The sequence below is a fragment of the Macaca mulatta genome, chromosome 13 (genome assembly GCF_049350105.2).
Source record: "Macaca mulatta isolate MMU2019108-1 chromosome 13, T2T-MMU8v2.0, whole genome shotgun sequence".
Classification (NCBI taxonomy): Eukaryota; Metazoa; Chordata; class Mammalia; order Primates; family Cercopithecidae; genus Macaca; species Macaca mulatta.
Window position 1 is genome coordinate 14,971,819 of NC_133418.1, and position 72,089 is coordinate 15,043,907.

General features: G+C 39.4%; 1 long non-coding RNA gene across 1 annotated transcript; it reads left to right on the forward strand.

The window, feature by feature from the left end:
- The first annotated feature begins 15,288 nt into the window (after positions 1-15,288).
- On the forward strand, positions 15,289-46,676 carry LOC144333987 (uncharacterized). Its single transcript, XR_013403134.1, has 4 exons — positions 15,289-15,398; positions 15,961-16,163; positions 16,293-16,514; positions 44,374-46,676. It is a non-coding gene; the product is annotated as an uncharacterized LOC144333987 (long non-coding RNA).
- Positions 46,677-72,089: the final 25,413 nt, after the last annotated feature.

Below are 72,089 nucleotides of genomic sequence, written 5' to 3' on the forward strand. Positions count from 1 at the left end.
GACATGGGGGTTGAAGCCAAATGGTGAGGAGCCTTGAATATGGAGATAGATTTTTTCATACTTCAAATAATTTTTATTCAATAACAAAACTATATATGTAACTCTAAATATGCATGTATTTAGTTTTGCATATGGAATATAGCTTTATTTCAAGAAAAAAATCATTCAAGACAGAAACTTAGGATAATCCTGAAGACAGACTCCCTGCATTTTGGTTTGTATAGTTAGACCTGTGAACCTGGGGGCATCCTTTTGGTCGGTGTTTTCAGAATGTGCTCTTATACCCCTTGGGAATTCTCTGATAGACATTTTCTGAGGAGGTAACAGGTGAACCCGTCAGCTTTCTGCTCTCCTCTGCTGGGTAGACAGAAAAGCACTGCTGATCCTGTGTGGATTGCACTAGGCTTTCCTGAAATATTCCATATCTACAACCCATATCCCAGGCTCCATCCTTAGCCTGTGATCCAGCCTCAACAGAGTGGCACGTTCAAGACCGCTCTGTGGTGTTTCAGCTCTCACAATAAAAGCCCACACCCTCTTAGCCAGAGTCCCTCAAGGCCTGGCCCTCTACCTTTTCCCTTCCTCTGCACTATGCCCCGCTGCTTCCCCTCCCTTCCAGCATTCTCCCCATCCCCAAAACTTAGAATAGAACCTGGCACAAAATATCAATATTTGTTGAGCAAATGATTCAAATGAGTTAAATGATTTAAAAAGGAAATTAAAAACTACTGCTATATGCAATAAGGAGCCATTAAAATCTCCTCAGATTTTTTTTGGAAGCATGTGAGGAGTATATTTTTTGGGAGTATGTCCTTTTTGGGAATACATGAGGTCAGCTCTCTAAATATACATTTATTCTAGAGTGTTACAGACTTTTTAAAAATTTATTTATTTAAAGAATGTATTCCTTTGTTCATGAGGGCCTTCCTCCCATCTTGTTCTCATTTACTTAAAATTTTTTTAACCTAACATTAATTAAATATTTTTGGATGTGTGCAGAAGCGGTAAGGAGACAGAGAAAGGGGATTTAAACCCGTGGAGACAGCGGCAGGAAAGATTGGCAGAAACTCTCCCGCACAACCTGTTTCCTTGCAAAAGGAGGAGCTGGCTGCGGCACCCTTGCGTGGCTTGTGGGTGTGGTCAGGTCAGGTTGGGATGTGGGGATGGTGCCAGGGAGCTGACCCTGTTCCAGGAGCAGAGTCCATGCCCCTTCCTCCGGAGCCCTCGAAAGCTGGGACTGCAGCACTGCTCACAGGAAACCCTCCTCCTCCACTCTGTGACAGTTATACACAACACAGACCATTTCCAGGTATTTGTCTTTCTTTCTTGATCTTGTGAATCTTTTCTCACTAAATTCAGCTCACATCTATCTTTTCGACTTCCCTCTGCGTAACATAAAAGTTATCTTGGAAAGCAGTCTGCACATCTTAATAAAAATAAGCTTTTGTTTTTGATAGCCAAGTCTTAATTTTTCTGGTAAGCCTTCCTACCTTGTTATGGAAATGACAGTAGGAGAGGGATGAATGGCCCTGTAGTAATTAGCTCAAGGAATTCAGATGGGATAAAGCTTTCGCTTGCATTTTGGTGCCCCCCCAGCAGAGCTCTGCTGAAAAGATGCGTTTAGATTGCTCCCAGAACTCTGCTTTTAAAATAAATGTTGGGATATGCATGTGACTGCTGCAATGCAAGCCATCTCATCTGTTGGGTTCAAAGCTGCAGCATTCTTTTGTGAAATAAAACAGTTCTTTATTTGACTGCCATCCTTCTTTGCTGTTTACAAGTGCGGGTACTTTGATGGTCTGGGAGGAGAGAGTGTGCATTGTATGCTCTTAATGAGCACTTGTGCACTCAGCCATGCGCAGCAGAGGACAAAGATTTTCCTTTTAAAATCAAGCATTCATTAAAAAAGACAACAACAACAAAAAACTTGACATAGAAGTCCTGAAATGGGAAAGTTTGTCATCTTCATTATTTCTTATTGCCAAGAGGAGCCCAACTTAATAACATTTCACTAGCAAGCACAACAGTAAAACATGTCTGGCAGAAACAGAAAAAAAAAAAAAGCCAGAGGTGGACATAGCTAATTGTATTTATGTCAGGTTTTGAGAATAATCAATATGCCTTTGCTTTATTATTTATATCTAGTCCAGCAGATACACACCTAATGCTCAATATTTTTCTCAGCTTGTTTTATTGCTGGAGCTCCTGGAGCTTTGTACAAATGCCTTCCCGAAGAAGCGGGAAGGATTCTCTAAATGATTGTGCTGTTAAAGCGACACATAAGCTTAGAGAGCTGGATAACTACCTTCTGCAACCATAGTTTCTTTTTCCTTTTTATTGTAATCCTCTGTTCTTGAGCCACAGTCTCAGTGGGGAATTTGAAGGTCAGATTATCTTTTTATGTTTCCAGAGTTGAATCATCGCACACCCCGATATATTTGTTCTTTTAAGACAGTAAGTTCCTTATTAACGAAAGGTTATTCTCTTGTCTGGGTGAGAATTATGTTGAAAGATAAATAACCTTTTCATATGAGGCCTCTAGGCTGAAATCATTTGTGTTTCACATGGAGGTGATGTCTTATAGAGAAATCTCAGGCAATCAGGGCTGATACCCACACCTCCTTTGCACGGAGGGCCCTGACTGGGGGCCCCTGGTGGCCCTGGCTCTGCTCAGTGCCATCGCTCCCCTGGCACATGGCCTCTCCCTCAGAGCATCCTGTCACCCACACCTTCTGATGGTGGTGTTTCCACTGGTCCTGCACTGACTGGGCAGTGGTGTTTTTCTTTGGATTCTGACTTATTTTGTGGTGGCTGATGTAGCTTCCAGCACCTTCTCCTGTGGTGGCTCAAACCTGCTAAGTTATACAACTCGTTACTGCTGTCTTATACTAGGATAGGGACCCAATGATGGAAGAGGGGAAAATGTACCCTTGTTTTGACTTTGGAGAGTGGACAGATGGTGTCGATACTTTAACGACTTCTCTGTGACCTGCCATAGGAAATCTAACTGTTATAATGTGGCAGTCAAGGCCCTTGACAATCTGTCCTAGCATACCCTTTCTATTCTATTTCCCTCAATATGCCTTATACTTCAGTACATTTCTCCATATGCCCTAACATGCTTATAAGTTCAGGCTTTTACTCCTTTACCTACTCTCATCTCTCTCATGTCAAGATAGGGGATGAATGGAGAATAGCAGGTTTGGGGTAAATTGGCTACTTCTCAGGATTTGCTTTTGAACTGGATTTCAGAGCCACTCATAGCGAGAAGCCTGCTGTCTTCCCCGATAACAATAATCTGCATGGCTCAGGGTGGGGACAGTGTCAGGCCACAGCTCCCTTGCGTCCTGTCTTCTGTCTCCTGACTCAGTGAATCCTTATATTCGCAATGGGGTTCCCTGATGGGGCCTCCCATCCTTCCCATATCCAACTGCAGGTCACAGAGTGTGAGAACTTGGGATGGCATATTGGTTCAATGGGTGCACAGAGGGCTATGCTCGGAGACAGCCAGGCCAATGGTCAGCCATGGCATGGATGGGTCCTATGTCCAGGCCTGCTTTCTTTGTTCCTGCCTTGGACGGAGCCCCAGCAACCTTGTGACATGAGACCCTGATCATACTCAGACTTTCCACTGCTTCATCTCATATTCTTTGCCCCAGGCTGGTGTTTGTCATCTTTAAATGCATTCCATTCTTTCCCAAGCTCAGTAGTTCTTGTGAGGAATGACAGGGTTTGAACTTTATTTTGCAGCATCAACAATTGTTGCCAACCAAAATAACAACGAAAACTCTTTTTTTACTGAGCACGTACTAAGTGCCAGCTGCTCTTGTAGACATATGTCATCTCATTTAATCCTCCCTGCAACACTAGGAAGTGGGGGACTTTCAATATACCTGTTGCACAGAGAAAGAACTAAAGCTAGAGAGGTTAAGCCACTCGCCCAAGACCACACAGAGGTCAGTGGCGTGGGAGAGACTTGACACGGGGCATCCTGGCTCTGGCTGTAATCCGCTACACAAGAGGAGTTAGCTCAGGCTAAGGGCACAAGACATTCAGATTTCATGGGACTCTCCCACAGCTCAGTTGCTTTTTGCTCAGGCCTGTGGGGGACTGCTACACGGGCAACCCAGCCTCCATCCGAAACCTACGCAGACGAGGTCATACAAACAGGGCCGCAGCAGAATCTCTTGATCGTGTCTTATCACTGACTCATCTCTTTTCTTTCATAGGAAATCAATAGCTATTTATGGGATCCCGTATTCTTTCTTTCTTTTTTTCTTTGAGGCGGAGTCTCACTCGGTTGCCCCCGCTGGAGTGCAGTGGCGCAATCTCGACTCGCTGTGACCTCCACCTCTCGGGTGCAAGTGATTCTCCTGCCTCAGCCTCCCAAGTAGCTGAGACTACAGGCATGCACCACCATGCCTGGCTAATTTTTTTTTTTTTTTTTTTTTTTTTTTTTTTTTTTTTTTTAGTAGAGATGGGGTTTCACCATGCTGGCCAGGCTGGTCTTGAACTCCTGACCTTGTGATCCTCCCGCCTCAGTCTCCCAAAGTGCTGGGATTACAAGCATGAGCCACCGCACCCGGCCTGGGATCCTGTATTCTTTCTTATGGATATTTGAAAAAATAGTGTAATTCTTTAGACAAGTAGGTTAACTTCTGTGTAGAGATCTCTCCTGTGAAACTGTATTTTCACACAAAAACTAGGATATCTTTTTATTATCCATGGCATTTCTGGGCACTTTAAATTTGTGTTATAATTTCCCTTATTTTGTGGATCACTTCTTTCCATTTCCCTTTGGAGAGCTGTTAAGGTGGTTCCTTAGAGATATTGTAAAAAAGGTAAAATGTTTCCTGTACTTTGTGTAATTTCTAAAAAACCCATGATACTCATCAAGCAATGATCAAAAACCTCTGTAAATCTAACTGGGGTGGCTTTTTGACATTTAAATCAATATTTTAAATTTTAAAATAATTATGTGATATGCTGTGGTGTGTTTGGTTTTTGACTTAAATTTAATATTTTATAGTTTTTATAAAACCAGATTTGCAAACAATATTGCTTATCAAGATTTTAATTAGTTTCAACTAAGGAGCAGACGGCTTGTACAACTGCAAGCTGCCTTTATATATGCCATCTCTCCAACTTGTAGTCAGTATGAAAGTTGGATTATGCTAATGTTTGTGATGCTGAAAGCCTGGTTTATAGCTGGTGGAAAGAGCTAGTGTGTGTCTGTGTTAAGTTTAATCATGAGACTTCACGGCAAAAATAACTGAGCCCAAGGTGTTGGGTACTTCAAAATCCTGCCAGGTAACTGGAGTGGAAAGAGTGGGATGAATTGTCCCTGGGGCACTGGAATGAGGGGATATCATTAGCCTCTCATAGAAGGCCTACCTTGACACCCTGCTGGGAACATCAGGCAGTTTCTTCTCTTCCCCCAGGGATCTTGTGCTTTCTTGCACACTGGCCTTGGTTAGGAGCATCTCAACCCATCACGCATGCTTTACATTATGTTTAAATTGGCAACCTAGCAGGGTTCGGTGGCCTGCACCCATAGCCCTAGCTACCTGGGAGGCTGAGCTGAGAGGATTGCTTGAGCCTAGGAGTGAGAAGACAGCCTAGGCAAAAGAGTCAGACCCTCTCTGTAAAAATAACTAGTTCAACCATTATGGAAAACAGTATGGCGATTCCTCAAGGATCTAGAACTAGATGTACCATATGACCCAGCCATCCCATTACTGGGTATATACCCAAAGGATTATAAATTATGCTGCTATAAAGACACATGCACACATATGTTTATTGCAGCACTATTCACAATAGCAAAGACTTGGAATCAACCCAAATGTCCATCAGTGACAGATTGGATTAAGAAAATGTGGCACATATACACCATGGAATACTATGCAGCCATCAAAAAGGATGAGTTTGTGTCCTTTGTAGGGACATGGATGCAGCTGGAAACCATCATTCTTAGCAAACTATCACAAGAACAGAAAACCAAACACCGCATGTTCTCACTCATAGGTGGGAACTGAACAATGAGATCACTTGGACTCAGGAAGGGGAACATCACACACTGGGGTCTATCATGGGGAGGGGGGAAGGGGGAGGGATTGCATTGGGAGTTATACCTGATGTAAATGACGAGTTGATGGATGCAGCACACCAACATGGCACAAGTATACATATGTAACAAACCTGCACGTTATGCACATGTACCCTACAACTTAAAGTATAATAATAATAAATAAATTTAAAAAAATAAGCACGCAAATAAATAAATAAATGAAATATAAATTGGCAACTTGTTAGCTCACACACAAAATTATTAATGCAAAAAGACACATAGCTATTTCTTGACTTGGGCACTCGTTACAAGGGAAGTTCACTTCGTCATGATTCATCAATCTGTGCACTTAAGATTTCTGCACTTTTCTGTATGAATGTTACACCTACATAAATCTGATGTTTTTTAATTACATGAGGGAAGCAGTGTTACTCATTGTCAATTTGCAGCATCCAGATGTGTTAACCGAGAAAGGAGTAAGAGTACTGGGTCCCTACTCAGTGGAAATGCTCAAAATGCCTATTTACGTACAGACCTGGTGAATAATTTTCTCCTCTTGTTAACCTTTGGCTCTACAGTTGCGTAACTTGCCCCAGAACCTGTCTTGCTGCCTCTCAATTCTGAGCATGTTTAGCCTAAAGAACCCGAAATCTCATTCATTCAAATCATGATTTGCTCTTCAAGCAAGAACTTGAATTTTCAACCTTTAAAAGACGGTCAAAGAATTATTGTGAATATGTTCTTTTAAAGCTATAATCTTTTTTAGGGAGGTTTTCCAAAATTTTTTTTATAAAAGCATCCAAACCAAACTTTGAGATTTCTGCCACTGCTTGCAAGGTATAAGAATGAAGTCAACTTAAGCTGAGCAAGTTATGCCATTTCAAGTTTTATCCAAGAAATGTTTCATTTTTAAAATAAAAACCAATGGATTTGGGCAGAGAGCATTGGATTTCTGAGTTATTAAAAAAGAGAGAGAAATAAGGACAGAAACAAGTCTAGGAAGCTGCCTTCACTGGATCATTGATAAAAAGTAATATAAAAATATGAGAGTTGGCATTCAAAGAAATAAACACTATCATCTCAGTAGATCTGAGACAAGAAATAGACATTTCTTTCTTGGCTTTGGGCAAAGTTAAATTGCAAGGGGAAAACCATAATGGAAATGGATTCTTTTGATCTTTCGTTCTTCTCTTTTCCTCTTTCTTCTCTCATTTTATTCTTTTTTTCCCCTCTGCTTTTCCTTTTGTTTGCCTTTCCAAAAAAGACGATTGCAATTTAGAAACTCTCATGTGAGTTAGTAGGTAAGATGAATTTATGAACTATTTACTAGCTTTGCCCTATCCGATGGGATCTACTTTGCTTTGACAAGTAAGTTAGGGGATATATTTCCTGAAGCAGTGAAAACAAAACAAGAACTGGTGAGGTCTGAGACCATCACCAGGCCAGGCCGCTAAAGCTGCCTGGGAGAACTTACGATTTTGTAACCCCATGGTGCCCTTTTTGCCTGTCCTTTGCCTTGCACCCGATTTGTGTAAAAATTTGAAAAGATTCCCTCCTGTCCACAAGCCCTTTCCCTTCATAAAAGCACAATATAAAAAGTAAATTTCTTGCATGTCGATTCTAGTTTGTGAGTGCATTTAGGATTTAGCCTGCAATTTTATGTTTCCCTGTTTGGGGGATTTTCTGCATGAATGGAGACGTGCAGTGGAGACCAGGGCATTCTGTACAATGTCTGAAGGACATCACTGGCTTTTTTACTGTCCTGCCTCAAAGAAAACAGGGAACCAAGCCTATGATAGGGTATGGGCCACCCAGTGACCTGGAGATGTTGGATCTCTGTAAAAACAGGGACAATGATGGATGCTTCTTTTACAGTTGTTATGGGGCATATAAAGTACTTAGCCTGGGCGTGTTATATGTACTGGATAAATGTTTGTTCTTATGATCAGGAGGCCGCAGATCATCTTGACCTTAGAGCACAAATCGTTTTCAGCCTAGGGAAAGAATGAGAGTTGATTTAACGACACTACCGTTTTTCTGGCTTCTATGTAGCAATCTATTCTGCCCCTATGTACATTTTGCTTATGTGTGTGCCCTCACCCTTTTAATTCTTTGCACAAGCATCACCTTCACAGTGAAGCCTACATTGACTCTCTTATTTAAAATTCTCAGTCCCACCCGGTTCATCTAACCCCATCCCAATTCTGCCCCCACCCCATATCCTGCTTCATTTTTCTCAGTGGCATTTGTTGCTTTTTAAGGACACCATATAACTAATTTATGTGTTAGGTTGTCATCTGTCTCAGCATTTGCATGTGAGCTCCACAAAAGCCAGACTTGTTGCATGTTTTGTTTTTGTTTTCACTGCTGAATCCTCAGTGTCCTAAAAGAGTAGTTGACGCAGAACAAGAGCTCCATAAACACGTGCTGACTGAATCAAAGGATGTGTGTCTCTAGGGCAAAATCTTCTCAGTAGCGAAGTTGAGACACTTAGGAAGTGGTACAAAATTTTGTCCATATTTTACCTCATCTGGACAGAGTTTGGATTTTAGAGAAGACCCACGTTCAAATCCCGGCTCTTCTACCCAGAGTGTGACCTGGAGCAAATCACTTACCGTCACTCGTTTTCATCTTTTTTGTTTGTGTTATAGGGACAATAATGGTACCAGGATTAAGTGAGAATATTGACTTGATATTAGAATATTGATTTGAAAGTGCTTGGCATAGAGAGGAACAAAAAATTATCAGATTCTTACCCCTTTGCCCTGAAGAAGTCAATATACCTCGAATCAAATTACACACACACACACACACACACACACAAAGAAGCAGCAGAAAAGAAAAAGAAAAAGAAAACTCCAGTACTGGGCCAGTCCGTAGGCTATGATGTTTCACAAAAGCTATAAGCTGCCCCATTAATCAGATCTTTGGAGGATCTGATTCATGGAGAAATAAAAATAAAAGTGGGCTGGAGGCCATCTCGAAGAGGTCCATGCCCACATCTCTGGAAGATGTGAATGTGTGTGACGTGGCAAAAGAAACTTTGCAGAAGTAATGAAGGTATGGGCCTAAGAATGGGATGAGTATCCTGGGTTATCCATATGGGACTGTTCTAATGACATGAACTCTTAAAAGCCAGGAACTTTCTCTGGCTGGAGTCAGATGGAGGAGGCAAAAGAAGCAATTGGAGAGATGTGAACTGTGAGAGGACTCAATGCACCATTACCAGAGGAGCCACATGGAGAACATGCGAAGGAAAGCAGGCAGCCTCTGAGAGGGGAGACCAGCCCCGGCTCTCAGTGAATAAGGACACAGAGACTTTGGTCCCACAACCACAAGCTACTCAATTTGGCCAACAACCTACAAAATATTTTAAGTGGATTCATGCCCAGGACTGCTAGTAGAGAATGCACCTCTGTTGACAGTTATATTTCAGCCTTGAGACCCTAAGCTGAGGACCTAGCTGCACCCAGACAGGCTTCTAACTCTAGAAACTCTTGAGAATAAACTTGTGTTGGTTGCTAAGTTTACAGTGATTTATTATGGCAGTGATAAATACAAACTACCATCAGAGAATACTATAAACACCTCTACGCAAATAAACTGGAAAATCTAGAAGAAATGGATAATTTCCTGGACACTTACACTCTTCCAAGACTAAACCAGGAAGAAGTTGAATCCCTGAATAGACCAATAGCAGGCTCTGAAATTGAGGCAATAATTAATAGCCTACCAACCAAAAAAAGTCCAGGACCAGATGGATTCACAGCTGAATTCTACCAGAGGTACAAGGAGGAGTTGGTACCATTCCTTCTGAAACTATTCCAATCAATAGAAAAAGAGGGAATCCTCCCTAACTCATTTTATGAGGCCAACATCATCCTGATACCAAAGCCTGGCAGAGACACAACAAAAAGAGAATTTTAGACCAATATCCCTGATGAACATCGATGCAAAAATCCTCAATAAAATACTGGCAAACCGGATCCAGCAGCACATCAAAAAGCTTATCCACCATGATCAAGTGGGCTTCATCCCTGGGATGCAAGGCTGGTTCAACATTCGCAAATCAATAAACATAATCCAGCATATAAACAGAACCAAAGACAAGAACCACATGATTATCTCAATAGATGCAGAAAAGGCTTTTGACAAAATTCAACAGCCCTTCATGCTAAAAATGCTCAATAAATTCGGTATTGATGGAACGTACCTCAAAATAATAAGAGCTATTTATGACAAACCCACAGCCAATATCATACTGAATGGGCAAAAACTGGAAAAATTCCCTTTGAAAACTGGCACAAGACAGGGATGCCCTCTCTCACCACTCCTATTCAACATAGCGTTGGAAGTTCTGGCTAGGGCAATTAGGCAAGAGAAAGAAATCAAGGGTATTCAGTTAGGAAAAGAAGAAATCAAATTGTCCCTGTTTGCAGATGACATGATTGTATATTTAGAAAACCCCATTGTCTCAGCCCAAAATCTCCTTAAGCTGATAAGCAACTTCAGCAAAGTCTCAGGATACAAAATTAATGTGCAAAAATCACAAGCATTCTTATACACCAGTAACAGACAAACAGAGAGCCAAATCAGGAATGAACTTCCATTCACAATTGCTTCAAAGAGAATAAAATACCTAGGAATCCAACTTACAAGGGATGTAAAGGACCTCTTCAAGGAGAACTACAAACCACTGCTCAGTGAAATAAAAGAGGACACAAACAAATGGAAGAACATACCATGCTCATGGATAGGAAGAATCAATATCGTGAAAATGGCCATACTGCCCAAGGTAATTTATAGATTCAATGCCATCCCCATCAAGCTACCAATGAGTTTCTTCACAGAATTGGAAAAAACTGCTTTAAAGTTCATATGGAACCAAAAAAGAGCCCGCATCTCCAAAACAATCCTAAGTCAAAAGAACAAAGCTGGAGGCATCACGCTACCTGACTTCAAACTATACTACAAGGCTACAATAACCAAAACAGCATGGTACTGGTACCAAAACAGAGATATAGACCAATGGAACAGAACAGAGTCCTCAGAAATAATACCACACATCTTCAGCCATCTGATCTTTGACAAACCTGAGAGAAACAAGAAATGGGGAAAGGATTCCCTATTTAATAAATGGTGCTGGGAAAATTGGCTAGCCATAAGTAGAAAGCTGAAACTGGATCCTTTCCTTACTCCTTATATGAAAATTAATTCAAGATGGATTAGAGACTTAAATGTTAGACCTAATACCATAAAAATCCTAGAGGAAAACCTAGGTAGTACCATTCAGGACATAGGCATGGGCAAAGACTTCATGTCTAAAACACCAAAAGCAACAGCAGCAAAATCCAAAATTGACAAATGGGATCTCATTAAACTAAAGAGCTTCTGCACAGCAAAAGAAACTACCATCAGAGTGAACAGGCACCCTACAGAATGGGAGAAAATTTTTGCAATCTACTCATCTGACAAAGGGCTAATATCCAGAACCTACAAAGAACTCAAACAAATTTACAAGAAAAAAACAAACAACCCCATCAAAAAGTGGGCAAAGGATATGAACAGACATTTCTCAAAAGAAGACATTCATACAGCCAACAGACACATGAAAAAATGCTCATCATCACTGGCCATCAGAGAAATGCAAATCAAAACCACAATGAGATACCATCTCACACCAGTTAGAATGGCGATCATTAAAAAGTCAGGAAACAACAGGTGCTGGAGAGGATGTGGAGAAATAGGAACACTTTTACACTGTTGGTGGGATTGTAAACTAGTTCAACCATTATGGAAAACAGTATGGCAATTCCTCAAGGATCTAGAACTAGATGTACCATATGACCCAGCCATCCCATTACTGGGTATATACCCAAAGGATTATAAATTACGCTGCTATAAAGACACATGCACACATATGTTTATTGCAGCACTATTCACAATAGCAAAGACTTGGAATCAACCCAAATGTCCATCAGTGACAGATTGGATTAAGAAAATGTGGCACATATACACCATGGAATACTATGCAGCCATCAAAAAGGATGAGTTTGTGTCCTTTGTAGGGACATGGATGCAGCTGGAAACCATCATTCTTAGCAAACTATCACAAGAACAGAAAACCAAACACCGCATGTTCTCACTCATAGGTGGGAACTGAACAATGAGATCACTTGGACTCAGGAAGGGGAACATCACACACCGGGGCCTATCATGGGGAGGGGGGAGGGATTGCATTGGGAGTTATACCTGATGTAAGTGACGAGTTGATGGATGCAGCACACCAACATGGCACAAGTATACATATGTAACAAACCTGCACGTTATGCACATGTACCCTACAACTTAAAGTATAATAATAATAAATAAATTTAAAAAAAAAGAAATATAATCTAAAAAACCCCAATGTAGAACACTTAAAATAAACAGATTTTATGCTATGTAATTTATTCCTAAATAAACCTGTTAAAAAAAGGAACAGCAATGTAAGATACTAGTAAACTCCAATAGGTAGATAAGCATGCCATAAGGGTGAATAGTCATCACTCAAGAAAGGATTTTGTGACTAAGACAGACTGAGGTGTAGTATTTTCATTCTACTCTCTTCTTTGGACTTTCACGTGTAAACACATACACATTATGTCCCCAACAGAGTGTCTCTGTAATTACAGAGAAATACACAGAAAGGAGCACAAATTCATTTTGGAAGAGCAAGAAGGCACTGTCTTAATCTTATGAGCCAAGCCTTAAAAACTTAAGACTATGGAAGAGAAAAAGATTCAGATAAGTATAATATTTCAGATAATGAAAAGAATATATGAAAATTCATTAAATCATTCCACTGCCATGAGAAATGCTTATCTGGGTATTCAGGCTTTGAAAGGAGCTGGTTTACCACCACTGTCAGGAGCCATGTCTTCCTCTAGGTGGTTCCCAGGGCCGCCTGCCATACGCTATTTTGAATTAAGACCCAGGAAGATATATGCTTGGATCTGAAAATATAGGCTTGTCCCGTGGTGAACAGAAAGATTTAACTGTTCTGGGGGAGACAGCAAGCTGTTCTTTTGGTGCCTTTAATCTTCAGATTTCAGAAGGGGCCAACAACTAAATTTGACTTTTTGTGTAATTATTCTAGGTAAATTCAGAGAATCATTTTTTTTTCCTTCAAGGTTTATACTGATTTTTCCCTCCAGAGAATGATTTAAAAGATGTCAGAAATTTTGAACCCACTTTAGTCTTGGGCAGTAAGATTGTTTCTACATTACCAAGAAAATATCTATTTTTCTGACTCACCTGTAACCAGTATTGTCACATCTATTTGATGAAAACTGGAAAGTCACAGGGAATTTTCTACACAAATTTCCATCATCTCTTTCATTCGTTTTCTACACAACTTTCCATCATATCTTTCTCTACTCTTGAACTGTGGTAGCTCTGATTCCCTCATTCTTCCATATGAAAGCACTGTCTTAATTTTCTAGTTGTGTTGAAATCCTCTGGCACTGAATTCTGCTTGGAATAATGATTCTGCTTGGAATAATTTGGCTACCAGCTCATTTTTGAAATACTCTTCTAAATACACACACACACACATATATATATATATATTTAGAAATACACATATATATGTGTGTGTGTGTGTATATATATACATATTTATAAAATAGCAATAGTTTTACTGTAAGTTCTGTTTTTTTCTCCAAGTATGACCATAAAAACAAAATAACCAAAGAGCAGCTAGCAACATACCCTAAGCCATTTATGTACCATTGGTGTTCTACCAGTGATGTCACAGAGACAGTACTCCCCGGTTTTCTGTGTTTTAGTACGACAACTCAGAATTAGGAGAGACACAGACATGAGTTATAATTCTCGTTTGTCACTTAATAAATTCGTGTTCTTTGGCAAGAAATTAGTTCCTCCAAGTCCAGTTTTCTTGATCTGCGTAGTGCAGGACATTGATATAGATCAAATGGGGTAATGTTCAGAATGCCAAGCCTTTCTCTGCGGTTCGCAGGCCACTGCTGTTCAAGTTCCCTCAAAATCTGTCCATAAATGATCTTTTCATTTACATGGAATCACTTATTATTGTATTCACTGTCTTATCCTTTGCCCTCGCCACTTTTGAGTGGAGTTTGAATTTATTTGTTTAAAAAATAAATTTTGGTTTAAAAATAAATAAATGTATTCCATAACACTTACTTTTTGTGTTAGTGCAGTTCTGAGAGTTTTAACATATGTAGAGATGTGTATAAACATAATTACAATTTCATCACCCAAACAAAGTCCCCTGAATACTTTGCATTCAGACCCTCCCCCCACCCCACTTCCTGTCGGCATTGATCTGCACTCTATCCCTATGGTTTTGTCATTTTCAGAATGTTATATAAATGGAATCATGCAGTATGTAACCTTTTCAGATTGGCTTCTTTCACTCAGTGTAATTTCTTTGGAATTCATCCATGTTTGGAGTGTATCAGTAGTTTTACCTTTTTATTATCCTCTGTGTAGATAGGTTAGCCTTTATCCTTTCCACTGTTGGGTGATACTTGGGGTGCCACCTGAGTTTGGATCATATTTACTGAACATGCCCTTCTTTCTTCACTCTCTTGACATTTGCTTACAATAGTTCCCAGAGAGGAACGCATGACTTCCTGTTCTGCCTGTTTCTTCCTTTTGCATGGCCTTCCTCCAAGGGTCATGTTCTGAAAACCACACAGTGAGAAAGGGAAAAGGCAAGATTAGTTTCTTTGCCCTCACCTTCACTGATCCTTTTCGGAACTCTCCCAATCAGAACTGGCCATTCTTTTCCTACTTTGCTCATGACTCCTGCTACATAAGTCAGTTTTTGAAATGCCTACTACACCCAGCACACTGTAAGTTCCTTTAGATGTAGGTATACCTGGGCATCCAGTGCACAGTTCAGCAGATTCCCTCGCAAAATGGAATGGAATTGAATACGATTGTGAACAGGACTGAGCCTATAAAAGTCATGAAGTGGCAGGGGCTTGTTTTTGGCTCCCTAACATCTATTTATACCTATTTCCCTGACTTTGCAGCAGTGTCCAGACTGGACTATGAACTCACCTTTTCTCTCTGTATCTTGCTCATAAACAATTTGCACTGAGTTCAAATGACTGATGCCTTAAGGTACTTCCCTGGAATATTTATAATTTTACAGAGACCAAAGTCCTCAGGTATCGAGAGGAATATCTGAAAGTGGAATTACTAAACTCAGAGCATAAGAAGAGGGTACGTGAAAAGGAAATACACCTCTGAACACTGCTGAAATGGCCCTCAATAAGCTTGCCTACATTACATTCCTGTAAGTCCAGGCTTACATGTTTGTTACGCTATCATCTCAAACTAGGTTTTATAATCAAGGCAGCACCCTGTGGAGGCCTCATTGTGGCAAAGTGTTGCCATGTTCAGAAAATGTGGTAATATATCCAATATGATGGCATTGCTAAATCTGATTGATTGCTCTTGCTGGATCTGGGGCAAGGCATGAGTGGGGATGGCCCCTATCGCAAGGAATTGTTGGTCCAGTTCTGGAGTGTTTTAGTGGCGAGCAGGAGCAGGGGCTACAGATTAGTTCCTCCAAGTCCAGTTTCCACAGGTGAAGGCCAAGTTCGTAAAGTTTTCACACGCTGCCTGCTGAATCTTGGATCTGCATTTAGGCTCTGTTTCAGGAAGCCTAGGTAAACACATACTGTTTGTACATAGCATGTATTTGGTGGTACCGCTTCTCAAATCTTCTAAGCCAATTTAGAACAGCATTGGTATTCTAAATCGAATTTCCTGGGTCAGTAGTTTAACAATGGCAGATAAATGGTATTTATTTGCTAGCCTAGCCTATCCATCCAGTCATCCATTTCCCCATTCAGATGTCTGCTGCTTCATTCTGAAAGAACATAAGGCAGATACATGAAGTAGCTGAGAATATCTCAATGCATTTTATGAAATGAACGAGAGCCACGCTATTCTCCAGAAGACTAGGCACTCACATCATCACCATTCATTCTGATCTGGAAGCTTTGTTTTTGACCTCAGATAACTAACCAAACTCTCTTCTGGTTGATATCTACAGGTAGGTTTACTAAAAGGCTATCAAAATATTCTAAGCCTTCCCTAATTCATTCTCCTGGCAATCTTCCATGCCTCCTCAAATACTCACATACATATTCTACACCTTCATACATGTTTTTGCTTTTTCCAGGTGTTTTGTGGTTACCCAAAGCTGCTTCTCCTGTTCCACCTAAGGAACATCCAGTCTTCTGATTGCTTGTTTTCTGTGCTTATGGTACTTACAGTGTTACATATCTTGGAGTTTATGAGGAAATCAAGCAGCGCTTGCTCAGCACCTGATAGTGCAGATGCTAAGCTGGAGTCATCATTTCTGCCATCCAGTTTGTGCTCACCGTGAAACTTGGAGGAAAATGTAAGTGCTTCTATTTTCACAGGCGAAGAGATACATGTTCAGGAGAAGGTGAGTCCCATTGTCAGTAAATACGGTATCAGAACTTGGATCCAGACTTTTTTGACCACACAATTGTGATCCTTTCTTTGGAGGTGCTGGGCCGGGGTCTGCCTGTTTTGACAGATATGTTGCGAATAAGAAATATTGTAGAAAGCCACCAAGATCTGGTCTTCAGCACAGAATATTCCCCATTTTTGGAGATTCACAACACATATCGGAGTGATACATTTGGTGGGGAAGCCAGACCATCAAACCTCCACTCACCTCACACCTCATTCTCCCTTTGTTCTCTTCCTCGGAACATTCTGGATGGACAAAGAGACCCAGGAAATAAATGCCTCCTAGTGAGAAAAGAATGCCTCTTACCTGAATTTGCAAAAACCAAAACCTGACAGAAATTGCTTTGAAAGCATGGGGGACTAAGGACCTTAACGTTTCACATGGAAATTAATTATGGAGGTCCTGGTATTATTAATCTGAGTAATACAAAACACATCAAGTAGAAAGTATACATTTACTGTGTTGTCTTTAACTTTATTTTAATGTAAAAGTTTACATAAGGGGTTTTACAGGTGGACTTGGGATTTCAGTTGTTCAACACTTTGCTTTTTCCATAAAGGCTCAATCAGACTTTCCAATTACAGGCATTTTCATTATCACTATTCTTGAAATACAGGGATTACTACTGTTATGTATCTGCTTCTTTAGGTGTTTCCTTGGCAGAAGGACCCCATAAATAGTGGAGCAGAGGAGAACCCTGTGTTCCTGACTATGGTGTGGGAATCCAGCCACATGGCGCTGATGCCCACTCCTGTCAAGATGCAACCCCTCTGCCCTTTGCAACCTTGCCCAGAGCCAAGTGTGGGATCTGTCAACATATGGCTCAGTTGGACTCAAGTTTCCTTTTTTAACACTGGAAGCAATTTTAATGAATACATTAATACTGGGGACAAGATGGAAAGGAAGGGATGTTTGAATTAACTAGGGAATAAAATATCAAGTGTATCTTGCCCTCCTGATGGCAATGTACAGTTCTTCTCATTGAAATTGAAACAAGAAAATGCCAAAATGGAACATATTGTTAGACTCCTTAAACTGAACGTTGCAAAAATTGTTTGGTATAAAAGAAATCACAGCATAAACAAAGTACATGTTCTTCCTGGGACACTATGATCTGACGTTGGGCAATTTAGAACGTTTTAATGGAATATAAATATGCATGAAAATGTTATGTAGCAGAGTGAAAGATCAGGGTCAATTACAATATCATAATTATACACTCAAGCACGCAAACAAGCACATAAATACGTATACTCACATACATGTGGATTTTCCCTCTCATGCTTCCTTAATCTAGAGCTCAAGGGTCAAGCCAAGTTGTCTGAGTTCTTACTGAGACATGAGGAATAATATGAGAGAAGGAGCGAGGCAGCACTCATATGCTTCTTTCTTTTTCTTACTCCTCTTTCCTTTCCCTGTTCTCCCGGCCCGGGCTGGGCAGGCTGAACCTTGGAGGAGGCTCACCCAGGAAGGAGTGGAGGAAGCACAAAGACAGTATTAGCCTGGTGAGGCAGACGGTGCAGGGTGGCTAACTGGGTGTGAAGCTGCACCCACCAATCTTGGCCACAGCCACTCCTAGTTCATGTGTGGTCCCAAGGAGAGCAGCAACAGGTTTCTTGTGTTTTTGCTGCATTTCATTCGTGGTTCTACCTCTATTTCTAATCTCCAATATCTATTCCTCCCTTCTAGTCACCCTCATGTACTTTCAGTGCTCTTTAAGGAATTCTGTGCCTGCCTCACCCCCACTTCAGCTGGAACATCGCCCTACCTGATCCAGACACCATCCTGGCATCCTGGGGTCGCATAGGTCCCCTAATTTATTTTAGTATTTGACTATGTAATCTCTCTTTGAGGGACACTTACACAGTCATGCATCACTCAATGATGGGGGTACATTCTGAGAAGTGTATCCTTAGGTGATTTTGTTGTTCTGTGAACACCATGGCGTTTACTCACACAAACCTACTACCTGGTACAGCCTACTACACCCCTGGGCTCCCTGATATGGCGTATTGCTCCCAGGCTACAAACCTGTACAGCATGCCATTGTACAGAATACTGTAGGCACTTATAATACAATGGTAATGATTTGTGGCTGTAAACATATCTAAATATAGAGAAGGAAACTTTCAGCTCCATTATAATCTTATGGGACCACCATCTTATATGTAGTCAATAGTTGACTGAAATATCATTATGTGGTGCATGACTGTATTTTATTTTATTTTATTTTATTTTATATTTTATTTTATTTTTGAGACAGAATCTTGCTCTGTCATCCAGGCTGGAGTGCAGTGGCATGATCTAAGCTCACTGCACCCTCTGCCTCCCAGGTTCAAGCAATTCTCCAGGCTCAGCCTCCCGATTAGCTGGGATTAAAGGTGTGTGCCACCATGCTTGGCTGATTTTTGTATTTTTAGTGGAGATGGGGTTTCACCGTGTTGGCTAGGCTTGTCTTCTGACCTCAAGTGATCTGCCCACCTCGGCCTCCCAAAGGGCTGAAATTACAGGTATGAGCCACCACCGCACTGGCATAACATGACTGTATTTTAAAAAGAGATTTATTAAGTTCATCTTTATTCGATAAAAATGTGTAGGAATAAATTGTTGAAGAGATGAAGCTTCAAATGGTCTAACAAGAACTTTGTGTATGATTTGGTACAATCTCCTACCCACCTTCTCAAAGTTCCAGGAAATAAAACACACAGGAAAGCTTTGTCTGACTGAGTAAAGTGATGGCCTGACCAGCACACGGGCATAAATCTCTTCCCCACTATTCTGAGTAATTCCACTCATTCATTCATTCATTCGCTGATTCAGAAACATCGTTCAGCTTTTACTGCATCTCAGACACTGGAGACTCAAAGGGAAATAAGAATCTGACCTTGTCCTTGAGAATCCCATAGTCTGGGAATAGAGAGATGCTAACTTTATTTCCGTTATAGCCTTCACAAAATTGGAAGTGAAATATAGTTGCAAGCAATACTCCTGACTTCAAGCAGCCATGGAGCTTGTGTGGTGGTTTTATGAGGTAAATGTCATCGTGCCTGTGGCTCTGACAAATGAGCTTCAAGAGTTCAGGGTTGCCCCCATCAGGATGCTATTCTTCCTGCAAAGATGCGTCCTGACTCATTTGTACTGCATTTGACAGCGATCCAGATCAGATCCAGACAGGGGCAGAGATGTGGTCATTAAAGGTGTTACTCTTATAGAACTCTTAGCATGGAGAACACAGCCAGGCTCATCATCTTTATCATTATTGTGACTATCAGACACATATGTGTGTCCCTAGTCTCCTCCTAAGGAAAAACTGTTATCACCTAATGTGGCAGATATCCTTTATAACTTCTGATATATAATTAATCTTAAGCCAATCATGTTTTCTTTTTTTTGAGACAGAGTCTTGCTCTGTCGCCCAGGCTGGAGTGCAGTGGCATGATCTTGGTTCACTGCAACCTCCACTTTCCAGGTTCAACCAATTCTTCTGTCTCAGCCTTTCAAGTAGCTGGGACTACAGGCGCACACCACCATGCCTGGCCAATTTTTGTATTTTTAGTAGAGATGGGATTTCTCCATATTGGTCAGGCTGGTCTTGATCTCCTGACCTCAGGTGATCCATCTGCCTCTGTCTCCTTCATGTTTTCTATGGTAGAACATACTCTTTTCATTGACAGTTAATAAGATACATTGATTTCTAACTCAGAATGGGCAACTTTTACTTTCGTGAGTCCCCAGGTTAAAGAATCCTTACAGTTGTTAGAGTGGAGATCTTAGTCAGCCGCATCGACTTGACCATTGCACTCAATGTGAGGAGAGTAGGCTATGAGCATCGCCGTTGTAGACTGTGGTCTTTGTTTGGCTTGCTTCTGTTCACATGTGCTTCAGAGCAGAGAAGAGCAGAAGGTCTTTGTAGTTATTTAAAAAGAACAGAGGAGAGAGTAGCTAACTTTGCCTGGGAAAGTTCTGAAAAGGCTTAAGTGGGGATTTTTTTTTTTTTTTTTAATACAGGGTCTTGCTTTGTCACCTAGGCCAGAGTGCATGATCCTAGCTCATTGCAGCCCTTAACTCCTGAACTCAAGGGATCCTCCCACCTCAGCCACCTGAGTAGCCAGGGCTGCGGGTATATACCACTGCATCCAGCTAATTTTGTATTGTTTTAATTTTTTGTAGAGTTGGGGGTCTCTCTAGGTTGCCCAGGTATGTCTCAAACTCCTGGCCTCAAGTGATCCTCATGTCTCAGCATCCTAAAGTGTTGAAATTTGTAGGTATGAGCCACTGTGCCCAGGTGAAAAATACTTTTTAGCTAGGCACCAGAGGAGCTGATGACTTTTGAGGATACAGGAACTGCTCAGAAGCTGAGATGGGGATTTGGAGCCAGATGGAACTGGAGTTGTATCCTGGCTTTGTCACCTACCATGTGACCTTTTTTAAGTCATGGACCTCTCGGAGCTTCAGTTTCCACTGCTGCTAAAAAGACAATGACACATAATTGCCAGGCTCCATGTGTGGATTAAATAAGACAACCCATCTAAAGTATTCCGGGAACATAGATAAGAGATATCTATCACTATTGGAAGGGAGGGAGATCATGTCATGGCAGAAGCAGCCTGCTGGGAGGCTGGGGTCACCTGGGTTTAGAATGGCTGAAGATGAGATTGTCACACACTCCAGTTCTATCTGGCTCCAAATCCCTCCCTACTGAGAGTTAGGCAGGGACCATAGTGTGAACAACCTGGGATGTCACAGCAAAAAGTCTACCTGGTGAGGGAGCACAGGCTGGAATGGAGAACAGAAAGTCTTTTCACAAGCAAAACTCTGGAAGCCAGAAAGCTGGAGAACATTACATATTTTAACAGCATTAATTTGTGCACAAATAATATGCTCAGTAGAGTGTAATCTTCCTTATTTGTTAAACATACCCAGTAGGACTGCCACTTGGTGCAGGTTATTAAGAGTTAGCTTAAGAGTTAGCCGGAGATTCCATATTCTGTATTTAAAACCATAAGATTCAGTTTCTTTTAAAATACTTGATATTTGGATTTTGTGTTAATTTCCCCCAGTTAAATCTAATTAATGTTTTCTTCACCGTGCCATATGCAATGTTTGCTTAGCCTGGAAAGGTGATAAATTGCTTTGGTTTACTACTTTGTCCCAAGGCTATTTGTGAATGAAAAAACAAGTACCCTTTTAATGAATTAAGGTCCTCTAATAAAGACAAGAATCTAAACAAACCATTAAGCAGAAAAATGTCAGCCAGCGTAGGCATAATCACTCCACGTTTTTTGCATTTCATGGACATTAGCTCATTTATAGACTTTGCGATTTTATCATAAAAATATGTATCTGATGATAAACCATATTAGTATTATCTGTTATACCCTCACAATCTGCCACTTAATGATAATCTGTGAGAACACTGTGGCAGACTCAAAATGAGGGTGGCACTGGAATGGCCTTAGAAATGAATATACTGTGTTCTCTCTCTGTCTGGGCTTCACAATCCAATAGAAAGATTCAACTGCATCTATGGATCTGAACACAAGCTGAACCCTCTTCGTGCTTTAAAACGACAGACCAAATGCTTGGGGGGTAGATAGGGAAAGAGGGGTTCAATTTCAACTCTATGGACTGGGGCGGTGAGAGGTGGTGATCAGGGTCTTATGAAGCTTCCTGGAGGAGATCACATTTGAGTTTATCCTGAAAGATTGGTAGGTTGGTAGTCTAACTCATTATTGAGGGAAAGTATGGTTTTCACTTTACTGCTTTTTTCTTTCTCGCTTGTAATTTGCTGTAACCATCATTCTGAAAAGAAGTAGCAATGTACGCTCAGTGAAAAATTTGGCAAGTATGGTAAAAAGAAGCAGGAAAAAATAACCTAGAGATAAATACAGATACTCCATTTGAGCTTGCTTCTTCTAGATTCAGCTAGTTCTATTTCATGTGTCCATATCAAGAATGAATATACATCCGGGGGGTGTTTACACTGGCATGTGATCTGTGATCATGACTTTTATTGTAATTGGATTAGATTCTAAGTGATTATTTTACTCTTTGAATTTAAGCATAGAATTTCTTTAATGCGTTTACGTATGGTCAACTGTTTTGAAACACTGTGGTAGGCAAACTAACGGTTAGGTCCTAATCCCTGCACCTTTCCTGGGATTTGGTGGATGGGATTGAGTTGATTATCTTGATTGAGATGGCAAATTGTCATGGCGCCAGTGTAATCACAAGCATCCTTGTAAGGGGAAGAGGGAGGCGGGAGTGTCAGGGGGAGAGGAACGTGTCCACGGAAGCAGAGTTTGGAGTGATGCAGCCCATCTACAAGCCGAGGAATGTGCGCGGCCTCTGGAAGCTGGAAAAGCCAGGCAGTGGATTCAGCCTTGGGCCACCAGAAGGAATGCAGCCGTGCCGACAACTTGTGAAAGAGATTCAGTCCAGCAAGACTGATTTTAGACTTTTGACATCAAGAACTGTAAGATAATATATTGGTTTTTGTTTTCGTTTTTTTGAGATGGCGTCTCGATCTGTGGCCCAGGCTGGAGTGCAGTGGCGAGATCTCGCCTCACTGCAAGCTCCGCCTCCCGTGTTCACGCCATTCTCCTGCCTCAGCCTCCGGAGTAGCTGGGACTACAGGCGCCCGCCGCCTCGCCCGGCTAATTTTGTGCATTTTTAGTAGAGACGGGGTTTCACCGTGTTAGCCAGGATGGTCTCGATCTCCTGACCTCGTGATCCGCCCGCCTCGGCCTCCCAAAGTGCTGGGATTACAGGCGTGAGCCACCGCGCCCGGCCAAATGTTTTGTATTTTTATAAGAGACGGGGTTTCACCGCATTAGCCAGGATGGTCTCGATCTCCTGACCTCATGATCCACCCGCCTTGGCCTCCCAAAGTACTGGGATTACAAGCATGAGCCACCGCGCCCGGCCTATTGGGGTTCTTTTAAGCCACCTACTTTTGTAGTAATTTATTATAACAGCCGTAAGAAGCTGCTGCGCAAAGCCATAGAAAAGGCTGATACGGATCTGCAGTGTTTAGTAAGTTAATAAATGGTTTAAAAGTTTAGAAATGTAAAATTTATTGTACCATGTCTGAGAATCCTAAGATATTATAAAATAAATGCGGAAGAAGTATTTGAGCAGAGATAAAAGGCTATGAAGATGGAAATGAAGTGAGACTGCAGATGCGACAAGAAGGTAGGTTGGGAATGGAAGGAAGAAGTAAACACCAGCCTCACCTTACAGAAAACTGCTCACTAAAGATGCACACCTGTGTCAGCCTCGCGATCAGAGCAGAGGGAATCTTCTCTATCACAGGAACTCTATAAGGAGGAGACGTTGGGGACAGAGGGATCTGACAAATGCAGATGCTGTGCTTGCTAGTTAGTATATTAGAAAATTTTCCAGCCTTTTCAATAATGACTCATTTTAAATAGTCAATATCATACTGTATATACACATTTGAAATGGGATTTTTTACGTAACATGACATTATACATATTTCCTTTATATAATCATCCTAAATAATGATTGTGAGCAAAAAAGATTCACATAGCATTTCCATGAATGTTATTATTCCTCTATTTTGGGCATTTTTTTTGTTCCCAGTTTTTACTGTTAGAAATATCACTGCAATGAATAATATTGTAGATTAAATATGTGTACACATCTGATGATTTCTTGGGAAGAATTTGAAAATCTGGGACTGTTAAATCAAAGGGAATGAGAATTTGAAGACCTCCAATCTACTTTACAGAGATATTGTAGTAATCTACACCCTGAATAGCACATCCTGTTTTTGAAGTCATGGAATGGACATAAGACACGATCCGTTTCACCTAGATATAATGAGGACAGAATGGAAGGGAGGAATTAAAAGTTGCACATAAACAAGGAATAAAAGCGGCTGGGTTGTTCTGTAACAGGAACCACTTTGTAAGTGTTCTCAGGGTAAAACGTGATGGTCAGAAGTAGGGGAAGGAGGAAGATTTGTCTCGAAGCTGTATTCATAGGGTAGCAAAGAGTTTTTACATACGCTGTAGGTAACATATCAATAGACGTCTAAATGTTTTCTAATGATTCACGTATTCATCCTTCCCATGAGATTTTAATCTATGTATTACTTGTGGCTGGGGAGGGTACAAATGACATATTTGGGAGAAGAGTTAAAACCACTCCAAGCCCCTGTGGTGCCACCACTGAGGTCTCAACTGTTACTGATCACCTGTCTGTAGGCCTATGGCAGATTTGGGGACTGTAACTAGAGGAAAAACAGACATGATAGAAGTGCACCTATGAGACACCTAATTATGAATATATAAGTAATTAGAAGGCTGCTAAGTGCAGGAAAGAAGGAGGTCAGGAGGTCAGGATGCTCCAGTTACTTTGGTGAGAGATATTTCAGGAAGTAATGTTCAGGTTGATACATGACAGATGCATTCAGGTTAGCCGGGTAAAGTGAATAGGACATGAGAGTCCCAGTTTCAGGCAGAAGGTAGTGTACGCCAGCGTTCAGGGGGTAGGAGATACCCCACATGAGAGCTCTCTAACTAGTTAGGTGTAGAAAAATTATACTATGCAGCCATAAAAAAGGATGAGTTTGTGTCCTTTGTAGGGACATGGATGCAGCTGGAAACCATCATTCTTAGCAAACTATCACAAGAACAGAAAACCAAACACCGCATGTTCTCACTCATAGGTGGGAACTGAACAATAAGATCACTTGGACTCGGGAAGGGGAACATCACACACCGGGGCCTATCATGGGGAGGGGGGAGGGATTGCATTGGGAGTTATACCTGATGTAAATGACGAGTTGATGGGTGCTGACGAGTTGATGGGTGCAGCACACCAACATGGCACATGTATACATATGTAACAAACCTGTACGTTATGCACATGTACCCTAGAACTTAAAGTATAATAATAATAATTAAAAAAAGAAAATATGTACCATTTAAAAAAATTATTTTAAAAATGAGCTTTGTAGATAGCAAGTGAATGCACGAAAACAAAGGCATTAACGGAGACCTATTAGCAACATGCACATATCTAGAGATAAAATTTCTGATTTAAAAGTAATTGCAGTACTTTTCGTTTCTATTTATTTATCTCTATCACACAGGACACGAAAGAACACACAACTGTGCTCGATTTTATAGGAAAGCCCGAGAAGAATTTGGGGTAGTGGCATGTTTGCTGGAATCAGGAACAACTAGAATGCATGCTTTATCTTCAGATAGCGATCTCATATCTCAGCAGCTTCGGAATACTACAATCAAACAAATCTAACGAAATGGTTCCAAAAGTAATTGGAACAAAAGCAAAAACCCAAGTAAAGTGTAATTTGTTAAGCTAGCTAAGAATAAGAGACTTAGTTTATGTTCCAAATGCTACTTTGAGCTGCAATTCTGTTTATACTCCTTATTGAAAGTGTCTCTGTGCTTGAAATCCTGCAGCAGGGATTGTGAAATCCAAGTGCAGACTTCAGATCCTGTTAAGATGAAAAGGATGCCAGTGACTTGGAGAGTGAAGCTAGAAGTAGGGGTTTAGGAAGGTTCTTCCTTGGCAAATATATATATGAAGACTCTGACCATTCCCTTGATTTTCTTTGAATCACTGTAAAACCATTCATAAAGAAGAAAATGGCAGAGATTTTGTAAATCATTTTCCATGTCATTTTAGTTGCTATGGAGAAATTTTGCCAAAATATTTCATAAACAGAAAGGAATAATTCAGTTAACAATGAACTCCAGGATGAAGCAAACAACACTCAGGAATTCTGAAATGAATAGTCTAATCACTTGGTTTGAAAGATGTTTGGGATGTAAATAGGCACTCTCATAGAACAGCTTTCGAAGTCTAAAATATAGATTCCTGTATGCCTTGTTATGCGTCAAAAATGATTTTTTTTTCTAACAAGAGTACAAATGCCATTTGGAAAGTATTGTTTTAAAAACTGGAAAACAGATGAAAGAAAATATATTAAACAGATATATCATGCACATTAAAATGTACAAATGTTAAATATATTTATATAGCAGTAACTTAGATTGAATTACTGCTTAATCAGACTATTGCGGATAGTGGAAAAACAATAAAAAAGGTAGATTGCTTAAGGATATTTAATGAGACATGCTTATGAATTACCTACACTTCATTTCATAACTTTTAAGGTTTTACAGTAATTAATTTTTGCCTATAATCTTGACTTTATTTTAGAAAAATGTTGCCATTTCCAGTCAATCTGTTTATATGAGCCAGGCTTATTATATTATTTCTTTGAATTCAGAGCTTTCTTGGCAGTGGAATGAAGTATTATACAGACAATGGCACTCTGATCATTGTCACGTTGTCTAGTCACATTATAAGGTAAATTAGTGAATAAGTTAGAAATTTCAGCAGACCAATTATGGCTTTATATCATTTACTCTTGATGGTTTAGACTGGAGATAGATGAAGTAGGATATGATATCCATTGAGAAGCTCTTAAAGGTTATTTCACCTCATTAGAGTTTATCTCATTAGCATTGGAGGGGTTAAATTTAACAAGGACACAAGCCTGAAGACAGCATATTCCAAAAGTAGATGAAAGAATATTGAATTTTCCTGAATTTCAAAAAAATAAACGTTTGTGATTTTATGTATTCAAGTGGATGATAATAATGATTTTTTATTTTTGGTATGGGATTGTAAACTTCACGGATTGCCCAATGTCTCTAGAACCAAAAATAATTATTTTTTGACAAGACTTACAATAGTCTCAACAAGACTGTGAAGAAGGTAGTATTTTTCTCCATTTGTAGATGATATTCAGAATGATTTGCTCACTTTTTAAAGATCTCACGTTGAGCTCTATATTTAAACTTTCTACAATCAACTTTCATGAATCTTGCAGATTTTTCCACTACAGCGCATTGTTTGATACCGAGATAATTTGGTATACCTATGGCCACTTTACTTTCAGAAGCTACTAGCTTTTGTATCACATCAAACAATGTAAGGGGAAACTATTGATAACATTACTTTAGCAGTAAGCCAAAGTGACTATAGGTTGTTTTGTGCTTCTGGCAATTTTAGACTAGAAGTTTTCTGACCAAACTTCCAGGTGATGGCATTTAGAAATATTGGTCAACATATGTAATGCTTCCGTTTTAAGGCATTGGAAAGCTACCAAGGCATTGCAGTGTAGGATCAAAATTCAGGAGAGGATGAAGGAATTGAGAGTTGAGCCTTGTGTTTGCCCCCTCTTTCTCTTCTGTATAATTACCAGTGGCTGAGTGACTGAAATGTTTAGCTGTGCTCTCAGCTTATGTTTAAGGCAGGGTTAACAGAGACTGCAATTCTGGGTCCATAAAGGAGGAATTGCCCTGGTAAACACCCAGATTACCGGGATAATAAAAGGTTAAAAAAAAAAGTGTGCTTCAATACTTGTTGAATGCAGTTAAAGCCCAGATTTGAAGAAAATGTATAGTCTTAAAAGTATATGTTGAAAATAAAGGTTGCAATAATGACCCAAACATCCACTTCAAAAGAAACAACAGATTAAACCAAACACATATAAAAGGAACTGATAAAGATAAAAGCAGATATCAATTAAATAAAAAATAAACATGTAATTAGGAGGATCAACAAACCCAAAAGTTAGTTTTTTGAAGAGACTAATAAAATCGATAAACACCTTGCAAAACTAATTAAGAATTTAAGAAAAAATAGACCAACAAAACCATTATAAAAATGACAAAATGGAATATTATTATTAAATTTATGAGCATACACATCATAAGCAGAAATTACACATACATTTACACCAAAATATTTAAAAATTTTAGTAGCACAGAAATAAATCAAAGATCTGAATTGTTTCATACCTACTAAAAATTAATTCATAATGAAAAATTTTCCCATGAAGAAAATAATAGGCCTAATTAGCTTTACCCTACTGAGTTATACAAATAACAAAAGAAGAAATAACTTCAATATTTCACAAAGTCGACTATAGAATAGAAATATTGCAAATAGTTCCCAATGTATTTTATGAAAACTACAAAACTTGGGCTGGGTACAGTGGCCCATGCCTGTAATTCCAGTACTTTGGGAGGCTGAGGCATGTGGATCACTTGAGGCCAGGAGTTCGAGACAGCCTGGGAAACACGGTGAAATCCCATCTCTACTAAAAATACAAAAATTAGCAAGGAGCGGTGGTGCATCCCTGTAGTCCCAGCTACTTGGGAGGCTGAGGCACGAGAGTCACTTGAACCTGGGAGGTGGACGTTGCAGTTGGCAGTGAGCCCAGATCGAGCCACTGCACTCCAGCCTGGATGACAGAGTGAGGCTCTGTCTCAAGAAACAAACAAAAAACAAACCTACAAAACTTAAATACCAACGTCTAATAAGAACGTTCAATGATAAGAAAAATCACGGCCAATCTCTCTCATGAATGGCCATGGTAAAATCCTACAATAGTGGCAAACAAAATCCAGCGATATGCAAAAGACAACATCACAATCAAGTTGTGTTTCTCATACTAATGTAAGTTTGGTTCAATGTTTAAGTACTAATTAATGTAATCTACCATTTTAATGGAATATAAGAGAAACCTTAAATGATCATTTCAATAAATATATAAAAAATTAGGCAAAATTGAACACCATATTTTTTTACAAACTCAAGCTCTTAGAAAACTAAGACAAAAGGTAACTTTTTTGATTTTATAATGATAACTTCAATTAACTAAATACAGAAAAAGTTGTACTTAACGGTGAAATGTTGAAAGCTTTTCTTCTGTGGTCACGAAGGTGACAAAGATGCCTCCTATCTCTATGTCTACTCAACATTCTAAAGGAGGTCATAGCGATACAACCTGGTAAGAAAAAGAAATAAATACTGTGAAGGGTTAGAAGGGAAGAAATGAAAGTATAACGATTTGCTCATGATAAGATTGTGTATGTATAAAATCCAAAATAATATACTTGATGCATTCTTAGAATTAATAATTTAGCCAGACTTCTGTGTACATGGCCACTCTACAAAAAGCAGTTTAATATTTAATGTAAATAACAGATAGTGACATTTAATGGAAAGCATCAAACAACTTCAAATAACTAAGAATAAATGTAAAAAAAATGTTCAGCCTCTACATAGAAAATTGCAATTTATTATTAAATAATAAGGATCATCTAAATAAATGAAGTTATAGATTACATTTATGAATCAGAGGGCCAATATTATAAAACAATAACGACCTCCATATTGATTTATAGATTAAATGCAATTCCATTATAAATCTCAGAATAATTTATTTATCTGTTTTGTAGAAATCACAAGCTCATTCTAAAATTTATACTGAAATGCCAAAGGGTAAGAATAGCACCAACAACCTTGAAGAAGTGGGAGGACTTATTTCATCAGATATGAAGACTTAATATAAAGCTACAATAATTAATCCAACGTCCTTTTGGCTCAAGGATATATATTTACCAATAGATAAATATATAGTCCAGAAACAGACCTTTGTATGCACGAACTTGATTTATAGCAAAGGAAGCACTGTAGTGCAGTGGGTAATAAAGGTCTTTTCAACATACTGGTGCTGAGTCAATTGGTTATTCGGAGAGAAGAAAATAAATCTTGATCCCTACTTCTCATCATACACAAAAACCAATCTCTAGTAAATCATAGATCTAAATATAAATGGTAAAGCAGTATAGCTTCTAGGAAACAACATAGGAAAATAGCTTCATAACCTTGAAGTAGAGGATGTAACAGGACATAAAAATACTGATTATAAAAGATAAACTGTACAACATTAAAATTAAAAACTTACACCACCAGGCACGGTGGCTCACACCTGTAATCCCAGCACTGGGAGGCCGAGGTGGGTGGATCACCTGAGGTCAGGAGTTCCAGACCAGCCTGGCCAATATGGTGAAAACCTGTCTCTACTAAAAATACAAAAATTAGCAGGGCATGGTGGCGTGTGCCTGAAATCCCAGCTACTTCAGAGGCTGAGGCAGTAGAATTGCTTGAACCTGGGAGGCAGAGGTTGCAGTGAGCTGAGATCCTGCCATTGCACTCCAGCCTGGGTGACAAGAGTGAAATTCTGTCTTGAAAAGAAAAAACAAAACAAAAAAACCTTACATCCATCTAAATACCCCATTAAGGAAGTAGAAAGACCATGTTAGTTAGGGAGACAGTATCTGCAAACTACGCAAATAACAAAGACCCTATATGCAAAATAGAAACAGAGTTATTTCACATCAATAAGAAAAGAAGACACATAACTCAGTAGAGAAGTAGGCACTGCATAAGATAAGATATCCAGATGTCCCACAATTATATGAAAAGGTGCTCAACATTATTGTTTTTGGGAAACTTAATAAGACACCCCTGCTGGTCTGGCACAGTGACTGACACCTGTAATCCCAGCACTTTTGGGAACCAAGGCTGGCAGATCACTTGAGGTTAGGAGTTTGAGACCAGCCTGGCCAACATGGTGAAGCCTTATCTCTACTAAAAATACAAAAAAAAAAAAAAAAATTAGCTAGGTGTGGTGGCACATGCCTGTAATCCCGGCTACTCTGGAGGCTGAGGTGGAAGGACTACTTGAATCCAGGAGGCGGAATTTGCAGTGAGCCGAGATCATGCTACTGCTCTCTAGCCTAGGTGACAGAGCAAGGCTTCATCTCAAAATAAAAAATAAAAAATAAAAATAATTAAAAAAAGAAATCAAAAGGTGCCCATGCCCATCTATCACAATTACTAAAATAAAAAGACCTGACAATGCCAGCCATTGGTAAAGTTGCAGAGGGACTAGAACTGATATTTGGTGTTAGGGAGAATAAATTGCTTCAGCTGTTTTGGAAAACTGTCAGGATACAATAAAGCTGAACCTAGCAATGCCATTCCTTGGTTTATATCTAATACAACTGTTCACATAAAATAGGTACAAAACATTTAAATAACTAGATTAGTAACAAATTACAGTTCCCCTCCCAACTTAGCAGATTACAATAATAAACATTTATTATCTCACAACTGTGGTTCAGGAATTTGTGTGCCGTGCACCTGGGAGCCTTCAGCTCAAGGTCTCTCATGAGGTTCCAGCAAAGCATTGGTCTTGTCTGAAGGCTGATCATGGTCTTTCTTCAAAGGCTGGATTTTGGGAGGATTTGCTTCCAAGCTCACTCACAACATTGGTGGTAAGATTCAGTTCCTTGTGGAATATGCACCAGAGATCACCCTTGCTTCTCTCTCCATGGAGCTATCCACAGAGCAGTCCGCAACATAGCAGCTGGCTTTCCTTCCCAAGTGAACCAGCAAGAGTGATCAAGAAAATGCCAGTCCTTCAGGAGGCAGCTCCACAAAGAGCGTGACGATTAGGAAGCAGCGATCATTGAGCGTTCTCTCAGAGACTGCTGAGCTTATGCCATTATTCAAAGTAGGCAAATACTGGAAACAAGCCAGTAGGATCAATATGCTGTGCTATTACTATACAGAAGCATATTACGCTGCAATGAAAATAAACAATTGCTGTGCAAAGGAACATGGATAATTTTTGCAATGTAATGTTGAGCAACAAAAAAAAAGTCAGAGACAAATGACTCCTATTGCATTATCCTCTGTGTAATGGCAAAAAAAAAAAAAAAAAAAAAAAGACATGACTAATGTTTGTTTACTTTTGGAAGTGGGGGATGGGTTAGTTGCTAGAGGAAGGTGTGCAAAGAGATATATCTGGATGTTAATTATGTCCTGTTTCGTGACCAGTGTCGTGGTTATAAGTGTGATCACTTTTTGATAATTCACTGTGAGGCATACACACATGGTCCGTGCACTTCTCTCTCTGTATTTATATGTGTATACACACATACCTATATACATATATACATGAATATACACACGCATTATATTTCCATGAAGCATTTATTTACACATTGATTTTATATAGTTGGTGCTTCATATCCTCAGGTTCTGTAATATATGTGCAGATTCAACCAGTCACAGATCAAAAATACTTGAAAAAAATAACAAAAACAATAAAAACAGTATAAATAAAAATTTAAATAACAATTATTTACACAGCATTTACACTGTATTATGCCATATATGTACTCTAGAGATTAAAGTGTGTGCATAGATTATCTGCAAATTCAAAGGAGACTGCAATACTACACAGATTTGTTGTTTGAAGTCTAAGACACCACTGCATCTGACATGCTAATAATTGAGGCTACTTTCTCATGAATAAGGGGACTGAATTGGAATTTTGAGATGTATGTCTGTAGTACCTTACCTCCTGGCTCATTATCCCTTCCCAGAAAATTCCTAAGTATCCAAAAACATTGTGATTGAAAGCTGCCTTGAGTTAAAAACGTTAACAAAAGGAGAAGTGTTGCAGGTTTAATATCCACGCAACTGCTTCCATAAAAGAAACATAGGAAAGCCAGAGATGAGAGGATTTATATCCCTAGTGAGAGCAGTGGACAGGGAGGGAAGTGATGCATCCTGAGCGAGGGCAGATTTAAGGCTCCAGTCCTAAGAGCATCAGGTCCAGAGGTACTTGATGTCTTTACAGAAACCAGAGATTCAGTAAGAGCAGAGAGCATACAGAGTGAGCTGAGAGATATAGAAGTAATGAAGTAGTAGGCCAGGCGCGGTGGCTCAAGCCTGTAATCCCAGCACTTTGGGAGGCCAAGACGGGTGGATCACGAGGTCAGGAGATCGAGACCATCCTGGCTAACACGGTGAAACCCCCTCTCTACTAAAAATACAAAAATTTGCCGAGCGCGCTGGCAGGCGCCTGTAGTCCCAGCTATTCGGGAGGCTGAGGCAGGAGAATGGCGTAAACCCGGGAGGCGGAGCTTGCAGTGAGCCGAGATCTGGCCACTGCACTCCAGCCTGGGCGACAGAGCGAAACTCTGTCTCAAAAAAAAAAAAAAAAAAAAAAAAAAAAAGAAGTAATGAAGTAGTTGGTATGTCAGAAAAATTAAAATAAAAAGTAAAACAGAGATAAGAAAGACTAATAGATAACTTAAGCTGTTAATTGACAAAAGTTGTATTGTTGGGGATAAAAATCTCAGTTCTGCAGAATGTTGAAAGGCACCAAAACAAGGCTAAGGAAGCTTTGACCTGAACTCTTCTCAGATGGAGAAAGACTATGGGTATCCAGGAATGATGGATCTAGAAAGAGAAACTGTGAGGTTCAGTGAGTTAGAAAGTTCAGAACTTTCTTTCCTGGTGGGGCCAGAGGGAGAGCAGCTGCGTGTGGGGGCCAGAGGGAGAGCACTGGGCCATGTCCGGTTAATTGGCTAATATTAAATGTTACAACCACACTGCATTTCTGACATTCTGGGCTGTGTGTGGAAGAGTGCTGCAGAGAGGTACTCAGGGGAAAGTATGGCCATTTTGAGAAAGACTTGTGGTTGACAGTCCTATCCTAAGGCAATGTATTTAATGGCTCTGTTATGAGGCTGATTAGAAAGACACCTTCCACAAAATTCTCAGACCTGTGCCTTCACAACCCCAAAACTTCCTATCAGGAGTTATGATTTCCCCAGAGCCATGGAATATTGGTAAAATCAATTTTCCCTCCACCAGCAAGTGGATACTCCCTATTTACGTGACTACTCTGTTATCCAGATTTATTCAAGTACCAAGGTGCTAATATTCCTGAATTGGTACAAATATTGAATTAAAAGAATCAATCAAATGTTATTCATTGAGAAACTTAAGGTAGAACAAGCAATATAGACAGCTTTCAAGGTCTCTATGGTATTAAACGCTTCACATGCATATTTCATACAGGATAATGATCACAGGAGCTTGTATTTGGTGAGAAGGGAACATTTTTCTAAGGCGCTTTCCCAAGGCAACTTAGCTAAAGGTGCTTAATCATGTGTGGAATAAAAATAAGGTGTTTGTACAAGACGATCTATAATGGCTAAGATGTCCTGTGCACCCATGGAACCTTTGACTACAGCCTGATTCTGTATTAGATTCCTTTAATAACTACCATCAAACTTTATTTTACATACATGTCTTTAAATAAATTTCTTCTACTAGATGGCCTTGTAGAAGGCCGTGTGTTTGGAATCCCCCGGTAGGCTACCATTTTTGCAGTGTGGTAGAGATAGTGACTCTTGTAGGATTTCTCTTCCTTCTTGTGACAGGAAGAAGAAACATTAATGACAGTCATCACATTCTCCCAGACCTTCACGTGGAAGGTGAGCTAATTACATTTATTCACACACACATACACATACTCTTCTCTTTCCTCATCTCTTTTTGCTTTTCTTCAGTGTTAGATGCCTGAGGCACTCAGACGGACTTTTCTTGTTTACTAAGAGGTTGGTATTTCAGTTCTCCCTTCTCCTTATAAAAATTATCCTCTCTTGTAGCATTTGAGGCTGGATACAAATGATCATTTCATCTCTCGAAGTTAGAGTTGGGATCTATAATTTCTCTTAAGCAACCAGTTTGAGTCATGGGAAGTAAATCTCATTCCTGAAGATCTGAATTTCACCTACCGACATACATTGAGTGCCTCATACCCAATCCACATTGCTAAGCACCGTAGGAGCACAGAGGAATGCAGGAGAAGGTCCCTGGGCTCAGGGAGCGTGAAAAATATGCACACACACATCAAATTAAAATACAAACCAGTCGGTACAGAGGAACACAGAGCTGAAGAGAGGGTAAGGGCTTTGTGAGTGTGCAGAAAGGAGACAGTTCCACTAGCTGTGGTGCTCAGGGTAAGTTTAATGGTAAAATAGACACTTATAGGAGACCTGGCAGTGGATAAGGTTTGGATGGATGAGAGGAAAGACAGCAGGAATTTCAGGTATGTGAGGAATTACATAACCATTCTACAAATGACTCATCGTGTAAGTCTTTTTCCAGTAGAGACAATTTCTTCTAAATGTAATGTCCCTTTCATCCTGAATTCTTCTAGAGCATTTAAAACCTGATTTGATTTATGCATAGTCTTCTGGAGCTCACTGATAACATAAAGCCAGGTAAGAACTCACATTTATTAGATATGCTACCACTACACTTATCTTTGACCTCTACGGTTTTAATTTCTAGAGTCATCAACAAGATTGGCTACTAAGTGGATTCTAATAATTTTACCAAGGGTACAGCAGTTCTATTGCTTGCCCTTCAAACCCAGCTTAGATGCAGCCTTCTCTTATCAGGGTGCTGTCCTCCAACTTCTCAAAGCACCCTGTGATTTTGTGCATCATGCATTTTCTCTTAGGTTCCCCTGAGGACAATGACTGGAACTTCTTCATCTTCTCTGCATCGCCCCGTACCTTGCCCATGGTAAACACTTAGTATTGTTTACTGTGTCAGGCCCTGAACTTTATGCTTTCTATGCCTTATCTCATTTAATTCATCAGCAATTCTGTGTTATTATTATTGTTACTCACCTTTTACAGATGAGGAAACTGAGGCATGGAGAAGTTAAGTGACTAGCTGGAGATCACACAGCTGCTACGTGTCAGAAGAAAGACTTGAACCCAGATACCTAGCCCTGGAGTCTGTGCTGTTAAACATTGTATTACCTACTCAGCCATTCCTTCAAGTAGACAGACTCTTGCTCTGTCACCCAGGCTGGAATGCAGGGGTGCAATCGTGGCTCACTGCAGTCTTGACCTCTTTGGCTCAATTGATCCTCCCACCTCAGTCTCTCTGGTAACTGGGAGTACAGGCATGTGCTACCATGCCTGGCTAATTGTGTGTGTGTGTGTGTGTGTGTGTGTATTTTATGTAGAGATGGGGTTCCATCTCTGGGATTCCAGGATGGTCTCAAACCTGCCTTGGCTTTCCAAAGTGCTGGCATTAAAGGCATCTGAGCCTTTATGCCATCTGGCTGAGCCATCATGCTCAGCCTTCCTTAGGTCTTTGGAATTATTTAACCACAGTGTGAGTTGCTCCAGAACTAGTAGCTGAAAATCCCAAACCTGCCCCTTTCAGTTGAGCATAATCTGTATCTTTGGAGACCCTTTTGTTAGCTTGCTGTCTTCTGTCCTGTGTGTCCATCCCACATTTACCTCTGTACCTGAGATGAGGCTCTGTTTATTCTCTGGACTCAGAATCCATACTGAGCTCCCATTTAGCAATTTTGAATTTGATGTTCTCAGGGCTTTGCAGGTGTTTACTCATTGCTACTAAAATTCTCATCATTATCATTAGTTTTTCTTAAGTAACCACCTCATTAAGTTCCTTTGAGAAATTTTACACCTCTGTTCTCTAATCATCTGGAAAAACACTTTATTGCTTAAAAGTCAGCAGATATGAACATGTAACCATTGAGTATATGATAATCATAAATTAAAAATTTATCTTAGATTTTGCAGAAATAAGTGGAATATATTTAGGCCATTTAAAACTATGCCGGTAAAGTATTTGCTGAGTTTTACTTTATTTTGGATTCTATGTTTTTGTTCTTAATTTTTTGTTTCTGTCTTCATTCATTTTCCTTGTGCCGGATTGAGCCAAATGATTGAATACAGTCACCCTAAGGGCACAGCCTACTTACTACTTTGACTGGGGTAGACTGTTCTTCCAGGACAGTGCTCGCTTAAGCAGCTGTCTTACATAGAACTGGCATAAGCCTGGGCAAGGTGGACTTCTGCCTATAGGAAGCGCTTGGCAGGCCTTTGGCAGGGTTTCCCAGCTTCCCAGAAGAGGTCAGGAGAATTGTTTCAGGAGTTCCCTATCTTGGACCCAAATTCCCACAATTCTCACCCCTCCTGTGGAGTAGACTACAATTCCTGGTATTAACACCTACTGTTTCTCTCCTATCAGAGCTGAAAATGATAGTGTTGATCTCACTGGGTCGTCATGGTTCATCAGATAAGGAAAGAACACAAAGATTCGATGTAGTGAATCTCTCTGGACAGTGAATAAATAATATTGCATTCAAAAGACAGAATTCAATACAAATAGTCATTTTATCTCTGCAATGATTTATTCAACAAGAACATTTTTAAAAATCCAAGAAATAGCAAACCCAGTAGAATGAGTGCTGTAAGATTTATGGCAAAAGACAACCAAGTATGCTCCAAAGTTTCCATCAGCTCCTTCTCCTCATTTCCCTCCCTTTCTCCCTAACCTCTGTAGGAAGGCCTTCTCCCTCCTTCCTTTTCCTCCTGTTGCTTTTCTTCTTTCTTTCTCTCTCTCTCTCCATTTTTTTTGTTTGTTTCTATTGACAGAAATAAATGGAGGGAAAGAAGAGGAGCGGATCAAAGAGATGGGATAAGATTTGAAGAAGATCAATCTTTTGATCTCTAAGTAGGAAGAAATCAGGACAGAAGGAAGAGACACTAAAAGAAAAGAGCAAATGGGTACTTTGCTGAGTGCCACTAGATGTTTCAATGTTGTTAGAAGAGTTTGCATAAAGGTTGCTTAAAAAACATTTTATTAAGTAGAAGACTTTTCTCCCCAGAATGTAAGACAAACAGAAACAATCAGAGAAGGATTATGGCATCAGAGGATAGCAGAGTCTTTTTTTCCTTGGAGAAAGAGGGGACCAGATACCAACCTGGCCTCCTTAGCCATCGCCTAGGGCCTGACCAGCTGCTCAGTCTGTTCTACTTGTTCTAGTAGCAGAATTTTGGCGATTCCCTCATACTTGCCCTTTGAAATCTAGGTTTCCCAACCCAGCTGCCATCTGGCATTCTCCCTGCTGTGTAGTCTCTCTAAACATGGGTCAGGCTAAGCCAGGCAAATGCTTCTCTGCAAAGAACAAACCATCTCTCCCTTCCCTTGGAAAGAGCACTGAACCTGGAAATGGATATGGGCAAGTGCCACAGAGAGCCAGCTTACTATAGAAAGATTCAGATTTGCACAATGGACAAAGAGCTCCTCTTAGTCTTCGGTTCTTCTTATATATTTTAGATGCAATTGGATTTGTATACACACTCATATATACACATGCAAACACATGTTAGTCTGTAGCTTGTCAAGAAACGTTTTGGGGCTGGGTGCAGTCGTTCATGCCCGTAATCCCAGCACTTTGGGAGGCCAAGTGGGAGGACTGCTTGAGCCCAGGAATTCAAGATCAGCCTGGGCAATATAGGGAGACCTCATCTCTACAAAAAATGGAAAAATTAGCTGAGTGTGGTGGCGTGCACCTGTAGTCCCACCTACTTTGGAGGCCGCGGTGGGAAAATCATTTGAGCCTGGGAGGTGGGAGTTGCAATGAGCTAAGATCATGCCACTGCACTGCAGCCTGGGTAACAGAGTGACACTCTTTCTCTTAAAAAGAAAAAAAAAAAAAAAAAAGAAACCTAATGCTTAGAGTAAAGAACATCTAAGGAAAAATGATTATGTTTAAATTTGAATTTGTCAGAGCTGTGTAGTTCCTATCTGCTTCTCTTTTCTTTCTCTTTTTTTTCCAATCTGGCCATCACTAATTTATAAAAATATATAATTATTGGAAACTATCATTGTAATTCAAATAATACCTACCATAGTGCCCAGCATGGTCACATGGTCTCTGCCTTGGGGAACTTTCAACCGGGCAATAAGCATGCACATAATTAAGCAACAAGTCCTATGGTATCCAAAGGAGATGAAGACTCTTTACCCTATTTGCTAATTTATGAATCAACTTAGTCTTCCTCTTGTGACCTTCCATTTTGGAAGATTTTCTTAAACTCAGTGGATAGGCTCAATAGTGTCTCTAAGTTATGTTTTTACCTGTTTGTTTGTATGTGAAATTTAATTCTAGTTTGCCCAATTTAGAATAATTTACCTAAAATGTCACATGCTAGATTCTACGCTGCATGACATGCTTGGTGCCAGTCACAGAGTCTGGGGACTCCATAGACGACCCAGGGATCTCAACACAATGTGCTGAATGACGGCTCTGCCCCAGGTGATGTGCTAAGCGCTGCTACAGGGATACAGTCCCATCTTCAAGGAGCTTAGAATGTTCTAGAAAAGACAGATTCAAATGCCACAAATGTGCACAAGGTAGGAAGAAATTATTTCCGACTAGAGAGAATAAGCAAGGCTTTATGGAAGAGACATGATTTGGGTAGGCTGAAAGATCACTGAATGGTGAGGAGGTAGTGAGTAAGATATAGAAGTGAGAAAGTTTCAGGGAGAGACAGAGAACCGAAAGAAATCCGTAGAGGGAGTGTAAGGGACACTGCTGTGAGTGTTTAGATAAGCTTCAATTGTTGTCAGATCGTGTTGATCTGAGTGTAAAGTTGGGCAATATTTGTATATTTTCCCAGTTTAATCTGCAGTTCTCTTGCAAGAAAGGTATTTAGAAGAGTCTATTTCCAGAAACCTCTTTGGAGATGCAAGCCTGGCAGCTGGCATGATAATGAACCCATTTCAGTGGAATAAATCCCATTACTATTAATATTAAGCAGCCACAGAATGATTCATGAAGCTCTTTTCAAAATTCAAAACAGTGCTTAATCAAAAGGAGGGGGAGGAGAAAGAATAAATAGAAATTATGTCAGGAGTTGATTACTGTTGGCGTTCTTCAAGAGTCAGTTCCACTGTTTCTCAGGCTGACTGCAGCGGAGGTAGAGGCATTGATTTATTTTACTAAATAAAACTGTCCATTTGGACTGATAGAGAAAAATTTAACAAAACGCCCTAAATGTCCAGAGAGTTAATTGATTTTTAAGCAGGTCACACGGTTTGTAAGTTCTGTGTTCAGGACCTTTGATATGTTTCCAGCTTATGAATTTTCTTTTTGCCTCTGTCTCTCTCTTTCTGTTTCTTGATGCTCACCTCTTTCTGCTTTTTGCTTCTCAACAAATAAATACCGCTATTTTCTCTTGTTACAAGAGAAGCTTTTCAGGTAAGCTCTTGATTACTCAGGTAAGACTGAAAATAAATTTTAAATCTAAGATTGCATCATTACAGAGGGTCTCATCAGACAAAACTGATAAAACAAATTTACAATTGAGAGAAAGAAAGAAAGTTACTATTTTAGGCAAGAAGGACACTAGAATGGAAGCTTGTGAGCGGCTGTATTACTCTATTGCCAGGGCAGGAAATGAGGGTAAGTTGTCGTTCCTGCCTGTTATTTTTTCCAACACTCTTTTGACTGTGTTCCCTGTAAGAGTTTCTATAAAGCCAAAAGTACACCTTTTAAAGGAGCTGCACGAGATTTAAAGAATCCTATGGGGTACCGGAGATCCATCTGCGTAGATTTTTTTTTCTTTCAATTCCTTGTCCATTTTCTCAGTTCTTCATCACAAAAGAATAAAGGAACTATTTTGACAAAGGCAAAGCCCTCTGCACAGAGGAAGGAATTAAGGGGTCAAGAGATACCTAAGGAGTGGGTGTGGGGAGGAGTCTGGGGTGCTACACATTTGCTAATACAGTTGTGGTTGTGTTGCTTTTAGACCAACTCACCGCTTCAAATCAGCACTAATTAGGTGAACAACCATAATCTATATGTTCTTCCCTTTCATCAAGGGACACCTGTTGGTCCACAAATCTTTGGAGATTCTGGGTTGTGGTATACATAATGTGGTCATTTAGGTAGCGGGGCCTGGGGGGTGAGGCAAATTCCCTTAGGATCAAGTATTTCAGGGAAGGCAATGATTAAGTCAAGCCAATACATTCCTAACAAATGCAGAAAGAGTAATCTGCATATGCATTAAAAACCCAACGGGATACTGGTTCAGTAGAGATAGCTAAATCATGTGAACTTATATAAGAGTAGATTATCAGCAAAAGAATACATATATTCCAGTGGAATGGTGATCAGACTCAAAGTTTTGGACAGCATGTCTTCAGGGAAAGGCTTACCCTGATCTTTATCAATACAGGACTAAAAGAACACAACCTCTTCCAAACTTGCATACAAACTGATGGCAATAACCAAAAACAGCTATTTTAATAATCACATTAGGACAATAATAATATCTGATGACAGTTTATTGTGCACAACATAATTTTATGTGCACTAATTTATTTAATCACCCCAACAACTCAATGAGGTGGTTTGATTGATATACTCATTTTACTCATGAGAAACCTGAAGATCATGAAGGTTTAGTTACTGGCCCAGGTACAGGTACAGGTGCTGAATTCAAACTACAGCAAAATATGTTTGTCTCCAAACTCTACACTTGTACCCACTATACTGAACTGTATTCAAAATACCAAGATTGTAGGAACATCAAAAGATTACATCCCAAAGAACACTTAAACAGAAAAAAGTATGTCTCTGAAGTAAAATTAATTCCTACCCTTCCAAACTGAGCAGCTTCTTAATAAATAATTTTGTCTGAGCTAATTCTCTTTGATTGTTAAGAATTTGGTGAGCAGGCTGGGCGGAGAGTGGGGGTTTCTGTGTAGATGCAGCCTGGGCTCTGCCACTCCTAGATCTATGATGTGGGGTCGTGTTTATCCTCTTTCTGACTTCTCCATACAATGAAGCAGATTTATCTTGGATGATGTGTGTCTTTGAAGAAATGTGTGATAAACACCAAGCAAGTAGCACTTAATAAATGAAAGCTACTGACATTATTGCTACTGAATAATTTCAGAGCTATGTATAAAGAGGAGATCATGCTGAGAAGGCTTACAAAAGTTATTAAGGTATTAAGGTAGGGTCTCCACAGGAGCAAAGGATTTGGATGGAACTGTTAGGAAACATTTTTTTTTTTTTTTAGATGGAACCTCACTCTGTTACCCAGGCTGGAGTGCAGTGACACAATCTTGGCTCACTGCAGTCTCTGCCTCTCGGGTTCAAGCAATTCTCCTACCTCAGTCTCCTTAGTAGCTGGGATTAGAGGTCCATGCCACCACGCCCAGCTAATTTTTGTGTTTTCAGTAGAGGTTTCACCATGTTGGCCAAGCTGGCCTCGAACTCCTGACCTCGTGATCTGCCCATCTCGACCTCCCAAAGTGCTGGGATTACAGGCGTGAGCCACCATGCCTGGCCAGGAAAACATCTTAATATTTACCTGCCTGGTGCTGCATGTTCAGCTGTCCTCCAGCAGCTGAGTGATGAACTGAGATTTTCCACATTTTACCTGGGGCATAGACAAAGCCCCTATTTTTCTCCATTTCTTCTTATGAGAATAAAAATAATTCTTCCCATGAACTACACAAAAATGATAGGAGGGTTTGCATTTTAAAGTGAGTTGACCTTCTACCTACAAATAAGCCCCAAATTTATAACTTATAGACCAGGCGCTTTTGATGAATTTTAAAGGAGTAATTTATTCCTAAAATTCCCTTCTGTCCAAAATTCTTTATGTCTCATTCTTAAATATTTAACTGTAAGAGTCCTGATTTGTGAGAGGGATTGCCATTATTTCTGTGGTGGGGAATTGAGAATAAGGATACAAGATCCATGAATGTTAAATCTATAATCCATGGAGTACTCTTGCGTGAGGGGTGTACTAAGAGATACTTTTTTTTTGTTTAACTCCCTTAGGCTTTTCCCTTCCTCATTTCCATGCCTGTCTTCCCACCATTACCCAGCCTCATTGCTGCCTTGCACACCCTTGCCGGCTGGAGAAAGAATTTCTTGTATATAGTGTTTACGTGGGTTTTTCCTTATAGAAGTATAGCAGGTAATCAAAGTTGTCATTTCTACTTTCTAACTAATAATGCAGATACAGAAGAATTTTAATTTTCCAGCTTGGCACATCTTTTCAATCGGTAGAACTTGCAAAGTGAGGTGGAGTGGTAGAGAGAGAGAGAGAAGAGCAGAAGCCAGATGGCATCTGTGCAGTAGAGGAAGTGTCTAGGGAGCCTCTCTTTATGTCATTGGTCACCACCAGAAATCTGTGGTAGGATCAAGTCAGAAAAAAATTAGATGAAAATTTCATGTCTCCCAGGAATGAAAATAATGACTTGTCTTCCCTCACAAACCCGGGCACTTCTTTCTTGAGTGTAATTACATGAGAAGTACAAAGAACATTACATGACTTAGAGAAATGCCTCCACGCAAGAACATTTATTTGATGCCTCATTAGAAAGGAAACTAGTGCCTTGACAGAATCTGCTTTGCTTTTAAGATAAGTTAATAACCAGCATCAAGCCTGCCATCCAGAAGAGGGCTGACCCACCCAAAGCACCCGGACCGTCACCCCATCCAGGCATCCGGGGTTGGGAGGATCATGACACAACCCTTCTCAGGCATTCTCAGCCTAGGCATCTGCTTAGGAGCGCTTGCCTCACTTTATCATGAAGATTACCATGAGGAATCTGGTACTCCACAAACGTGACTCTCCTTGACAGTTCTGTCTTTTGAAATGTCATAACTACAAACTGTGGGGAGGGAACAAAAGCTGTTTCCATCAGTTGCGTGGGTTGGGTGATGGCATCTTTGATGCTTAGAAGTATGTGATTAATTTCTTCTTCAACAGAAGAAGGGACCTCCAGGCTAATTGCATTATTGTTATTTATTCTGAGCTTCCTCCCTTTACAGCTCTCACTCCACAGTGCTGTCATACAGTTATTTTCTTATATACACAACACTGTGAATAATGATTTACACTTCCTTTTGCTGCTGCTGTCAGACCAGCAGTGAGGAACCTTCTTGCTTAAGTCTGCTGGGATACAACTTTTTAAGTTTTGCTAAGTATCCTTCCAGGTTGGCAAGCAATATGGATGAGGTGGCAAGCCCAGTTTATCTGATGAGAATTTTTTATGATTGTGCCGACAACATACTATGCAAACCATATGCAATTTTCAAAAGGTATGTTAAAGTTGAAGTCAGTTTACGTGTGTATTTGGAAGGTTCTAACTGTCATATGTTTTGCTGCAGCATAAAGGCAAACCACCCCCGAGACGCAAAGCTGGCTCCTCAAGTGGAAGACTGGCTATGTTGCTTCTACTTGATCTGAGCTCACCATCATTGAGATGGAAGATACCGCTTCCCTCAGGGAGGAGAACATTGTGTGCCATGTGGCGTTGGAGAAATTCATGTGGACGCTGCGTGACTATTTGCTGGAGATTTTGTAGAGGAGATGTTAGCACTCTGAATGGTTAGACTTTCAATATTTCTTATTTGATTTCTCCAAAATACTCAGAATGACTGAGGAGACTAAATATTTATCCTTAAGGTGATAAAGGAAGGTAGTACGAAATTACCCTCCGCAAACACACAATGTCTTTAAAGTTGTAAAAGCCATGCGTAATTTACAACTTAAACCAAAATATATTTGTGTTTATCTTAATATGTTCTGTTCAGATTATTTTAGTGCAAGGACTAGAAATTAGTTGAACAAGTTAAGTGAAAAAGACGAGCTTATGTTAAGTGAATCCATCTCATAGAATCCAAGAACAGTGAAGGCAGGGGAGCTGCACTTTGTGGGGTGTTGGAGAGCTGTTGGGAGTGAGGGGGTTCTTCCCATTTCTCAGGGTTGCTTGTGTTTCCTCTCAGCTTCTCTCTGCGGATTTGCTCACTTAACATTTATATGTGGTTCAAAACAGAACCCTTCACTTTTGGGTCTATTCAGTCCTTTAGTTCCAGCCTTCAAGATCAAATATCTCCAGCCTCTTAGCTCAAAATTGGAATGGTTATGTTCATTGGACCAGGTGGCTCTCCCTAGAGCAAATTATCTAAGGCTGGAAAGGCAGCGTATACAGTTGGTGTTCCAGGACTAAGGGTAGGACAGGTCAAACTACAAGGGGGGGGGGTTCTAAATACAAAGCAAATAATCTATATGTAAATGTGATGTTCCAAGTTACTTTCCATCCTGAGAAGTCAAAAACAACAGAAAAGTATTTCACTTTCTCCTGTACCTTAGTGGATAGCATGGAACTAGACAAGGTCTAACTTAAAGCTAAATTCTAGACTGTATGAGCTCTCCCAGAGCCAGAATAATGTAATTCTCTCACAAAAGGAAAAAAAAAATAGTAATTTTATTTTGAAAGGTGGAATAATCTTTATCAGACCAGACCTCATGTATTTTAGCTATGTGCTCTTAGAATACAAATAAAAAATGTAAAGAAAAGTAGTTTTTGAAGTCACCCTCCAGTTTAGTATGAAATGGAATGACATCTTCAAACTTGGGTGATGTTTACATCTTAAAACAAAAAACACTGTTATTGTGATGAAATATGTTACATAAAATTTACCATTTTAACTATGTTTAAGTATACAATTCAATGGCATTCAGAATCTATTGTAAATGTGCTGATTTGCTGGTGTATAGAAATACAATTGATTTTTGTATTTGATCTTATACTCTGCAAATTTAATGAGCTCCTTTATAGTCTTTTTTTCTTAAATTATTTTGGAATTCTCCACATTAGGATCATGTCACCTGTGAATAGGTAGTTTTATTTTATCCTTCCCCATTTGGATGTCTTCAATTTCTTTTCTGGCCTAGTTTTAACAGAAATAATATCATTTTAAATATGTCATGTAAATATATCAGTTATTTAAATATATTATTCCCTTTCCTCTAAATATATAATTCTGCTTTTTAAATATATCTTTCCACTTCCTTCTAGTCTCCATTATTTCTGAAGATGAATATACTGTTAAGATTGTTGAGAATGCCTTGTATATAACAAGTCATTTCTCTTTTTTGCTTTCAACATTTGTCTTTGTCTTTGGCTTTTGATAGCTTGATTGCATGTTTTGATGTGTATCTCTTCGAGTTTATCCTACTTGAAGTTCATTGAACTTCCCGGATGCATAGATTTATGTAATTCATCACACTGGGGCAGTTTTTAAACATTATTTTTCAAATACATTTTTATCCATTTCTCTTTCTCTTCTCTTTCTGGGATTCCCACAAGGCATATATTGGTCTATTTGAACATAGTCCACAGATACCTTAGGCTTTGTTTTTCTTCATTCTCTTTCCTCTCTGCTTTTCAGACTCAATAATTTCAGTTGTCCTACCTTCAAGTTCACTGATTTCTTCTTTTTCATGCCCAAATAAACTGTTAATTCCCTCCAGTAAATTTCTCATTTCAGTTATTATATATTTTAGTTTAATAACTTTTTAAAAAATATTTTCTCTTTATTGACATCCTCACCTTGTTCAAACATTGTTTTCCTTATTTTCTATAGCTCTTTGTCCAATGTACCCCTCAGCTCCTTGAGCACATTAAGACAGGTCTTTTAACGTTATTGTTGGCCAGGCATGGTGGCTCATACCCGTAATCCCAGCACTTTGGGAGGCTGATCACTTGAGGTCAAGAGTTTGAGACCAGCCTGGACAACATGGCGAAACCCTATCTCTACCAAAAATACAAAAACTAGCCAGGTGTGGTGGTGCATACCTGTAGTCCCAGGAGGACTCAGGAGGTTGAGGCAGGAGAATTGCTTGAACCCAAAAGATGAAAGTTGCAGTGAGCCAAGATCTCGCCACTGCACTCCAGCCTGGGCAACAGAGTGAGACTCCAGCTCAAACAATGAATAAATAAAATAAAGTCATTGTCTAGTAACTCCAATGGTTAGGCTTCCTCAGGGATAGTTTCTGCAAACTTATTTTGTTTTTCCAATAGGCCATATGTTCTTGTTTCTTTGTATGCCTTATGATTTTTCCTTGAAAACTGAACATTTGACTATGATAATATAGAAACTCTGGAAATCAAGTTTTCCCTATTTTCCAGGGTTTACTCATTTATGACTGTTAAAGGTTTAATTTGTTTAGTGACCTTTTCAAAATGCTTCTGGAAGGACTGTATTTCTCGCTTGTGGTTACTAAAGTCTCTGTTCCTTGAGTAACCCAGCTAATATTATATATATGTGTATATATATAAATATGTTATATATTATATAATATATATTATATATACACACGTATGTATACACACATATATAAAAATGTGTGTGTGTGTGTGTGTGTGTGTGTGTGTAGTGTCTGGCTAATAATTTGACAGTGATTTTCTTGAATGCCAAGTGTTTAAAGAAAAAAACACATCTTGCCATCTTTGCAGATTAGCTATGTGTCCAATTATCTCTTCAATGGTTAGACTTGTCTTGCACTGAACTTAAAGTTCAGTCAAAGATTAAGATCTTCTGAGGTCTTTCTAGAGAATGCATCTTGCTTTGGGCATGTATGTGACTTTCTACATTCCCCTGTATAATACAGGGCTGCCTTTTAATTCCTAATTTACTAAAGAAACTCTCTCCAGCTTTTCTTCTGAGGCCTTAAGCAGTCTATCACATGTTTCTTTTTCCCTTCTTTTTTTGTTTTTTTCTTTTTCTTTTTTTTTTTGACAGCTTCTCACTCTGTCGCCCAGGCTGGAGTGCAGTGGTGCATGGCTCACTCTAGCCTCAACCCCTGGGCTCAGGTGATCCTCTCACCTCAGCCTCCTCAGTAGCTGGGACTACAAGTGTGCACCACCACACCTGGCTATTTTTTTTTTTTTTTTTTTTTTTTGGGTAGAGATGAAAGAGGTTTCACTGTGTTGTCTAGGCTGGTCTTGAACTCCTGGGCTCAAGTGATCCTCTTACTTTGGCTTCTCAAAGTGCTGGAATTACAGGTGTGAGCCATGGGGCCTCGCTTTGTACATTTCAACTATATCTTACCATAGCTCACTATGAGTGGTTGGTTAGCCTAGCAGAGACTGCCATCTTTAACACTGTTACAGATTTGACTAGTGCATCGGGTAAGAAAAAGAAAAACGGCTGCAAAGCTTTTCTATCATTTTCATGTCTCCGTTTCCTGATTCAGCATTCTCTCGTTTGCTACAGCGTTTTGAGAGTGTTCTGACAATGTTGATTTTGAAAGTTTCTGTTTTTTAAAAATGTTTCTGGGAGTGGGGCGGAACTTGAAGTTGCCACTCTACCAATTTGTTGATGTCATTCCAGTATGGCTTATTTTATTTTTAATTATTTTATTTTATTGAGACGGAGTTTCACTCTTGTTGCCCAGGCTGGAGTGCAATGGCGCAATCTCAGCTCACCGCCACCTCAGCTGCCAGGGTTCAAGCGATTCTCCTGCCCCAGCCTCTTAAGTAGCTGGGATTACAGCATGCGCCACCACACCTGGCTAATTTTTTGTATTTTCAGTAGAGACAGGGTTTCTCCACGTTGGTCAGGCTGGTCTCAAACTCCCCACCTCAGGTGATCCGCCCGCCTCGGCCTGCCAAAGTGTTGGAATTACAGGCGTGAGCCACTGTGCCAGGCCTTTCATTTTTTCTTTTCTTTTCTTTTTTTTTTTTTTTTTAACATATTTACTTTACTTTTAAAGCAGGAGTTGACAAACTATAGGCTGTGTACCACATGAGGCCTGCTGTCTGCTTTAATAAAGTTTTATGGGAATAATCATGGTCATTTATTTATGTGTTATCTATAGCTTCTTTCTTGCTATAACAGTGAAGTCAAGTTGTTTTAACAAAGACCCTGTGGACTGCAAAGTCAAATATTCACTATCTAGACCTTTACAGAAAAAGTTTGAGGACCACTATTTTGAAGTAAAAGTTACTCTGGTAGACCCATTATTGTTTACTTAAATTGTTTTCTATGTAATGTGACTTAAATATGTATAAACAAGTAAACTGTGTGTGCTTATAGCATTCACAAATGTTTGAAACAAAAACAAATTTTAAAATGAAACAAAACACCTTAAAAACTTAATGCCGTTAAAATGAACTAACTTAATTTAATTTGAGGTTCCTTTTATAAGATAAAATTGGTGATGCTGGCTTAAAGTAGAGAAATTTTTCAACTTCATTTAGTTCTTATGGACTGGATTTTATTTTTGACTCTGAAAATGATTCCTTTGAATTTTATTTATTACCATTTTTATTTTTATATTTTTTAACAATGAGAGCACTAAATATCATTGCAAAGTTACTTCACTTTGAAAGCACAGTCATTCAAATTGTGCATTTTTCTTAGTTTGGGTCCTCAGTAGCATGCTTTGAGAATAAGCTTCCCATGAAAGTGATATATTTGAGAATTTTTCTCGGGAGGAACTAAGGAAAGAATGGTAGAAGCAAGATGGGGAAAAGAAAGAATCCAAGCAAATGCTTGATTTTATTAGAAGTTCTAGACTTAGCCTGATCCTACCGGGAGCTCTGAAATGTAAGGTACACCTCAGGCTTTGTCTAGAGTTAAAGCCAGAAAGCTGGGCTTTCATTCTTGTGGAATCACTCTGACATTGCCTAAGGATGCCTAGGACATATACACTCCAAGGAATTTGTGGTTCCCTGCAGCTGTAGACAAAGTGGTTTCAGTAGCCAAACAACAGTTCCATTAAAACAGTTACAAGTGCCATTTCTTAATGAAAAGAGTACACAGAAGCCAGAGCAAGGGGTGCACAGAAACATTGAGAGGAGTCTCAGGGAACCCGAGGAGAACACTGTGTCTGCTTCATGCTCTTAAATAGAATGCTAGAAAATAAAGCACATAATAAGAAACTATTTATTATATGTTTGACACTTTATTATTGCTTTTTTGATTGTAAGTAAATATGAACAGAACAATATGTTGGCCCACACTGTGAATATAATACTGATTGCTGTGGTGAACGTTTTCATTAGTTTGGGATATCTATACTGCAATAAACTGTGGGAGGACCGAATTCTCTCACCGTATTTTTCTATTCAAATGGCTGCACAATTTTCATTTGTACAGGGCAGTGGTATGCCATTTGGCTCCCACTTTGAGGAGATGCATTATTTGCATATTAAGTCCTCTGTCCTTTTCTCATTATCTCTCAGCTAGTAAAGTAATGTATTTTTCTGACATGTTATGGGCTTTGTGTGGTGTCAAATCAACATTTCAAATCAAAATGTTGATTTAATAAATAATTTATAAAATTAGGTCTTACTGTAAAAAGTGGTTTTCAATTGTGAATTAGCTCCCTCGTTTCTGTCACCTTTATATCAAGTAAAATAAGTTCATAAATTCCATGGCAAATGAAGAATGATTATATCATTCTGAGGTTATAATATGATGATTCCAGGACGGACAGACGTGTTCTGCAACATGGTAAAAATTAAACTCTATCACTCTACATGATCATTTGACCCAAACACATTCATAAAAACAAACCAAACAGAAACATTGGGACTAAAATTGGATGACAATGCGTTTTCTAAAGTATTATCAGAAAATAAATTTGCTTAATTAAAAACTGTTATTGCAAACTTGTGGACTCCTGACAATATGTTGGCAGGTCCCACAGGCTCTGAGGACATGACAGGAAATACCAGTGACTTTAGACTTGCATGTGTGTGACTTCGTACTGGTTTTTAAATTGCCCCATGTATACTTGATCTCCCAATTAGATTGTGATTATTGAGAGTGGAACTTTATCTTCTATTTCTTTAGAATCTCCCTAAGTCACGTGGAGTATAATTTTATATCGCACACGCTTAGTGAGTCATGTAATGTCATAGCTAGGAGGAATTCATATAGAAGCCTAAAGACTTCACGTGCCATTTAAAATCAAGGCTTGGAGCTGGAGACTATACAGATGTGTCATCAGAAGACCTGGGCTAATCAATGATCAACCACTTATTAGCTGTATAAAAATGCACAAGTTCAACTCTCTCATCTGTAAAATAGGAATAATAAAATTAATACGTAAGGAGCCTTTAGTTTCAGTTCCAAAACACGAAGAACTTGGAAATGATCAACTCCTGTCCTTTCAATCAGAATAAGCTGGAAAAACTGAAATCAACAGAGAAATACATAAACAGGACAAACTGCCACCTTGCAATCTGGAATGGCAGGTGCATTCAGAAAGACACAGTATCCAAGATTTTCTTACCTGGGGCATAAGTCATTGGGCTACATAAATCAGTAAGAAAACACTTAATTTTGACAAATAGTTGAAGGTCAAGCATAGACTAGTGTGAGCATGAGAAACTCCTAAGGACTACAGACATAGGGGAGCCATACACATTTCCTGGAGGAACTCCACCAGGTTCTCATGGTGAGGGTTTGAGCAAGATCCCCTTGTGGCCCTCAAAGAAGAAGGAATGACAAGCCACCATGAAACATTTCTAGAAGGTTCACCCAACAAGGGCACTGACTCTAGGGGAAGGGATTCATCCCAGAGTGATTCTCAAACTTCATCTCAGCTGGGCAAAGAAATTCCACCCACTGCAGTCAGTCTTACCAAAGGGGTAAAGCGGAACACAGTCAATAAGGGAAATGGTTTTCAAAAAATTTGTTAGAAAGGTTGTATCCAAAAAACGAGGAATGAGCTATACCCCTGGAAGAGGAACAGAAACACATGTGAAGGACACAGCTCTAAGACACAGCATTCTTATAGTCAGATAAGACTCCTCACACCTCACCTTCATACCTCCCCCACACCCTGCCTCTGCCCTGACAAGCCTCCAGTATGAGAAGAGTGGTTTACAGCCAGAAGAACTGCAAGACACAGATTCCCTGAGAGAAGCGGGAGAACAGGAAGCTGCAAGGCCAAAAGGGGAGACAAAAATAAGATCACTTGACGACTTTGAAGTGTCTAGTATCTGTAGTTTCAACAAACTTTAAACACAGGTCAACTTCTACCAGCTTAACCAATCCTCACATAAAAAGCCTATTTATCTCAATTCTTATGACCTGATACAAAATGTCTGTAGTTCAACAACAACAAAAAAATTACAAGGCATATCAAAGGCATGAAAAAACAGTCTGAAGGGACAAAGAAAGTATTAGAACAAGACTCAGATATGACACATGTATCAGTCATGGTTCTTCAGAAAACAGAACCAACAGGACGAGAAACTGTCACTACACACATATTAGGATGGTTAAAATCCTGAACTGGAAACACCAGTTGCTGGTGATGACGCAGGGCATTAGGAGTTCTTGTTCATTGCTGATGGGAATGGAAAATGGCACAGTCACTTTAGGAGGTAATTTGAAAGTTTCTTATGTAGCCCAACTTTATCTTACCATACAATCCTGTAATTCAACTTCTAGGTATCTACCCAACTGATATGAAAAACTATGTTTTTCATGTTCATAACAGCTTTATTCATAATCACCCCAAACTAGAAGCAACTAAGATGCTTGCTATGGTTTGAATGTGTCTCCTCCAACATTCAAGTGTTGCCAATGTGATAGTGTATTAGTCTGTTCTCACACTGCTATAAAGAACTACCTGAGACTGGGTAATTTATGAAGAAAAGAGGTTGAATTCACTCACAGTTCTGCAGGCTGTACAGGGAGCCTGGCTGGGAGGCCTCAGGAAACTCACAATTATGGCAGAAGGCGAAGGGGAAGAAAGCACATCTTCACATGTAGGAACAGGAGGAAGAGAGAGTGAAGCGGAAAGCGCTACACACTTTTAAACAACTAGCTCTCGTGAGAACTCACTCACTATCACAAGAATAGCAAGGCAGAAATCTGCCCCATGATCCATTCACCTCCTACCCGGTCCCTCCCCCAATGTTGGGGATTACAATTCAACATGAGATTTGAGTGGGGACACAGAGCCAAACTATATCAAATAGTATTAAGTATTAACTATATCAAATAGTATTAAGAGGAAGATCTAAGAGGGCTCCTCCCTCATGAACGAGGTGAAGGCACTTATAAAAGAGGCTCCAGGTAGCATTTGGCTCTCTTGCCCGCCTGCTTTCTTCCATGTGAAGACACAGTCTTCCCTTCCTCCAGAGGACACATGTTGGGAGTAGAGAGCAGTCCTCATCACATATCAGAACCTGCTGATGCTTTGATCTTGGACTTCCCGGCTTCTAGAACTGTGAGAAATTGCTTTTCTTTATAAATTACCCATTCTCAGGTGTTTTGTCCTGGCAGCACAAACAGAGTAAGACAGACTCTTTCAATAGGTGAATGAGCAAAAATCCTATAGTATATCTGCACATTGGAATATTATCCAGCAGTATAAAAGGAGTTACCTTTCAGGCTTGTAAAGATGTGGATGAGTCACAAATGAATTCTGCGAAATGAAAGGATCTATCTTGAAAAGTTTACATAGTGTATGATTCTCTTTATGTAACTTTTTTTTAAAGGCAGGACTGTAAAGTTGGAGAACAGAGAAGTGGTTGCCAGGGGTTTGAGGAGGTGGGGAGGTTGAATAGACGAACTACAGAGGATATTTTTAGGGCAGTGAAACTATTCTGTATGACACTGTAGTGGTGGATACACACTATGCATTTGTCAAGATTCATAGAACTTTGCAGCAAAAAGAGTAAACCTTAATGCATGCAAAAAATTCCAGACTGGAATGCAGACTGTGATAAAAGAGTCTAATTGTATTATAAATGTATGTTATGTTCTCACTGAAAAAGGTAGAGTAAAAGGGGCTGCCCTACATAATTTTGGAATTGAAAGGAGACAGTAAGACTAACAATTAAAGGACTTACACATGACCGCTGCACTCTAGGTGATAAAGTTGTTTCCCACGGAGGTATAGGCTCGCAATTCTGAAACCACTACTCAAGTATGCCGAAATTGAGTAAGTAAGTAAATGGATGAAAGAAAGTGAAAGCCAGATTTCTCACCATTGAAGAAGGAAGTTACAGATAAACAGAAAGTAGGGCCAGAATGAAGCATATACTGCTGAACTATATAGTTGGAGACATTAATATGAATTCATGTTTACCTTAACATACATATAAATAAAAACACATTGCAATAATTATAGACACGTATATGTACATGATTTAGTATACACATGTCTATTTCCACGTACTAAGGAGGTCTAGAAGCAATGCCACTGCAGTAGCAACAAGTGCACCTAGCATCCAGATATTGGTTTTCATAATCATTCTGTGATGAAAGGAACTGGATCTCCTTGGAAAAATGGCTGATTCTAACATTGAGCAGGAATACGCAAGATGAATCTGAAGCCTTTTGCAGTACCAGAAAATAAAGAAGTGCACACACACATATGCACACACATGCACAAACACAATGACATAAATATTTCAAAAGAACACTGAAGTCAACTGAAGGAATTCTCAATGGCCAAACCTGGAACAATTTGAGCAACAAAATAAACAAAGCAATATTGCATTATAACCTAAGTATAAGATAAATATTCATAAACCTGTATTGTTATTAATAAATGATTAAATAAATAAATGGGGGAAATATACAAATCTCCCATACAGAATTTCAAATAATGTAATAATGACTTTTTTTAAAGGATACAGTAATCGAGGTAACAGAGAAATAACTTTACAGTGGACAAACGTGACACACTCTGCCTTTTGATCAAGCTTTGTATCCTTAGTGATAAGTCACATTGACATGATGTGACAAAGATGTAAATTTACCTCTGTGATCTTCCTCTCAAAGACACATCTCCAGTCTGGTCATGAGAAAAATATTATATGCTTCCAGATTGAAAGACAGTCTACAAAACACCTGATCACTCCTCCTAAAAACTGTCAAGGTCATCAGAAACAAGGAATGTCTGAGAAACTGTCACAGCCAAGGTTTAGCTAAGGAGACATGATGACTAAATGTAATGTGATGTGGTATCCTGGATGAGGTCGTGGGATGGAAAAAGGACTTGGAGAAAACTAGGAAAATCTGAATGTTACTGACTTTAGTTAATAATGTTGTCTCGGCCGGGCGCGGTGGCTCAAGCTCGTAATCCCAGCACTTTGGGAGGCCGAGATGGGCAGATCACTAGGTCAGGAGATCGAGACCATCCTGGCTAACCCGGTGAAACCCCGTCTCTACTAAAAAATACAAAAAATACTAGCCGGGTGAGGTGGCGGGCGCCTGTAGTCCCAGCTACTCGGGAGGCTGAGGCAGGAGAATGGCGTGAATCCGGGAGGCGGAGTTTGCAGTGAGCCGAGATCTGGCCACTGCACTCCAGCCTGGGCGACAGAGTGAGACTCCGTCTCAAAAAAAAAAAAAAAAAAAAAAAAATGTTGTCTCAATATTGGTTCATTATCTGTGACAAATGCACCACAGTAATGTAAAATGTTAACTAGTGAGGACACTAGATGTGGGGTCTATAGAAATTCTCTGTATTAGCCTTGCAATTTTCTGTAAATTTGAAACTATTCTAAATTTAAAAGTTTATTTAAAAAGTAAATAATCAACTCAAGGGGTTGTCAAAAATTTTAAACATACACACATACACACACACACACACATATGTATATACATTAAATCATACATATTTGTAAATAACAAATATTAGTTACAATTGAGATTTTGAGACAAGGTCAATATAGAACACCCCTTTCTTAATTTCTTGAGTTCAGAATTAATTGAAAAATTGACAGAGATATCAGACAAAATGAAGATCAAAATATCAGCTTTGTTGCTAATACAGTAGACTGGAATACATGGCTTTGTGTGTAATCATGACAGTCTTTCTAATATTTTACACTGGAGCTAAATTAAGTCACCCAGTGAGAGGTATAAGTTACAACTCCTTGTGGCCTAGGAGAAATCAGCCCCAGATTGAAATTTCTCTGCAGGCAGGTGCTAAGAAAACAAAGCTCACAAAAGGCCTAGCCACACACCTACCCTATTCCTTTTTCCAAAATCACTAATTAAAATATGTCACGACCCTTCTGATGGAGAGGAATGAATGAATAATGCAGGAAGACCAAGAAAGCTAACCTGGCTGATGTCCTTCCAAGTGGACACTCGGAGCCAGGGAAAAGGGCAATTCTGTCTCTAGAGTTAACAACAAACTCTCAAGAAGAAGCTGGGTGAGACAAGGCAGATCAACACCGGCATCTCCTGGTTCCTCACTGACTGTTGTTCCTACTCATCACAAGGCTTGTGGACCAAACAACTGAATCCGAAGGCACAGCCTCTTTGCTCCGAATCACATGGATCAGCTGCCAAATCATTTTGAGTTCATGTGATGATTATAATGCTTGCACACTGACTTTGTAAAGAGATCTAATCAAACTCTTGGGAAGTCATTGAAAACATACTGTGCTCCAGTTCCTCTAGCTGGCCGTATAAAGAGGCTGTTTATTGTTCATCGTTCCTAGCTAATGGAATAATGAGCTGGGAAATAGAAAGGAAAAAGCTATAGGAAGGAAAATTAGATGTGGTTCTACATACTATTATTAAAAAGTTGAGAATTATCTACTTGAAATTTTCTTCGGAGGCAAATTTTAAGGAGATTCACATCCTACTCTGAAAACCTAGAGATCACTCCATGAAGTAAATTTAAATTGTTTTCTATCTAAATATATTAGGAAAATGATAAATGTATTTTAACTGTCTTTACAAAGACACTTCTTGAGCTTTGTATTTAGTTCTGCTTAAGGATTGTTACAATTTTAAATATCTATAATTTGGATAGAGACAAAATAATTCAAATGATAGTTCTGCAGAACAAAAGTTCAAAGGAAAAAACCTTGGAAAATTCTACATTGGTAAATAACAGGTATATGCATTATGCTGCCACATGAAAATGTATATTTACAATGATTTAGAGGAACAAAAATAGAACCCAAAATACTATGTACATAGTGATTTTTTCTTCCATATTGTTATTATTTTTTTATTTACAGAAGAGTTGTGGAGATAATAAGAGAGTTCTAATATATTATTTGCTTAGCTTGGGTTAATGTTACCATTTTACATAATTATGGCACATTCACCAAAGCTAACAAACTAGCACCAGTACAGTACTATTAGTCAAAATGCAGACCTTATTTGGATACCCTGGCTTCTTCACGAATGTCCTTAGCACAGCACTTTTAACATGTACTATGAGGAGGTCCTCTTCCTCTCTCCTCCACTGTTCCCCTTACTGTTGCCCACTTACCTGTGCTTCCTCTCCTGCTTCCCATCCATCCTCTGTCACACCCTCTCCAGGACAGTCTTACTATTGCCAGTGTTGCTCCTGGAGATTTCGCTGCAGAGCTAGAGAGTGGCAGGGCAGGACCAGAACAGATTGTCCAGAGGAAACAGAGAAGAGAACACAGCCCTGAGACCAAGGCCATCTGCACAGAAAGAAGCTTGGAAAAAGGAGAGGGAGGAGCTGTAATTTTGGCCAATAATATACCCTAGATCCATACAAAATATAAGAGAATTGGGTGAAAAGAGGCTATGGGAAGTACTAATGGAAGAGTAAAATAAATCAGATTCGTTTAACAATTTTTTTCAAGAGATGATAGTTAAAGACTTAAATTCTACTTCCTTTTAAACATTTTAATGCTCAGACTGGGATTTTTTTGGAACCAATTTCTATTAAGACTGGACCATGAAGGCCTATTACTTATATAGATGACAAAATTGTTTATGTATCCATGCTAATACTATATACATTTAGATTAGTATAGACTGCAATGTCTAGTAGGTCTTTATTAACTTAAACGTTTTCTTTAGTAAAGTCTCTTTGAACACTCCAAAAATAGAAATGCTAAAGAAAAATTCAGAACCACTGGATTAGATAAACCAGCTCCTGTACTACAAAAATAAGGCAAGGTGTTCATGTTTTGGAGGTACATGTTGACTTCATTTACTTATTCACTTAAAGTAGCCATGACTGGCTACTTTGGAGACATCATACTCTCATTTAGTTTTTTTTAAGGGAACTACAGGTTAAATGCTAGCTTCTCAGTGTGGGCTGAATCTAATCTTTCATCCCCATTTGCTAAATGCTCACTCCATCTTTCATTAGACACAACTTCTTACTGCCTGAGCCGATGCCCCTTTTTGCCAGGTTTCAGAAGTTTTGCTTTAAGGGGCTTGCATCTTGACAACATTAGTTCCTTACCTCCTTATGTCCTATTAATGCATTTCTTACAGCCCCATTCAAAATTAAATCTTTCATCGTAGTTAAAACACTTTTGATTATCATGGCACCATGAATAGCTGAAAACAGTTTTTATAAGTACACACTGAGAGTAATATTAAGATGTCTGAAAGTACACAGGTTGGATTTACATTCTTTAAGTTCTTGTACTGCCAAATGAAATCTGAGAGTCCAGGGAGCCTTCCCAATCAATGTAGGTGGCTGGTGATAATCGGCACAGCTGCTAACAATCAGTGTGGTCATCTCTTCTTAACAGTCACTGTCATTACCAATTTTAGATTTGATATTTGTGTGACGGTGCCCTGCCCCTAGTGAAATTGCCAAGGGCAAAGTCTAACCCAAGTCATTTGACATGTCATCCAAGAAGGCTCAAGAGAACTCGAGAGATCCTTTCTTTGTTTCCTTGCTGTTCTCACTGGCTTCAACGTAGTAGTCAATAATGCAGTGTAACTATCAGACATTCTCCCACAGAACCTAAGCTATGTGGATCTCACTCTAATCTCACAGGTATCTGATTGTACTTCTCTGTGAAATTCAATAACGTGTGAACTGGTGGACCATTGAGTCAAATTCTTGGTGGATGATACCTTCTTTTACAACATATTTTGGCATTCTCACCCAGATTTCATAATTACTTTGAGCATCTTTTTTATTGTTTGTGGAATGGAGGTAATTATTATCTCAAGGAGCTATTGTGGGTATTAAATTAGAGAGTACCTGTAAAGCACCTAGCACAGCGCATGGGAAACGGCTGTATTTCCCGAAGATATGTCAGCTTTCATGTGCCATGGAGATCCACATCTGGGTGTGAGCTCCTTGCCAAAAAGTTATGTTCCTTGAGTAGTATGTTTTTATTCTGATTATCTCTGCATCACTCACAATAGCTGCCATGGCACAGGTAGGTGCCCACAAAAGCTGCTCAATCAATGTTTTCTGCATCCTTGGTGTCTAGTCCAGTACCAGGCACAAAGTTGACCCTTAATACTCTTCCTACCAACCCCTGTCCATGGGACCCATGCTCAATCTGGAGCTAAAACTTCCCTGGCTGCTGCAGAGATTGGATCTCCTGGTCTTCCCAGCCCCGTCCTGACCTGGGGAAGAAGTGCAAGGTGGAAGAAAGAGAGAGAGCAAACAGGGGCTCCAGTAGGCAGTCCAGACCACCACCTCTGGCATCCTAACAGTGATGACTGAAGAGTCAACATATGTAAATCACTCTCAAGGGGTCAAGCTCACAATAAATTCAAATTGCCTGAAAATTTATACAGTGACAGCAGCTGTTATTTGACTTCAAAGTGACTCAAGGTGCAGGTAAGTGTCCCAAAGCTACTTTACCATTCTATTAATCAAATTATCCAAATCTACTTTGCCACTTCCCACTCTCTTGATAATTGTGGCATTCAGAATTTACCGGATTACATTTTTAGCCTTTCAAAGTTGAGGATCCTTTTAATAACCACATAAAAGCTATATATCTCTAACCAGAAATTTGTATGCACACATACACACAAAATTGACATGTAATTTCTATTAATTAACAGACCTTCCAAAGCCAACTTTTAGATTCCCATTTCCATGGACCTTGAGTTAAGAAACCTAGTGTAGAATACCTCATATCTTCAGCCAGCAATAAAAATAGGCTGATACAATACAAGATGCTGGAGATACGGACTCACATGGATCTTTCAATCTACCTATCTTTGTAATGTGCAACATTACAGCCTGTACAAATGATGTTATGGGAATGTGTGAATAGAGGCATTTCTGTAAAAATTTCCATGAAAATTAAATTCCTGTAAGAGAAAGGATCTTTTGGTGAATGGATCTTCATCAGATTCCCACGTGTACTGCAACATCTATCTCCCCAGCAAAATGCCAAAGACCTCACAGTAGGAGAAGTGTCCCTCTACCTCATGGAGAGATTGGTGGGCACTGATGGCCTTAAGAAGTAGACCAAGACCATGAGGGAACGCCTGACCTTCTCAAAAGGAAAAATGTCTTTTTAGAATGCCCTTAGTTAGCTATTCCCAGTAGTAGTATGTCAGCTACCAAAGTGAGCAAAATGCCCATTTTCTTAAAGCATTAAAGATTCTGTAATAAGATATTGCCCTTGTCAATCCATCAATTATATTTCACAGTAGCTTAAGCTATTCTATCAGTGTGTGTGTGTGTGTGTGTGTATATATATATATTTATTTATTTATATTTATATATGTATTTATGTGTGGGTATGTATGTGGGTGCATGTATTTATGTGTGTGGGTCTATATACATCAACATACACATACACACGTACCATATACATATATACATATATGTATATATATTTTAAGTAAACTGTATTGAAGTGTAATATATATATAAGTCACAAAAATAACTAATGTTAAAAATGTAAACACCAATTTAAACCCACTCAAATAAAAAAAATAGACTATTGTAAGTACCCCAGAAATCACTATTATTTCCTACCCATTTACTACCTAGCCACCTTCTTTCAGGCAAAGGCCAGGGTGGTTTGTTTTTATAAATGGAAAAATACATCATGCAGTCTTTTCTGTTAGGCTGCTTTTGTCTGACATTATATTTATGTAATTTATTTGTGTTGAGTGTAGTGGTAGTTCTTTTTCACTTTGATATAGTAATTCATTATATAAATATATCACTATATATTTATTCTACTATTGATGGACATTTGTATCATTTCCTATTTATCACTTTATGAATGATTCAGCTGTGAATATTTTTGTATATGTCTTTTGGTGAATATATATGCAATATTTTTGAATATATTGCCAGGGATGGACTTGCTGGTTCATAAAGTACATATATTTTTATTCTTATCTCTTAATTATAAATGTTTTTGAGACAGCGAATGTGTTTGCTCTGTCACCTAGGCTGGAGTAGCATAGCACAATCATGAGTCACTGCAGCCTCTATCTGCCTGGCACAATCCTCCTACCTCAGCCTCCTGAGTAGCTGAGACCATAGGTGTGCACTACCATGCCTGGCTAATTTTTAATTTTTTTGTAGAGACAGCATCTCCCTTGTTGCTCAGACTGGTCTAAACTTCTGGGCTCAAGCAATCTTCTGTTCTCAGCTTCACAAAATGTTTGGACTACAGGCATGAGTCGCTGGACCCAGCCACATATATATTTTAATACGTATTGCCAAAAAGTATCCTAAGAAGTTTTACTAATTTATTCCTCTACCATCACTGTATTCTAGCCATCACTGTCTGACATTATTGGTATTTTTGTTTTTGTTGTTGCTTTTATCTTTTTCAGTATTAGTTAATTGCATGGATGTGAAGTGGTATCTCATTGTGTTTTTTATTAGCATTTCAATGATTACTCATGAGGTTAAGCACATTTTAATTTTTATTGGCACTATGATATCTCCCTTAAAGTAGTGTCTAAGTACTTCACTCACTTAAAAATTAAGTTGATTATCTTTTAATTATTGATTTTCAGTGTTTCTTTTTTTTTTTAATTATACTTTAAGTTCTGGGATACATGTGCAGAATGTGCAGGTTTGTTACATAGGTATACACGTGCCATGGTGGATTGATGCACCCATCAACCCATCATCTACATTAGGTATTTCTCCTAATACTATCCCTCTCCTAGCCTCCCCACCCGCTGACAGGCCCCAGTATGTGATGTTCTCCCCCTGTGTTCACATGTTCTCATTGTTCAACAACCACTTAAGAGTAGAACATACGCTGTTTGGTTTTCTGTTCTTGTGTTAGTTTGCTGAGAATGATGGTTTCCAGCTTCATCCATGTCCCTGCAAAGGACATGAACTCATCTTTTTTATGGCTGCACAGTATTCCATGGTGTATATGTGCCACATTTTTTTTATCCAGTCTGTCATTGATGGGCATTTGCATTGGTTCCAACTCTTTGCTATTGGGAACAGTGCTGCAATAAGCATATGTGTGCATGTGTCTTTATAGTAGAATGAGTTATAATCCTTTGGGTATACACACAGTAATGGGATTGCTGGGTCAAATGGTATTTCTAGTTCTAGATCACTGAGGATTCACCACACTGTCTTCTACAATGGTTGAACTAATTTACACTCCCACCAACAGTGTAAAAGTTCCTATTTCTCTATATCCTCTCCGGCATCAGTTATTTCCTGAATTTTTAATATTTCTTTATATATTATTGTATAAGCTTTTTATCTGGCATATGTATAGCAAATACTGTCTCCGATTCTCTGAGTTAATTTTTCATGTTTTTAATGGTATTTTTTGACAAAAAAGTCATAATTTTTATAAAAGTCCAATCTGTCTAACTTTTCTATGTGTTAATTCTTATTTTTAAATTTTATTTAAGACATCTTTGACTACACTAAGGTCATGAAGATATCATATAGATATTATTCTATGTTATCTTCTAGACATTTTATTGTTTTTACCTTTTTTTAGGTATACAGTTCACCTAGTGTGAGGTAGAGGTAAACATTTATTTTCTCCATATTCATATCCAATTGATTCACTGTTATTTATTTAAAAGATCATCCTTTCCTAACTGTACTGCATTAGAACCTTTGTTATAAACCAAGTAATTACTTGCGTGTTTATCTTTTTCTGAACTTTTTGTTTCATTCAATCTGTCAATTTATCTGTCCTTGCACTAATTTCACACTTTCTCGATTGCTGTAGCTTTAATAAGTCTACCTGTTAATCTAAGTCCTCCATATAAAATGGAGAATTATCTTGTCAATTTTCTAACACCAATTCTTGATAACGGAAATTAACATCACTTGAAGAAATGATATATTTGGCACACTGGGTCTTCCATGTTCATGAACATCATATATAATTTGTTTATATAGGATCTTTAATTTATGCAAAATGTATTGTTTAGTTTTCCGTAAAGTAGTAATTTATTGTATTTAGTTCCAGATATTTTATTTAGTATAATACTTTATGGTATTGTAAGTGGTATCACTTGTAAATTGTGTTTTATAATTTCCTTCTGTTTATATATAGAAATGCATTAGATTTTTGATGTTTCACCTTATGTATAAGGAATTTGCTATATTTACTTATTGATGCTAATAGTTTATCTATAGAACCCTATTTATTATTCATTTTGTGTTATTGCATGAGATGGAACTACTAATACCATGTTGATTCTGTTAGTATGCTTGGCATTGCCCTTTCACTACCCAGCTTTTCTATTCTATTACCTTTTCTCACCAGTGAAAATATGATTGCTTCAATTCTCAACTTTCTTCATATTTCAAGCTTCCACTTTATTTAAGAGTATTAATAGTTTGACACATAAAATTGATTTTTTGGAGGCTTTGTTTGCATTTTTCTAATTTATTTATTGTCTATCATTTGTCTTGCTGTAATGTAGTATTTACAGTTCAGCATGCAACCTGTATATGTAACTGTACAAAGAGCAACTATATATATATATATATATATATATATTTAACAATATTATTTGTTTTGTGATCAAAAAGTAATTTTGTGAGAAGTTTTATCCTAACATTATAGTTTGTTATTTCTGTAAAATAGTTTACTGTGTTTTCGTTGTGCTAAGAAATTGGTTAGGCATTTTGGCTTAATATGCAACTCATTGCATTTTTTTTACGTTTCAGATAAGGAAGAAATGTTTCTAGTTTGCATTTTTGTAAAGAACATCTGATTTTAAGAAATGAATTAATGACAAAATGGGATACTACAAGTGATCCTGTCCAGGAGATACGATTTTCCAAAATAGTGAAGACCTTTTGGAAAGTTCTGAATAAAGCAAAATACAAATTTTCTTTAACTTATACAGCATTGCATTCCTGGAAAATTCGATGTATAATAAAAACATGCAACATTTTTATGATTTGTATATAAAAACAGAGTTAGGTTCTAGCTCATATAATTTTAAATAGATTTTTTCACTCATATAAATTTTTCTTGGGTTGTTTGAAAGTTGAGCAGAATGCAAAATAATGCTTCGCTGTATGAGACTATTCTGTATTTTGCATGAAGTATAGCACACCTCAATCACAATCACCACCTTCTTGTAGGGTCTCTCAATTATTCCAACTTCCAAAAATCACCCCCATAAATTTTAAAAACATCTCATGAAGAATCACAGATGGACTAGATTGTTAAATAAATAATTGTTTATTTGTGTATAGTATTAGCATTTAGCCTAAGGAGTAGACATCAAATGGGCGAGTGTTAGCAGGGATAAATGATAAAAAGCTAGATGTGGTCATACTTCTTAGGAGTTTGAAGATGCATGAGAATCCCACCTTTAATTTCCAGGGTTTTTAATTTCCCACCTTTAATTTCCAAAATTAAAATCCCACCGTTAATTTCCAAGGATGTTGAAGAAGGCATTGAATTTATAGTCCAGTTTAGAGCTCTATTGGCAGTTGTCCCTTCAGAAGCTGGATAACTACGGAACTAAAAGTGAATCATTTCACTAGTTTCAAATGAATTTTCTAAATGGTCAACACAGAATTTGTGAATGTTACAGATTGAATTGTGTCTACCTCCAAATGTTTATGTTGAACATCAAACCTCCAACGTGACTATATTTTGAGATAGGGTCTTTAGGGAGTTACGTAAGGTTTAATGAGGTCATCAGGGTGAGGTTTCAATAGACTGGTGTCCTTCTAAGAAGAGAGAGACAAGAGGGCTCTCCCTCTCTCTCTCTCTCTCTCTCTCTCTCTCTCTCTCTCTCTCTCTCCACCTTCCCCCAACCCCTCCCCACACAGAGCAAAGGGCAGTTGAGAACACAGCAAGAAGGTGGTGGTCTACAAGCTGGAGAGAAAGACTTGACCAGAAACCAACTTTTACCCTCATCTTGGACTTTCAGCCTCCAGACCCATGAGAAGATACATTTCTGTTGTTTAAGGCACCTGGTCTGTGATATTTTGCTATGGCAGCTTCAGTAGACTAATACAGTGAGATTTCTTTGTTGCTTTTCCTATTAGAATAAGATTGCACAGATGGAAGGTTATGTCTTACAATAGTTTTTATATCAGCCTTTATCTGCAATCAGCATTCTACCTGTGTTACCCAGGAGAGGAGTGGACCTGGGATCTCTCTGGCCACGGGGAATAATCGTAACTATCCCTCTAGGTTGCCCCCTTCTATGGGACCTGCCGTACTGATCAGGTATTCCCCAGGAGGAGAGGGTTGTCTGCCTGGAATGTATTTGCATTTGGTGTTCTGTACAGTTTTCACATCTCCTCTTGCAAGCATTAACCATCATTTGAATTTTAATGATGAATTATCTCATTATGATTTCTGCCCTGTGTTTTTGCAGCTTCTTGAATTTTAATCTGCTGCTACTGTCAGTTCCAGTCACTCCATTTTAAACAGACTGCTCCATCTGTGGCTCCACGTTTTTGGCATCACCAGTGGGAAGTTCTTGGTGACACGTAGTAGTCACAGACAGTAAGAATCTACCTGTCCCACATATCAGAATTCAAAAGGATCTTTGAAGCCTCACTCACCCAGTATTGGGTAGCAATGGCACAGTGGTTCCTGGGCTCACATGGTGGAGGGAAATGAGCAGAAAAATTAGGTTTTGCAGGTTGCCAGGTCATCAGGAAAAAACAGGCATAGAAGTGGGGAGCTTACTACAAAGGGAAGGTAACAGATACAGTCATCTTAAGGACATGTTAGAAAAGCCCCAGATTTTGTTTAAACCTTCTAAAAATTTGAAGACTGAGTGCAGAGACTCAGGAGAGTCACCTCAGTTTTTTTTTTCAATAGAAGAATATGTAATAGAAAAATGCTATTCAAATACTGTCATTATCAAGAACTTGTGAGTTGGGATCAGTTTGGAAGGATTAATTTTCCGTATTAAGCCACAATGCCAAGGCAACTAAAGAAGGTGCTGAATTGTAGCCAGGTGGGCAACAATTACTCTTCTTTTGCATAGTACAGATTACGGCATATACTAGTCACCCCATAAATGTTTGCTTTTACTTGCAACTTACTATTTCTGTTGGTTCTATGTTATTTAGCAAACGATTTACTCTCTTAATTTATTCAATTAGCATTGACCAAATCCTCCACCCTCCAAGTTAGGGAAAAAATGAAAACAGATACATGGATGTAGGGATGCTAACCTGTAAGGGAATATAAACCATAAACATAAGTAATTTTTGCTTTGATAATATGCAGCACCACACTATTGTTTTCTTATAGTGCTGAGATTGGGCAGGCACAATCATAGCTACTCAATAGTTATGTGTTGACTAACAAATTGGTCTCTGTAAGTGAGAGTGTGATTTAGGAAGCTGGGGCTCACAGATATTATCAAACGCGTCTAGTGAAACTATTAATCACAATTTTCATTTTACAGATTAAATAAAAAAACATTGACTGAGAGAGGTAAGTGGTTTGTCAAGTCACGTAACCACTCTATGGCAGACCCACCAACTGAACTCAGATCGAATTCCAAATGGCAAACTCTTTACCTTATTTCGTCCTGCATAAGAGAACTTCAGACAAAGTAATTTGCAAAAAAACTGGAAATTAACTGTGTATTCCACAGAAGAGGAAATGAGTATGTGAATCATGACATTGCTCAGTGGTAGAAAATTACGTAGCCATAAAACATTATATAACTAAAAGTGATCTTTTGAGACAGTTTTATGTGGCCATGTTATGTTTGTGTGGGTGTTAGGGCTTGAGTACGGGTTGGCAGCACAGAAAAGTGTATACTTAGCACAAATTACAACTATATTCAAATATAAATCAAATGAGTATAAAAGAGAAAACCTACCATAATATATTTTTATATAGGAGTTTTTCTTTTTTGTCACCTTTTCTATTTATTTCCTTCTGCTTATGTTCGCTTTCTACTTCTTTTGCTCTCTCTCTCTCTCCATCCTTTTTTCCTTTACCTTCCTCCTCCTCCCTTTGTTTTTCTTTATTGTTTCCAAATTTTGGATAATAAGCAAGTATTCTATTGATGAAGAGGAAAATGGAAATTCTGAGGAGGGAAATTACTTCCACCTGAAATGCTCAGACAGAGGAAAGGCTCCGTGTGCGGAATGGCATCCGAGACGCAGAGTGAAGAGATGGTGCACCCCCAGGAGGTGTGCAGGGACAGCGTTCCAGGAGCAGGACAGTAGGTGCAGAGACGATGTGCGGGCTCTGTGCAGAGCCCTCAGAGCGGTTCAACCCCTGGAAGCAGAAGATGCCAAGAGTGGAATGATGCAAACTAAGGTTGGTGAGGTAGACTGTGGCCCCTCTAGGCATTTGTGGGGTGGGAGAGAGTTTTCCTCGCTTCTCTGTGCTGTGATTTGGTTTTATGTAGTTGGAAAGGAGCCTTGCATTTTTAGCGCAGTCCTTAGGAACCAACTTGCAAACTCTGTTCTGTCTGAAGGCGCAGAAGGCAGAAACCTCTTAGTTTTCTCGAAACAAATAAAATAGTGAGAAATAGTCACGTTCGTAAGTAGATGTTAAATCTAGGGCACGTACTTGCCAAAAACATAGGGCACTTGGCAAGCTCTCCCAGAGCCATTAAACATGAATGCTTATTACTGAATATTTATGGTCTGCACCAATCTTGAAATGGTCTAATTTGAGTGTCCTCCAACAGTTTACGGCAGGTATTTCTATAGCAATCATGAACACACTAGCGAGTTTCAGCAGCAAGGAAGTCAGCACTGTTTTTGCCTTGCATTTTCATGCTCCCGCAGCAGCACAGGTGTACATTACAGATAAACATAGCATAGCACAGACAGTATAAAAACATTATTTTTCAACTTCAAGTAGTTTCACCTGGAAATAGCTTTCTCTTTTAAAGAATATCCTACTTCTTTGGGAGGCCGAGGCGGGCGGATCACGAGGTCAGTAGATCGAGACCATCCTGGCTAACACGGTGAAACCCCGTCTCTACTAAAATACAAAAAATTAGCCGGGCGCGGTGGCGGGCGCCTGTAGTCCCAGCTACTCCGGAGGCTGAGGCAGGAGAATGGCGGGAACCCGGGAGGCGGAGCTTGCAGTGAGCCGAGATGGTGCCACTGCACTCCAGCCTGGGCGACAGAGTGAAGACTCCGCCTCAAAAAAAAAAAAAAAAAAAAAAAAAAAGAATATCCTACTTCTATTTTTATTAGGTAAGAAGAGAAAACAATTAATTCTAAATATTGCTGGGGTGGATTTCCATCATTGATGCTACCTAAGCCTTCTTTTGTCCCTGACAACTCCCATGATTTTGTTTCTCTTCGCTGGTATCTTAACTCAGGGCCAATAACATCAGGGTGCATTTTGGACTTATTTTAACCTCTTCCTTTGTTTCCTTTTTTAAATTTCTTTAAATATTTATCTATTTATTTATTTATTTTTGAGACAGAGTCTCGCTCTATCTCCCAGGCTCGAGTGCATTGGCGTGATCTCAGCTCACTGCAACCTCCACCACCCGGGTTCAAGTGATTCTCCTGCCTTAGCCTCCTGAGTACCTGGGATTACACGTGTGTGCCCACACACCCAGCTACTTTTTTTGTTTTTTAAATATTTGATAGAGACAGGTTTCACCATGTTTGCTAGGCTCGTCTCAAACTCCTGACCTCAAGTGATCCACCTTCCTCGACCTCCCAAAGTGTTGGAATTACAGACGTGAACCACCACGCCCAGCCTCTTCCTTTACTTCTTACTACAAAAGGAGATGAACCCTCCGCTCATATTCTGTGGCTCAGGGAAGCCCATTGCTGTGTCAGTGTGCCAACCTCTGATTGTCAATGGGTTCTTCCCAGCTTTAGTTTTGCCCTACAACTGGAGTCCACCCAGTAGGAAAGTGTTATGGGTTTTGAGGTGATCGACTTAAATTCTCTCACTTCACTAACATGATGGGAAGTGACTTCCATGTTTGTGCCTTAGCCTCTCGCGTAAGAGCAGGACTAATAATACCTTACTCTTTTTTTTTTTTTTTTTTAAGGCGGAGTCTCGCTCTGTCGCCCAGGCTAGAGTGCAGTGGCCGGATCTCGGCTCACTGCAAGCTCCGCCTACCGGGTTTACACCATTCTCCTGCCTCAGCCTCCCGAGTAGCTGGGACTACAGGCGCCCGCCACCTCGCCTGGCTAGTTTTTTGTATTTTTTAGTAGAGACGGGGTTTCACCGGGTTAGCCAGGATGGTCTCGATCTCCTGACCTTGTGATCCACCCGTCTCGGCCTCCCAAAGTGCTGGGATTACAGGCTTGAGCCACCGCGCCCGGCCTAATAATACCTTACTCTTAAGAACGGCAGAGCTATTGTTTCGGGTAACAGCTGTAACCTTGCTGAACATAGTGCTGGGCCCCAGGCAGATGGTGCAGTCTCACTCAGCTTCTTAGTGTCCATAGCAGTTACATTCTGTCTTTCTCTGAATTAGCCTTTCAAGGCCTGTCATGGACATTGAGGTGAAATTCCATGATTTTTCAACTTTCCCTTCTGCTAACATGGGTTAAATGCTAGTCTAAAAATGGTTATTTCAAATGATGTATCATTTTTATTTAACGCAGTCATTTTTCCAAGAGTAGTCAACAACTGATGTCATGTTGAAAAGGATCCCCTAAGGTGTAGAGTGGATAAAACTGGGACTGACAGGAAATCCACGACATCGAGTGGTGTCTGCTCTACTCCCTAAGGCCAGGTCCCTTGGGGAGATTAAAACTGTGAGGTGCCAGGACTGCGTATTCAGGCCAAGGACACCACCACGCCATTTCCCTTTCAGCCTATTCTTCAGCATTAACTATCTTTGATACCAGGAAAGTCTTCCATTTACTTGAGTCTAGCGCCAACACTAATTAAACCTGAAAATTAGATGTGAAGGAAAAAAATTTCAAAGACTTTGCCAAAATTTAAGTAAAAATTGCTCACATCTTGGTGCAGATTCAGGAGTGATTAACTTGTTACCACTTATAGCTCTTATATCTTCTTATCATCTTATTATCTTGAAAATGAACAGCAGGGTATTATATAATCTGGCAGGATCTATCGCATCAGGTAATAGAAATATGATATTTGTTGGCAATACCATTTAATATTCATTTCTAGAACATTCCTCATATAGATATAGAAGTGAGTAAAATGTACTTCTGAATGAGTTTCAAGATTTAGGGTTAATATGAAATGGGAGATGATGGGATGAGTTTACTTTTCTTTTTCAGAGACTGGAATGAGACCAGGGCTACTGTCATGTAAGTTCAGTGGTGGAGTTTCTGACACCTCGTTCTTCCATAGCCCCATCGTGGTTGGTCAGGTGTGGTGCCAAAGTGGAAGGGAGGATAAGAGATGTGTTTTAGAAGCATAAATACAAAGTGCTAACGGGGAGGAATAAGGGGGCCTTTCAGCAAATTGCAAAGCAGCAAAATGTAAGTAAAGTGTGGCTACATGTAACCTCCACCCCAAGTCCATTTTCTTACTTTTTGCTTCATTTCACAGTCTTCCCTTTCCCTCTACACACACACACATACACACACACACACACACACACACACCCAGCAGCCTGTAAGGCATAGAACTATCATGATTGATAAGGGTTTGTCAGGCAACGTGGGGGTTCCTCAGTCTGGATTAGCAGAGAAGGGCTAACTAAGAGATTTAACCTCCACCAAACTGCTTTTCTACTGGGGGCTGAGAGTGAGGAATATGTTGCAAAGGGATGTAGAAGTCTTGGATCCCACTGGATTGATTTTAACATCAAACCAGGTGTTAGCTGAGGACTGGAGCAGAGTAGCAGAGCCTTTTGACATTTCATAGTCACGCTTCTCAGTGGGCCATTCAATTTAAAGCAGGACTTCAGCCAACTCTTGGATCCTCAGAGAACAAGACTGAGCTCCAAAGATTTGTCAAGGAAACTGTGCCTTCATTATTCCAACATATTTTACCTGCACCCGTATTTTTTAAAAAGCACCTCCTAGGCCGGGCGCGGTGGCTCAAGCCTGTAATCCCAGCACTTTGGGAGGCCGAGACGGGTGGATCACGAGGTCAGGAGATCGAGACCATCCTGGCGAACACGGTGAAACCCCGTCTCTACTAAAAAATACAAAAAAAAAAAAAAACTAGCCGGGCGAGATGGCGGGCGCCTGTAATCCCAGTTACTTGGGAGGCTGAGGCAGGAGAATGGCGTAAACCCCGGAGGCGGAGCTTGCAGTGAGCTGAGATCCGGCCACTACACTCCAGCCCGGGCGACAGAGCGAGACTCCGTCTCAAAAAAAAAAATAAAAATAAAAAATAAAAAGCACCTCCTTCCTCAATATACATATATTTATTTTATATAAGTTATATAAATGTTCTATTATACTTCTTAAAATAAAACATCATACATGTACCTCATAAAACAAGCACAAAACCTGAACAATTACTTTAAAAGGATACAATTTTAAATACAACTGCAAATAGAGGTCGTACTTGCTTGCTATGCTTCAGTGGATCCCTTTGTGCAATCTCTCTCAGACAAACGGGCCAGGGATTATGGGAAGGATTGGATGCTCTGGGAGCATTTCTTGGAAACTAAAGGCTAAGCAGAGTATGAAAATTAGAATAAGGCTGGGCAGGGTGGCTCACACCTATAATCCCAGCACTTTGGGAGGCCCAGGCAGGTGGATCACCTGAGCCCAGGAGTTTGAGACCAGCCTGGCCAACATGGTGAAACCCCGTTGCTACTAAAAATACAAAAATTTGCTGGGTGTGGTGGCACGTGCCTGTAATCCCAGCTACTTCGGAGGCTGGGGCAGGAAAATCACTTGAACTCAGTGAGGCGGAGGTTGCAGTGAGCTGAGATCTTACCATTGCGCTCCAGCGTGGGAAACGAGCGAAACTCTGTCTCAAAAACAAACAAAACCCAAACAAACTGGGATAGCACCATGGGCA